General features: G+C 44.7%; 2 protein-coding genes and 1 long non-coding RNA gene across 6 annotated transcripts; all 3 read right to left on the bottom strand.

Moving 5' to 3' along the window:
* Nucleotides 1-9,757: 9,757 nt before the first annotated feature.
* On the bottom strand, nucleotides 9,758-31,534 carry LOC136290253 (uncharacterized). The gene is made up of 3 exons (XR_010721059.1): nucleotides 31,284-31,534; nucleotides 12,425-12,549; nucleotides 9,758-9,946 (listed from the first exon to the last, which is right to left on the bottom strand). It is a non-coding gene; the product is annotated as an uncharacterized lncRNA (long non-coding RNA).
* Nucleotides 31,535-32,467: 933 nt separating this feature from the next.
* Nucleotides 32,468-34,736, bottom strand: KCNA5 (potassium voltage-gated channel subfamily A member 5). The gene has a single exon (XM_066184630.1). It carries the CDS (start codon nucleotides 34,734-34,736, stop codon nucleotides 32,850-32,852), a length of 1,887 nt encoding a protein of 628 aa, XP_066040727.1. The 3' UTR covers nucleotides 32,468-32,849.
* A 5,566-nt stretch (nucleotides 34,737-40,302) lies between these two features.
* On the bottom strand, nucleotides 40,303-52,115 carry LOC136289656 (very long chain fatty acid elongase 4-like). 4 transcript variants are annotated; one of them, XM_066183655.1, is made up of 9 exons: nucleotides 51,533-52,115; nucleotides 50,975-51,036; nucleotides 50,329-50,394; nucleotides 48,661-48,848; nucleotides 47,453-47,533; nucleotides 46,594-46,737; nucleotides 45,329-45,443; nucleotides 44,257-44,384; nucleotides 40,303-42,206 (listed from the first exon to the last, which is right to left on the bottom strand). In XM_066183655.1, the coding sequence occupies exons 3-9, from the start codon at nucleotides 50,384-50,386 to the stop codon at nucleotides 42,036-42,038; spliced, it is 885 nt and encodes a 294-aa protein (XP_066039752.1). In that variant the 5' UTR covers nucleotides 50,387-50,394; nucleotides 50,975-51,036; nucleotides 51,533-52,115; the 3' UTR covers nucleotides 40,303-42,035. The 4 variants fall into 4 exon arrangements, with proteins under 4 accessions (XP_066039752.1, XP_066039754.1, XP_066039753.1 ...); XM_066183657.1 differs by lacking the exon at nucleotides 50,975-51,036 and having other exon boundaries at nucleotides 46,594-46,650; XM_066183656.1 differs by lacking the exon at nucleotides 50,975-51,036 and having other exon boundaries at nucleotides 46,594-46,653.
* Between the last annotated feature and the right edge of the window lie 19,120 nt (nucleotides 52,116-71,235).

The raw sequence follows: 71,235 nt of genomic DNA on the forward strand, positions 1-71,235 counted from the left end.
TTTTTTTGGTTACATATTCTTCTAGAAGTTATTTCATAGTTTTCAAGTTTGAGGACCCCACGCAGGACAAAACACATCTCCTTTGGGAGATCAACTCAGCAAGCCAAGAACTTTACATTTGCAATATTTGCTTTCCATCTTTCAGTGCTCTGCTGGCTGTCAAAGCAATGCACATTTCATGGAGCATGAAGGGAATCACTGGAGAGAAAGGGGAAAGAGCCACTGAGGTCACTGATCCCGCAGCTGATGTGAGGGCAGATTTTGGGGTTGTCAGGTCAAGTTTTCTTCATATGGTGAGCGGTTCAATCTCTTTGGCCTGGAATCTTCTCCCACTCACCTGATGTGAACTGAGTGGACTTATCTAAAGACCATCACTTAAACTTCCCTAAGTGTGATGAATGAGGAAAAATGTCCTTACTTTTGCATTTTGATTAAGTGCAAGTTGGTGGTCTTTCACACTCATCTTGCATTTGCATATCATCAGATAAGTGTTAACTGGAGAACAGTCTAAATTGAAATCCTGTGTGGGGGAAAAAAACCCAAAAAGTCTTGTTGGGCCACCTTAAGAACCAGACGTTAGTAGGGAATAATGATCATTCAATCTTAGTTTCACAGCTAGAGATGGAAAGGTTAATTTCCTAAACTTCTGAGCAAATAAAGAACAATTCACAGAGACAGAGAAACTTCATGGGATACAATAATCTGACAAAGTACTCAATCAGAAAACGAAACAAAACAAAAACAAACAAACAAACAACAACAACAACAAAACCCCAAAACACCCCAAACCCCGTTTTTCTTATATTTTAAGAAGGATGAGTAGTTACAACCAAGAGGAAAGAAACATATTTTGAAGAATGTTAAGACGGGTGAGGGCAGAACATCTTACCAAATTTGCCAAAGCTCAAAGACTAGGTTTTTGGGAAAGCTGGAGCCTTGGAAGATGGGAGAGCCTACGTAAGAAATGTTTACTATCAGAGCTCTGCCCTGGTGCCATGCTGTTTTAACCTTAAACGACCTAATGGAATGAGATGCAATCATACCATTTTATCTTAATTTATGTATAGCAAAGGCATTTCTGTGCCTCATTTTGTGACCAAGGTAACTCCTCTGACTTGTTACAGCTCCAAATAACATGAGGTCCAAACTGGATCAATGCTACTGAAAGAAAATTGTATTATTTCCCTGAGTTATGTTCTGTGGTATCTGAGATATCAAAATAAAATTTCAAGTACTGATAAAAAAAATTAACCTCCATTAAGCTATTCTGGCAACAGAGAAACAAACACAAGGCCTGTAGCACCAGGATGAAGCACAACAGAGCTGTTACCTCAGTAGGGATTGTATTTTTTGTCCTATTTTTTATTCTTAACTCTCTAACAAGTATCAGCTGCTCCATAATTTTCTTCCTTGTATGACTGAACTGACAAACACACTTTGAGATATGAGCTCTAATTTCAGGTATATCTGGAAAGAAATGATGTCATTCCCAGAATGAGGATCAGAAATATAAAACTACGCTCCTCACAGATCATTCTTCATATTTCCACATCACTCTTCCAGCACAGGGCTGTGTTTAGTTTTCCACAGCTTCCAATGGATTGCTGGAGGTGTTTTGGGAGTACAAGGACAGAGAAAAGTTCACAAACAGGCTGATGGGGATCCTGGATGGAAGTCACAGACAGCTGACCACACACATCAGACCAGATCATCTCCACACTAGGATAAATCCACACTATATTTACTCTCAGTTTCTGTCTTGATCACCAATGTGGTTTTCTCAGCCTTTAACTCCTTGGAAAATGGGAAGTGTCGAATGGATTTTAAGTAAATTTGAGCTAGTGGAAAAAAAAAGAGAACAATGTTTTTCTGGATAACATGATTTACTGGAAACATCTCATCCAGAGCAGTAAACCTTTGTCTCACCTTCTTATCTGTTTTCTATGACCCTTACTACAAATAACATTCAGGGGTAAACATAATTTCCTATATGTTCTATTCATGGCACTCTTGTGTCATTTCAGCTAGGACAAAAATTGCTGACTTATAAAACATTTCAGTTTGAGCTTTCAAAATTTTCAGTTATTTTCATTAAGAACTTTTACTTCTAAGTTTTGGATAAAATATAGGAGAGGAAATAGAAAAAATAGAAATTCTTCCTTCTCAATTTTCACAGGTGTTGGAACAAGTGATCCTCTATAAACTACTCTTATACGTGAAACTACATCAGGAGAATGCCAAAGCTGTTTCTGAAAAGAGTTTGTGTTTTAAGTCCCACACACTGTGGTGTGCCTTACAATCATAAATTTAAGTTGGAACAGAGCTGAGATCTTTACACTATTTCTAGACTCTTTTAAAAAGTGGTTACCCTGATAATGTGGCCCTTGAGTGAAGCTGATTTATTGACATTTCTTTCAGAAAGATGGATGGAAATTTCCTGTGCATCCTGGAACTTTTTCACTTGAGATATTACCATCAGAATCCCGTTTAGAGATGTAACCATCACTTTAGTCAGGCCTTTTACTGAAAGGAAAAGGCTGATGAAATCAATTCACCCCATGAAAGAAAGATAACACTGTGTTGGCATCAGCCTGTTAAAATTCACTGGGATCAGTGGCTGTGGAATCAATTGGCCATGGAATCCCAGTCGGTGCAAATTTTCCTTCCTTCTCCTTCTCTTGCATGCTGGTATTCTGGGACTTAACAGAGACACATTTCCAGCACAAAGCAGACGGGATAACAGTGAAGAAGCAGAAATGGGGGTGATTTTAACTTCACCCCATGCTCATAACTTGGGAGGTTCAAGGTGGTCACTAAGGGGTGTTTTCACTGGCTGGACTTTGGGAGGTTCATGACACTCAATTCTTGGAGCTTCAGGGTTTGTCATTTTTCCAAAGTCATTCCCAATTACTTTCTTCCCTGCTGTACAAACTTCTTTCCCCAAACCTTTTATTCCTTCCTCATAAGGCTGTCAGCAGCCTATTCCTTTAGGAATTTTGTGCATTTATTTGCTCAGATGACTCTTTGGGACTCATTCCTACACAGAGAAAGGGGGGATGTGTAGCCTGGAAACAACTTCCATTTAATCAAAGCACCTTCCTCAGAATAGACTCCCTGTGTCCAACGGGAGAACAGAGAATATTCATACCTCATTCTCACATGATTCACCTGTTTATCAGCAATCCCATCTTCTTGGCCTCGAGCCATGGCAAAAGAATTTATTATTATTCCATGTCTCATCCATTCTCTTGCATGTGTTTCTGTTTTTCCTTGGACTATATCTCTCCAGAAGATGACTTTCCCTCGTGCCTATCCTCAAACTATGGGTACCATTAAAAAATGAACATTTGTTCACCACACAACCACATGCAAAGACCTTTCTAGGCTTGAATTTCATTTTTTGGAGGGTGGGTCAGGAGATTCTTTGCTAGATTTTATTCTTAAAACTTTCTTATATTGTGAATAAAGTAAGTTGCGAGGAGAAATTTTTATTCTGATTCATACCAGTGAAAAGACTGAGAATGGCAAAGCTCACCATGGAGTTCTTAAGTGTTCATCTCAGGGGAAGGGAAGTTTTACCAGCAATTCACATGGACAGAGCCAGGGAAGCCAGAGTTTTAGCTGTCACATTTATTCAGCTGCACTAGTCTGAATGGCCAGTTTTAAAAACTACCATTAACTGTTGCCTGTCCTTTTCTTTTTTCCATCAGCTCTTGCTCATACTCCTCACAGAAAACCTGATGATCAAAGTTAAGTGATAAAAGATGACTTTCTGCAGTGTGTTCTGCTGTATCAAAGTGCTTTAAATAGACCTTATTTAAAAAAGAAAAAAAAAAAGAAAATAATTTTTTTTTTCTTCCAGAATCTCAAACTTTGCCTAGTAAAATCCCAATTTAAGTGAAGAAAAGTTGGGACAGCTATGAATTCTTGGACTCATTCTCTTCATAGTTATTTGTATTTTGGAGGTTTTCAGTATGGGCTTTATTTGTGGCAATTTCCAAACGAGGCTGAGAAGGGAGTGCCAGTTTGGCAAAACAGTGGAAAAAGCTACTGAGAAAAATGTCCCTCACATTTAAAATCTTTACTCTTCAATCTATGTGTGCCTAACAAATACGTGCTGGCAGCAGCCTGTTTTTTGTCACATTAATGAAGCACAAAAAGATTGGAGAAATCAAGGAAAGCCAAAGCAAACCAGAAATTTCCCTTGGTGTGGTGCTGAGCCTGGGAATTCTTCTGCATAGCCAGGCAGTGCCAGTGGGACTCAGGGATGCATGATTGAGGATGAAGAAAGGCATTGGGAAGGCTCTGAAAGGAGAATTTTGTTCTCTAGTGCATCATTCTCATAGTCTAAGAACAAAGCGTACCTGAGCAAAGGTAGGAAGAAAGGATTTGCTCTTACTCCTTTTTTGCCTGTCAGCCTGAGCTGTGCAGGATCAATGAGAGAAAGAATTGAAAGAAACTTGCCCAGAGATGTTTCCGTGGCTGCTCCATCCCTGGAAATGTCCAAGGCCAGGTTAGATGGGGCTCTGAGCAACCTGGTAGAAAGTGTCCCCCATGGCAGAGGACTGGAACTGGATGGGGTTTAAGGTCCCTTCCAACCAAAGCCATTCCATGATTCTGTGAGACTTGTGGAATACCAAGGTATAGTATTCTAGCATTCAGGTGGTTTTGTGTGAATTCTGCACTGACAGATGAGATTTTTTTCCCCCCTCAGTCTTGTCTGTGACTTTCTGCTGAGGTGCTCACACAGATATCTTGGCTCCACACGGTTGCAGTGAGTTGTCCTGTTTGAGCCAATCCAAATGACTGGTTATCCTCCACAGAGGTTTGTAACCTCCACACAGCTGAGGGATGATAGCTGTGCTCCATTTATAAAACACTCCTTAGCCAACACCCAAACTGCACTGAGGCTGCTGCCACCCCTTCAGTCCCCTAAGGCTGCTCTGCTCATTCCTCACTCTCTGACACTTCTCCTTACTGGAGCATTAGAACCCCTGTTCAGATGTCCTGCAGGATGGCCTGTGGCAGAGAAAGGAGCACTCTGCTGTGCTTCCTAAGCAGGAAGAGAAGCAACTGCTCATTAGCTACTGGAGCACACATCTGTTCCCAGCTTCCACACTGGCATCCATCCCACTGACGGGCAGGAATGGGCCAGACCCCAGAGCAAGCAGAGGAAACTTAATTTGTGCCTTCTACCCCATCTTCTTCCCAAAAGCTACTTTGAGCTTTTTGCTCTTTAAGGACAGAAACTAAGGGCCCTTGACTCAGCCAGCACCTAGCATGGTTCAGTAAGGTCACAGAATCACAGAATGGTTTGGGTTGGAAATGATCTTAAAGACCACCTCATTCCAACCCCCTGGCCTAAGCAGGGACACCTTCCACCAGACCAGGGTGCTCAAGACACTTATTCCTTCCTTCCCCTGGTTGACAGAGAGGGGGTAAGGGGACACTCTCCCTAGATGACCCCTCAGCAGCAGCACTGATCCTGGCACTGCCAAAGAGACCACATTTTGGCTGGCCAAGTGCAGAAAAGCTCCCATGCAGCCACATTCCTCCCCACACATCAAGTTAGCCTGGCTCCAAACACCAGGTTCAACTCTGGCCTGAAAGGCACTTTTGAACCCAGAAGCACACCAGCACAGAGCTCCTCTGCCCTGGCTTTGTGGGTGAGGCAGGTTCAGGGCCAGGGTGAAAGACTACCTGAGATTGAAGCAGGATGCTCACTGCAGCACTGGACCTGTTAATCTCTGCTGCTAGGAAGATCACCCTGACCCTGTCTAGCATCAATTCAATATTTTCTTCCTTTGCCTTCTGCAAATTACGTAAGTGGGGGGCCCCTTGGAGGCAGAAAAGAGGGGCTGTGGTGGCAGCTGCTGCTCCCTAGGAGGGAAAGAAAAGGGAGCAGTGAGTGGAAAGGGACTGTCACAACCAGTGTGGCTTTGCTTCAAGTAAAGGCTCTCCAGCTGGGGCTGCGTGGGAGGGAGCAGATTCTGCCAGCAAGCAGAAAGGTGGAGGATTTGTTTTGATGTGGTTGTGCTGGCTTGTTTTTTTTTTTGTTTTTTTTTTTTTTTTTTTTTTTTTTTTTTTTTTTTTGTTGGTTTGTTTTTTAAACACGAGCTAATTTTATTTCTCCCGTGGCCCCCTCCTCATGTTGAGCTCTCCAAGGTAAGAGTTCACAGCTCGAGACACACAGGGCGTGTATCAACAGCCTCCAGCATTTTAAACTGACAACAAAGAATCCAACCAAAATATCACCTCTCTATCACCAACAAAACATTTTTGGTCATTATCAGATTTCTCATCTTATGACAGCTTTTATGTCCTATCCTTGTGTCCCACAGAGCCAAGTGTGTATGGGTCCACACATGAGAGACAGCAAAATGACAGCTGAGATCCTTTGAAAATTGTCAAACTCCAACCTGATTTCAATATGATGTTTTGGGGGAAAAGAATAATAAAAATACCCAAAGCAAATTGAACTCTTCATGCTTTTTTCCCACCCTCAGTTTGTCTGCACTCTGAGCAGGGTGAGAGCAGCTCTCTCAGAGCACATCACTAATATTTACTGCCTGCATCTGCTGTACTCAGGCAAAAACTGCTCCCAGCCCTGCCCCAGCCTCACATCCCCCAGTGCAGTTAATGTGCTGAGAGGCACTGTTTTGCCCTAGTAATCTTGTTTACACATGTTTCCGCTGCATTTTATTTTCTGCATGCCTGTGCTGCAATCTCATTTGCCAACCTGAAAGGTAAAAAACAAAATAGAACGAGCTACTAAGAACAAAAAAAAAAAAAAAAAAGAGAGAAAAGGCTCGCAGGAATGCCCCTGCTCGTCTCACGTAGGCAGGAATGTGCTTTTCCACCGCTGCCACGTGAGGAATGGCACTTCTGTGCTCAGTGTTCCCCGGGTCCCGCCTGAATTCCCGAGTGGGAGGCACAAAGCGCAGGGATTTGCGGGCAGTTAATTCAGATAATTGTATTTTCCTGCTTCCTGTGTAATGGAAACGCCGGAGCTCCGGGGGCAGAGGATTCCACGTGCGCTCGCCCGCCGTATGTAGTGCACCGTGTGCCTGCAGCTGCCCTCCTCTAGTCCCATCTGTTGGAAATTGATGTTGATTTTGCTCATCTTGCCTCCTGAAAACCCAGCAATAATAATGAATGAACTCGGCGTTCAGCAGAGTGTTGGCAGCAGAAACAGGCAGGCACATGCTCTGCAAGGTTCCTTTGCTGCAAATGCTCACAGGGGTATGGGACTGGATCCTGGGACTGAGAATCCTGTTCTAGACAGGTCTTTGCACCACCTTCACCTCGGTGGATTTCAGTCCATCACTCTTCTCACCATTAGGAGGCTTCTGTTGTGTTTCCCGACTACCTTGGACCTTTTTTCCTGTAACTACAGGCACAAAGCTCAATCACAGAGCTAGGCTCTGGTAAAGGGCAGTCAACTTCTAAGCAAAATCCCCTTTTCAGGCTGAAGATATTTTCACCTAAATTTAACCTTTTATTGCAAATTAAAAGTTGATAAATAGAATCAAAATGATTTGATTAGCCTAGCCTGAAACTCAAGCTTATTAAACCATGAACTTGCTTCCTGTGCTCTAATAGTGACAAGGAGAAGCTGGAAAGAAATTAACGAACATGCTTTCGGCAAAACAGCAGCAGCTCACCTAAATGAAAGAAGATGTCCTATTAATAGAAACCCTAATTATAAGCCAGCCCCAGCTGTTTGTTTACAGGAACATATCTTGTTTCTGTTTGGAAATGTCTAGATGTGTACACTATGCCTCCGAGATGTAAGAGGAATCAGGAGCTGTCATTTTGGGGTACATGAGAAAATAGAGCTCCACTCAGTTCAGTCATGGAGGTGTAGGTAAGTCAGACAAGTCAGCTGTCCCCAACACCACTGTCACCACTCGCAACCCTCAGGCTTTTCTCCCTGGAGGTCCTACTGCCCGTTCCCTGTGGTAAATAGCCCACAGCTTGAGTTTGTTCAGCCTTCATTCTATTTAAATGGGACAAATTTTGCAATTTGTGTGATTTAAAATCCTGAACAGAGGCTTGGCATACTGCATTAAATAGACAAGGATGAGAAATGTCCTTCTCTCTTTGCTTTGTAAACAGCTGTATTTGATGGAGTCTTACTTGCAGCAAGGACATTTTCCCAACACACTGAGAGTGATAGAAAATTTCCCACTGACTTCACTAAACCTTTGAGACCCAAAGGAATATTACAGCAGCAAAAAGCCAGCATTGTACAATGGCCTCAAGTTTCTCCTGGCAGTGAATGTCTTTTCCAAATAAAAAGCCAAAAAAAGCTGAATCTCCCCAAAGCAGGAGAGACATTGAATGGTTTCATGTCCTTGCTCTGAGGGACTTTAATGTCCGTGAATGCTCAGAGCGCTCAGAATTTTGATAAGTTCACTCTAAGATCAAAGCCTGTTTCCAGAGACTCAGAAATCTCCTCATTAAAGCCTCAGTCCTGCATCCATTTGTGCATCTGTTCACGTCAGTCAGGACTATGCCTCAACAGAGAACGGAGCACCTCACTGGATCTATCCAGCAAAAGAAGGTCAAGGGATTTGGAAGGAACGGGAAGATCCATGTGACAAGGATGAAGTCCTCCAGTCAAAGGCCTTAGGCTTGCATCAGCCCACAGATCCCCCAGGTCATGGTACTCTTTTCCATAAGAGGGTTAAAAAACCCCAACCAAACAAATTCCTTTAAAAAGTTTGTGATTCATAGAAACAAGTTTCATTTAAAAGCAGGTAAACTCTGAGGTGTTCCGTGAGCAAAAACCAGAAGAGCTCCATTAATGTCAAGGAAATGAGGCTGGTCCATGCCAGGTGAGAATCTGCCTGAAAGACTCTCACAAGGCAGGGCCAGGTCCTACAGCATCCAGTTCCAAGAGCTGCACAGGCAAGTACTGTCCTCACACAAACTTCTGGTGAAATGGGTGACACTCCACTGATTCATGTAATATCAGTTCTAAATTTAGCCATGGATGAGAACTGAAATATAGGACATAAGCCTTTATGGAGCAGGAAAATCTACCTTTCGAGTCCAAACAGACTTATGAAGAATTATTCCTGAGCTGAGCTTATCACTCACTGGTAATTTTTTCAACCATCTCAAATCCCACATCAGAAGAATTTCAGACTGTGACAGACAGATATAGATACAAATACAGATACAGAAGTAGATATAAATGTAGATTAACACATTTAAAATTATCAGTCATTATTACTCAGAAACTGTTATCACTGTCACACACACGTGATATGATTCTGAAGAATGGGGACATTATTTTATTGAGTTATAGATTGGGAAAAGGCATAAAGAATACAGGTAATGCACATATTTGAAATAACAATATAAACATAAACAGAAAAATGTTCAAGTCAAAGTCACATGAAAAATTAGACTACTCTTCAGATGCATTCTAGACTTGTATGTACAGCATTTTTAAGCTAAAAGTAGAAATATAAACTTCAGAGATGCAGCACATCTCAAGAATACAAAATAAATAAACATAGATGAGTGCCAATAATAGAAAGAGAACAAATACTTAAATCTTCTTCCAGAATGATGAGAAAGTTTGATATGTAAGAACCAAAGGAGAAGATGCCCAATCTATGACAAGAACTCAATTTATTTCCAAACAAAAGCTCAAATAATAAAATCTTGTGCCTGGGAGGGAGCCCCAAAGCATTTAAACTTTTCTCATTCTTGTTGTGGAGCTGAACAATTCCTCTATGAGAGAAAACTCGGAGCAGACCAGTGTTTCAGCAATCCCAGTGAAGAAATCCAGTTCTGGGGATGATGGGGACATCGCAGTTATTTATCCAGAAGGAAGTTTTTCAACAGCTTCCAACCCAAGATGACTTGAGAACAAGGAATTAGGCTGGCTTGGTTTCAGACTCTGCAGCAGTGTCTTCCTAATAGTCAGTGTCTGCAGGAGGAAGGCAATCAGGAGAGTGCAATGCAAAAAGCTGCAGTAATTAATGAGGAAAAACCAATAGGACACAAAATTATTATGACACACTGGACTCAAAATGATGGCTTAGGACAAAGTGGAAGGTTTCCCAAGGCAGGGGGTTGGAACTAGTGGATCTGTAAGGTGCCTTCCAACCCAGGCCATTCTAAGATTCTCTGAAAGATTCATCATTATTTCACTTTCCTTTCAAGAGTGTTACAATTAATTGAGTGACACTGAGCACCATCAGCGGTTTTCCTGCTGGAAGTTTCTCCCTCATCAATTTGTTTGCATAACCAAATATCCTAGAGAAAAAAACCAGCCCTGTTTCCACTCCCACAATCCTTGCAAATTAGATTTTTATGGTAGATTTTTCCTCTCCAGAAAAATAGGTCAGTTCCCCTGCAGTAATGCACACAATCTGAGGCCCACGTTTCTGCTTGGAATGAGCACACATGGAATGCAAGTGCCCCTCGGAGCTGGGCATCTGCACATGCCACCCTCTACTTCAACTGGTCAAGTGACTATTTGCAGATTTCCCCTGCCTTCAGAGCTGAAGCAAAGCCTAAATACTTAAGCCTTTTTCTACTTCCAATCTCCCTCTCTGAAAATATGGACCATAAATATCCTCTCCCAGGAGATTAATCCTGGAACCTTATTGGGCTTAAAGTTACGTTCAAACAATGTCCTAATAAAAACAAATAGTAAATAAAGTGCCTTCCAAGGACATCAAATCATGATTACAATGACTTCCATTTTTGTAGAACTTCCAAAATAAGTCTTTCTTTCTTTACGCGTTAGAAAATAAAAAAGACTTGGTACACGGGAATAAGTCAAATAGATGGAAATATAAAAAAAAAAAATAACAGGAGATTGCTTAAGAAGAGTATTTAAAACCAGAAAAGTTATTCCCAAGTAGCTTCCCAGGCAGCTTCTGTAAGACAAAATAGAAAAGAAAAAAGCAGACAAAAAAGGATTTTTCAGCTTAGTGGGATCGAAGAAGCTGGTTTCCATGGGGTCTGAAAGGGAGCAAGGAGTACTCTGACCCTGACTGCACACCTGAACCACATGATTTTACACACACACACACACACACACACACACACACACACACACACATAGCCCTTAAATCCAACACAATTGAATGGTGCCTTCTTTCAGCGTGTGTGCAAATCCTCCACTTTGTAAAGCAGCCCTGAAAGGGCAAAGGGGAGAGAGAGCCCTACAGATACTGGTTATTCACCCTGGGAGTCCTGCAGCATGGGGACCACACAGCCACCTCTCTGCCTGTCTCAGAAGGTCGTTCCCCAGTTTTGGTAAAATTTTAAAGTCTTGAAGGTGAACTTAAGCCTAAAGGTGACTTACATAAAAAACCAACAACAACAACAAGAACAGCAACAAACAAACAAACAAACAAACAAACAAAAGCAGCAAAGTGAAATCCTTTGGCAAGGTTTTGAACTGAATCTGTGTGAAATGAAATAAACAGTTCTCCCCACTCCAAAATACCAAAGGCAGTTTCTGTCAGAAGAGCTCCCCATGTGATAATCTGCAGTGAAGCCTCAGTGCCAGAGCTGGCACCCTTTGAAGTTAAAGGAAAAGCTCCTGCTGTCTTTATGGTGCCCAGATTCCTGACTGGATTGAAAAATACCAGAGTAAGAGGCTTCCTAAGTTCCTAAGAGCTCTCTGAAGATCACTGCCCAGTGATTAGAGGAGATGTCAAAGGGACTGGGTTAGAAACCTCACACTGGCTGAGCTGGATATGCTCCCTAGAAGGGATCCTGATTTTGTTGTGAGTGATCTCAGAACAAAGCTCAGCAAATCTGATGGCAGATTTGAGATGAAAAAGAGACATTCACATCTCAAAATAAAATATTTGGCTGCTTTTTTAACATTTTATTTTACCAATTCCACTTTTCCTGCTATTTTTCCCCTACTGATTTATGTTAGCTGGAATTAAATTTGAATTTTATGTGGGTTTTTCATGGTGTTTTCGTACTCTTCTCCTTTCTTTTCTCCTTTTGAAGGAAGAAGGAGACAGAGGGAAAAAAAGAAGGTTGGAAAATGAAAGGGACTTTACTCATTAAAATTTTGAAAAAATTATTTTTTTTGCAGCTGATGTCAAATTAACTGAAATTGATGTTTTCATGTAAACATGAAAAATACCAATGTGGCATTTTGACACCCTTTGATTGCATATTTTCTGCAGCAGCAATTTCTTGATTAAGAATTTTCAGCCAACTTAAAGGCACGAGAATTAGGAGTCCCTGCAATCTGGCATCCTGAGCCATAATCTTTGTGAGTAGCACAGAGGGATCTGTTCTGTGCAGCAGAGCATCTACACTACAGCAGAGTGGTGCCTGTAATACAAGCGAGGATAACACAGGGCAAGAGATTAATATTCTGCATCACACTGGGCTCTGTTATTTTTATCCTGCTGTTTCCTTCACTCACCATCTCATGACTCACACCCTCCCCACACTGGAATTTCTGCCTGGGTCTCGTGGCTCACTGGTGTGTTAGGGAAGACGTGGAGAGCCAACTGGAGAGCGCCGCTCCTGCTGGAGCTCCAGGTCGCTCTGGAAAACACAGAGAAGCAACAGAATTTACTGGTCTGTCACATACCTGCGCTGGCTGTTGCAGCCTCCTTAGCAAACTGTCTGCAGCACTTGTGAGGGTTGCAGTTCTTCCTTGTTTTTACAGCCTTAGTGACATGTCTGAATGCAAGTCCCAGTTCTGGACAATCTCACGGAAAGCTGGCATGGCCTTTAGTAAAAGTACAGGGTTCAGTCTGTGAGGTGAGAAAGGGCTCTTGAGAGACAGGTGAATGTAATTCAAGGTGAGTAAAAAAGCTGCTCCTTACACATTTCTTGGTTATCACCTCAGGGGCATGGTCCTCGATGCCACACTAGGCAGACTATGCAGGGTCAATGCTTCCTAAGGCCAAACCACAGTTCCCTGATGTGGGATGGGAAGGCCAGGTCACAGGAGGAATTAGATTACTAATTGCACATATAGCTACTGTGATCCAAAATGCAGAACATCTAAACCCCAGCACAGTCTGCTGCTGTAGAATCCTGCACTCACACTTCCCAGTGGATTCAGTTTCCCAAGTGTCTGGACTCTGGTTTCTCTTTAAATCCAGAAGTAACACAGAGTTTGCTAGTTAGGAACCTCAATTCTACCTCCTCCCAGAAATGACGCTGATCAGAGGAAGCATAATTATTTTCTCTTATTTCTCATTGAGTGGTAAGAGCCCCTGCTCAAGAATCTCAATTCCCTCCTTTCCCTGTATCTGAACTTCCATCTCCATCTTCCTGAGGGCATTTCCTAACCAGTCAGAAGCAAAGAGCACAGAAGGTTCACTCTTTATATGAACAAGCAAATATTCTCTAGGCTAGAGGGAGTACTTCAAGCAGCAATTGGACACCATATCACCTTTCAAAAAATATATTCATACCAGAAAATAACGGATAAATCTCACTCTAGATGTTTCCTCCTCTTTTGCCCTGCCACTTTCAAAAATGAACTTCATTGAAAGGTATCTAAGAACACTTGTCCACAGAATATTTACATCTTGCAAAAAAAAAGGTGTTTATCTGGGGTAAGGGGAATAAAATCCTAACTCAGGTATGAAAATTCCACTCAGTAGCACGATTTCCCTCATGCAGGTACTGAAGCAATGGGCTCTCCAGGCCCTTAGAGTGTATCTGGCCAAAGTAATCCCCCTTTTTGCTGAGAAGGTAGGTGGGAGTCAGCTTGGTTCTGGAATCAGTTTAGCAGAAGGATCACTTGCAATCCATTGTGTTTTTCCAGCTTTCACAGGAAAACTTAGCAAATGACATCAAACAGCCATTTCTCACAAGCTTTTAGATCCTCTGGCCTCCTGCTTTTTCTTTTTGCTCCCATCTGGCTCTTCAGGTAACACTGGAAAACATAAAGCATGTTTTATTTCTGTGGATGTTTTGTTCTCCAGATTTGTCCCGGGGCAAACTTCCTACTCTGTCACATCAGCTCAAGTCCTTCACATGGAATGCTGATGATGACTCAGAACAGTCAATGAGCCTTGTGTTGGTGAAACAGCCTCATCCAGCAGAGACTTTGTTGCTCAGAACCCAAACACCAGCTCAAGCCAAGTCACATGCTCTGCCCTCTCCTCTTGTCCCTCCCCAATATAACTGGCTGCCTGGGGGGGGGGGAGTGGGGGGCGGGCGCAGATGTGCATGATGGAGCAGGAAGGCTGATGGCTTGCACATCCACAACCATCCAAATGTCAGATCTCCCCCGAATCCAAAGGGCAGAAGCTTCCCTCAGTCCACCCTCAGTCTAGAAATGTGACCTCAACACAACAGTCATGCCCTTCCTCTCAGACAATTCCTCCAGCTGGAGGATGATCAATGTGAGTGCCCCAGGAGAGGCTGAGGAGGATGTGATTACTGACCTGAAGTAAAGCCTGTGCACACTGCGGGAGGAGCTTCCACTAAAATCTCTTCCACTGGAGTCAGCACCTCAGGACAACAAATGCTGCTGCAGTTTGAAAGATGATTACCGAAAAAAAAAATAAAAAAAGCTAAAGGGAATTGGAGCAGCCAGAGAAAATCTTGTTAATGCAGCAGTGTCCTGCTGTGAGCTTTCTGTTTAAATGAGAGGGTCCTCAGTACTACTGAGTTAAACAAGTTTTTGCTGTCAAACACCTGTCAGCAGTCCTTTAGAGTAAGGTTTGTCCAGAGCTGCAATCTCCTGTTCTGGACCTGTCCTTGTCTGCAGCTGTTCTAAGCGGACTCCATGAATCAAGAGGAACCTTTTCCACATCTTACTTCTCAGTTCTGTCTTATCACCTGAGGTGCACAAAAGGTCAGGAAAAGACATAAAAATATCTCAAAGAGGGTGTCAAGAGGATGATGCCAGGCTCTCTTCAGTGGTGCTCAACGACAGGATGAGTAGCCATGGCCATGAACTAAACACAAGAAGTTCCACCTCAGCATGAGGAAGAATTACTTTCCACTGAAGGTGGCAGAGCACTGGAACAGCTGCCCAGGGAGGGCCTGGAGTTCCCCTTCTGGAGACATTCCAAACCTCCCTGGGTGTGTTCCTATGTCACCTGCTCTGGGTGACCGTGCCTGGGCAGGGGGGTTGGACTGGATGAGCTTCAGAGGTCTCTTCCAGCCCTAAGGATTCAGCGAAAGCAATCACTCAGAACAGTGAGGAAATAACTTGCGAAGAGCAGCTTTCCATTCACGTGGAGTTGGTCTCTGCACTTCCTCCCACCCTTCTCCAAACACAAGGAAAGGAAGATGCAGGGACACTTTTGTCAACTGGAACATGGGATAGAGCAAAGCGAGGGACTTTCTCCATGAACTGTTTTTTTTCTGGAGGATGTTAGGGGCTTGGAAGACATGTCTTCATGAAAATATTCCTGATTCAATCCAGAGTTCTCTGCCAAAGGTTTCCTAAATCATATGAGAGATGAGCTCTTTGCCACCTCTCACGGGCAGTAACTTGCACTTCCTACAAGCCGGAGCAGGGTGGTTCATTTTTTAATATTCCAGAAAAAAAAATAAAACTAGTGTGATTTCCTTCTAGTGATTCAGAAGAAAGAGTTGCAATCCAGAGAGTAAACTAAATACTAAAATGTACATAATCAGTATAATTTCCACAGGACAATGATCAAAATCGCCTCACATCTGTACACTGCATTCCTGGAACTCAGTCTTCATGGCAAATGGATGCCTACCATTGGATAAAAAATGTCATCTGGCACTGAAAACAACAAAGAAGGATGGTAGTTCCTCACTCAGAGCATCACTGAAAAAATACTTAAAAGTATTGATGTAAGATTAAAGCCTTTAAAATAAAACCACATCATTAAAAAGCAGGAATTTTGCCTTGAACATTGAGTGTCACCAGTTTCATGACAAGTTTATAGTTCTATATTTGGAACAAGAATTAATAGGAAAGGAATCTGAAAAACCCAAACATCACTACTTGATATCTCATCATGAGAAATGTGTGAGATATTTCTCCATCTCACAAAGAGTTTCTCTCCTAAGAGGAAAGGTTCACAGTTTGCTTTTTCAAGAAACTGTAAGTTTTGTACTTTCTAGTATTAACTGATTTATGCAAATTTTATACTTATCCTGTCCATGAATTAATGAGTTGCCAATCTTGCTGTATTTTAAGTCAGATAAGCACCAGATGGAGAGCAGACTTGCTTAATAAGGGGTTTTATCAAAGGAGTTATTAAGCAAATATACATCTGAAATCCAGTGTCAATACTGACAAGTCTAACAAACTTTCCTAAGGAATTAGCTGTTTCTGTGGTGGCTGGATTCAGTTGTAAGTTCTTGGCAGAGATCAGTATCCTCTACTTGAACCGCGCTGTCCAAAATGTCTAAACTGAGCCCTGAGCTCAGTTCTGACCCCCGTGAGTCAGTGACACCACACCAAGTGTCTTCCACTGCATCAGGACTGTGACTTACTGGTTTTGAGTCAGACCCTGGCAATTACCTGAAGTGCACCCTTTGGCTGCCATGGCAAGGCCTAGATTAACTCTTTCACCTCCAGCTTAATTAGACCAGCCTTGGTATGTTCAGCAGTACTAGAGCAGCTGTCTGTGGCATTGCCTTTTCCCTGTTCCTGCTCCTACACAGGCTCTCTGAGCACAGACTTTTTCCTCTGTGAACTGGGAATGTAGACCAGGAGCACCTTCCCATCAGAAAAACACAGGCTTTTACTGAAATGACTCCCTTCATGAAATGCAGCATCAGATCAAGTTTGCCTGTGACAAAGGCAAATTTCGACTGGCACAAGGCAGTGTTGAGTCTGACAGTGTGTGACTTCCACAGGTGTTGCTAGAGCCTGTGGGAGGTGTTGCTGTGACTCATGGAGGCTGGCAGAACTAACAGGGCAGCTTGGTGAGACAGTCCTGTTAATGATTCTGCTGGTTGTACAAGGAACCAGGCCATTCACAAACTGAAAAGGAACAAAAGATGTTTCAGGAGAGGGCATGGGAGCAGCCACAGCTTCTTTGGGCAACCTGTGCCAGGGCCTCAGCACCCTCACAGGCAACAATTTCGTTCTCATATCCAATCTAAACCTACTTTGTGACAGTGTGAAGCCATTGCTCCTTGTCCTGTCACTGCATTTGTAAAAAATCCCTCTCCACCTTTGTCCCTTCAGGTACTGGAAGGGATTTGTTCCTGTGAAGGCTGCACCTGCTTAAAGAAAGACTGAATGTCTCCGCTTGGTGAGTGACACACCTGGTGTAATCATGGGAGAACACCTGGCAAGGCTCCCTAGTGCTTGTGTTCCACTGAATATTTAAATTTTCTTTGCAAAGATAGAAATGAGATAGAATAGTCTGCAAATGCTCAATTCATTTCCAGTAGGTAGGAAAAAAAGAATGTTGAGATTCTTCGGAGAAAGAGGAAGAAGCTGGATGAACAGAGAGCAAAATGGCCAGTAAAACTTGCAGCTGCATAACGTGTAAGAAAAAAACTCTCATGTGCATCACAGAGATCTAAATTTTTGTCTGTGTTCTGAAAAAAACACGTTCTGGGTATTTATAGTGATGCTGGTTAAAAAAAAGCCAGCCCAAATTTAAATCTGAATCAGCCTGACACTTAACCAACAATGAATATTCAAAAGACCTGGCTGCCACCACTTAGAATTCAGAGACAGTGCTCTAAATTCTACCTGTGAGACCACCAGTGAAGACTTTCTCTACCTGCAAAGTGAAGGCTTGAGTTCACTACGCAGGGTGCAGTCACAGCTGTAAGAGTGACAGGGTGCAGGAGAAAAAACAGAGTAAAAGTGAAAATATCATCTTTACAGTAATCTGTGGATCAGCCCGTTTTAGAATCCAGCTTTAGGTGCTGGGAGCTTAAAACTGAATAAGAAGCCTTATAGGAGGTGTGTGAATGATCCACAACAGAAAATTTAAAAGCAGGAAAAGGAGTTTCTTTTTAACAAAAGATGTAACGAGGCTATGGAATTCAGTGACACAGGCAATCAGAGGAGCCAAAAACTTAATTGGATTCCAAAGGGCCAGGACATTGAAGGGAATATCCAGATTAACTACAGAAAATAAAAACATGGAATAGGTTGCTATTCCAGCTATTTTAGTAAGTACTAATCCCGTGATCTTATTGCATCCCGTGATGCAATAAGAGGTCTTTGCACATCAGTTCAGCAATTGCAACCACCCAGGTAAGTTTTCTTAAGGAAAGTGCAAAAGTCCCCTTTGCCTAGAATTGTTCCCACCTTCTCCAGCTCCATTTTTCCCACCTTAAGCATTATGGACTGACAGTAATGCCCAGCCTTATATAAGAGACCACATTCCAATCCTCTTGCCATAGGCAGGGACCTTCCACTAGCCCAGGTTGCTCAGAGCCCCATCCAGCCTGGCCTGGAACACTTCCAGAAATGGAGCAGCCACAGCTGCTCTGGGAAATCTGTGCCAGGGCCTCCCCACCCTCACAGGGAACAATTTCTTCCTGATATCCAATCTAACCCTCCTCTCTGTCAGTGTGAGGCCATTCTCCCCAGTCCTGTCACTCCAGGCCCTTGTCAAGAGTCTCTCTCCATCTTTCCTGCGGGCTCCCTTCAGGTCCTGGAAAGCCACAATGAGGTCACCCCAATCCTTCTTTTCTCCAGACTGAACAACCCCAATTCTCTCAGCCTTTTTGTGTGGGTATTTATCATCCCCATCCTGGATTGATCCCAGGGGTTAGTGCACTGCAGCTAAGAATGGTAAAGGCTTTTTCATCCCTTATAGGATTAAGTTACTCTTCATTCAATGCCTATGAAATTTGTTACGACATAACTGGTATTGAGGAACACAGGTCACCCTCAATGCCACCTGTACTTCACTGTGGGTGATACTGATGGCCCTCAACACCCACAGGGGATGAAAGGAATGCAGCACATCAAAAAAAAAAAAATGTCGCCCGGCAGCTTGTTGAAATGTTCCCTTTGTGGACAGCAAATTATTGGAGATGGCATCTCTGTTTGCAATGACTTCAGTGTCCTCCCTGAATTCTGGGATTACTTTTAAAAAGGGGGACTGTCTACCTAGGAAAAAGCCATGTTTGTCCTGGTTAGTCCCTCTACAGCCATTCTCCTTTAAAATAGTAAAGATTACATTTGTTTTAGTATTCCAAAGTGGACTGAGTTACACATAAGTCAGGCCTACCCTTATTCCAGATATGATTATCTACGAAGGAGTGTGCAACAGTTTGAGCCATTGTAATTAAGAACTATTTTTTTCTGATCCCATTAACATTACACTTCCCAAGTATTCCCATGTAGGTGAACCCTTAGAGATTTAGAAATAAACCTCTCCAATCTCTGGTCATTCTCTAGGAAAGAAAAATTGCTGTAAATTCTTGCCTGCAAAATCTGAAGAGCCACAGTAATGTCCCTTTTACATGCACTGCATTTTCCCCAAACAAATGTAGCAGGGGCAAAATAGGTCAAAATCCTGCAACAGGAATTACAAGATGATTTTCACAACATACATATGTTGTGTCAAACCCCAGAGACACTTCTGTGCCCAAACACCTTTTGATTTATCACCTAGGGTATAACAAAAGGTAAGGCTCAGTTATTGCAGATTTTGCCTTTTCCTTTTTTATATTTTCTCTTTTTTTTCCTTTTTTTTTTTTTTTTTTTCTTTCTGGAAAATATGCTTTTGTAAGATATTTCTTGCTTTTAGCCTATGTGCTTATAGCATTATTTTGAAAAGCCACTGGGCAGATGGTCCCCAAATGTGAGTTAATAACTTGTAGGTAGCTTTTGGGGAAGCTTTTTGAAATCCCTTCATGCAAAATGATTTCACAAACTGCCTGCATGCCATTCTTTGGCTATTTGAACAGACTATTTCAAAATGTTCAAGAGAAAAAAATGGCAGATTATGTCCCGTTTGTTTTGCAGCAGGCTGCTACACTTATTTTACCATGGTGAAAGAACATAAAGAGAAAATAAAACACATACATAGCTTTCACTGAAGATTTTTCTAGACCTGGAAGCAATGACAGGCTTCAGGGTGAGGATGTTTGGGCCTCTGCCTCTCTTCTGCAACAGTTCTTACCTTTCAAAATCAGCTTGCTCTTTGAGAGAGTAGCACAGGCTGAGTGTTCAACAATCATGAGTCAGACTTCACAGCATCACAAGATTAATGTAAAAATTGGATTTCAAACAGGAGGTTGTTCCTGTTCACCACTGGTTTGGTGGAGATTCCATGTGCCTTGCATGATATAAAGTTAAAAGTGTTGTAAGTGTCTGGTCTGGTGAGCATTTCATCACTGGTTTTGAACAGATTTCACCAGAAATCCATCACTGACAAAATTCTGCAGCCTTACTTAACAATGGCAGCACATCAAGTGCCTTCTGATCCTCACCCAGATTTGCCTGTCTGTGAACCAATCAAGTATGACTGCCCTCTCTCCAAGGTGATTCATAGCTTTAGAAAATAGAACAAAAAAAATAGAGTATTTTCAGTTGGAAAGGCTCAACTGTCTGAGCACTCCTCTCCCAGTGTATATTGTTGCATATTTGTTGTTACATTTCACCCCATGGCTCACAGTCCCATGCTCCAACCTCTCAAGGCCTCCTGGCCCTGTAGAGAGTCAACGGCACCTCCCAGTTTGGTGCCACCAGCAAATTTCTCACGGTGTGTTTGACTCCTGCATCCAGGTCACTGAAATATAATTGAACAGGACTGGCCCTAGACTTGGCCCTAGACTTGAAGAAACAAGGCCCAAGTTATAAAAAACCATGAGCTCGAGCCCCAAGCTGACACTTCTGATACTTACAGCATTTGGTATTTTTTCCTGAAGCACAGCAAACCCTCCCATCATAAAGGACCAGGAAATGACACTTCCTTCAGGGGCCAAAGTTTTGAGAACAAAGGACAGCTCTGAGAAGCACTTTCCTTTCAGAAATCACATTGCTAATATATATGTACCTATATTTTGTTTTTTAAACACCCAGCTGCTTCACTGCTCACAGAGAGCCAACACGTGAGGTCTACGAGCCACGTTTTATATGGAATCTCTGGTAGGGTCTCATCCAGAGAATCCATGATGAGCATAGCCTAAGAATGTACACAAAGATCCATTCTTCTTGCAAACCCTTCCCAGGTAAAGCCTTCCCTCTCTTCCTCCTGCCCCTCCAAACTCACCACTGCTGTGCAGCAGAAAAGGACACGAGCTTTAAGCTCAAGGTTTTCTTTCCCCAACCTTGAAGGAAGGAAGGAAGGAAGGAAGGAAGGAAGGAAGGAAGGAAGGAAGGAAGGAAGGAAGGAAGGAAGGAAGGAAGGAAGGAAGGAACTCTGCCTCAAGATACAAGGCACTGTTTGCCTTATTTCTAAGCACAATTCTGCTTCTTGCTGTTACCCTGTAAATCCCATCTAATTAGCATTTGCAGCACTTCAGAGAAGTCTATGAACATACCAAGGTCTCTCCTGTGTTCATAGAGCAACCGTTTAGGGCAAGTCATGCCACAGCTTTTGCCTAAGAGAAGCAGTTTTAATTCCAGTCTTTCTTTCCCCCAAGCAGCCAGCTACCTTTCCAAAAGCCGTAAAAAGAAGTAATCTTCTTCAAGGTCAGTGTCCTTTTGCCAAAGTTGGTTGGAAATGGCTATCGAGTTCAAAAGCTACTGATGAACAAAGGAGTGACTGAAAAACCACCAAACCCTTCTCCAGCCTGAACCCAGTCCAGTGCTCTCTGCAGAGCTGATATGAACCTATTTCTGCCCCACACAGCCAACCATGTGCGAAAATAGCTGTACCTAAACTTCGTACTGAGGCCAGCACTAAGCCACGGTGTCCCTGTGTGGGGAATCATCCCCAGCACAAGCCAACCCTGGGAGCTCTGAGGGGGCCAGAACATGTGCTCCATGGCACGTACTGGCATCACCAGCAGCCCCACTGAGGGTGCATTCAACTCCTGCATCCAGCTGGTTGATAAATATGTTGAAGATGATGGTTCAATAAGGTGCACCAGGCACAGCCCCATCCACTCAGCCTGGAGTATGGAAACCAGCAGGGAGATGGTGATGAGGCAGAGCCTGCTGAGCCTGCAGAAGAGAGAGAGGGAGGGGAGAAGGATGGTGTGCACAAAAGCACCCTGCCACTGTCTGATGGCTGATGTGCCCACCAAAGCCGGAGGAGAGCCGTGCTGGCTCTCTGGAGCACCGAGCCAGGGGCAGCTCAGCACATCCTGATGCTCCTGGGCAGTAGGGCAGGCTCAGCACAGAGCTCTGCTGGAGCTCCAGGACCCCACCAGTCCCTGAGCCCAGTGCAGAGCACCAGCTCCAGGCTCCTGGTGAGATCCAGAGCCAGCAGCTCAGCTGGGCTGGCTTTAGCCCTGGCTGCAGACAAAGTTGCTCTGCTCCCAGCGAGCTGATGCTGCAGCCTCAGAGCCCTGTGCCAGCCCTGCTCGCTCAGTGTGAGCCTACGACCTGCTAACAAGGCATTTGCTCTGATGAGGCAGCAAACGGGAGCCCCCTACAAAGCCCATAAAAACTGCTGACATTCACAGCACCGTGAATCAGCTGCACTCATCCTCCAAATTCCACCGGCTCGAATTAGAAAGCTGCAGGTTTGGTTCGCTGCAAACCAGCTCAGCTCTAAGCTGCCTTGTCCCAGTCATGTCAGCACCAAACTGGAAGGAACAGCCACAGGCCAGGCAGATTTGTCTGCACCACTTCACAGTTAAACCTTGGAAAATCTATTTTTTTGCCAGGAACTTCTGCTGTCGCTGTACCTCCCTTTGGGAAAGATGCTAATTGGCTGTTTGTCATCTGATCAGAAAGGGGAATTGAGTATTGCCTGGCTGAGTCACTGCCTGCTGAAATTCACTCCTGCCCTCTCTTTAAATTGAGAAGACATGTCTGGCACACACCTGAGCAAGACACTTTGTAAGTGAGGCTTCTTTTCAGTACAGGTACCTGGCTCACGGTTCCCATCCAACAGAGACTAAAACTTTACAAAATCAGCCATTGGCAGCACTCCCAGGATATTTTTCCATTTGCACATATTTCTAAAAATGTCAATGGCAGTCTAACCATTCTCATCTGGGGAGCCTGACATGAGATGTACATTAGCCCGGGAAAAAAATACCCAAATTGCAAGCCCCTTCTAAAAAGGAAAACAAATTCCAAGTATGTTACACTGGCTCCTGCCTCTGGGCTCTCTGCAAATGAGAGGAGGAAATTTTACAGTGTGATTTTACACCCATGGCAATTCAATCAGAAAATCAGACGAGGGAATGGGGGTGGGTTTTACCGGGATGAGAAGGGGATGATATGCGACATTTCTGTTCAGTCCTGACTTCCTGTTTGTTAGGGTTTGCTACCCAACAGCAGACAAAAAAAAAGTCCCAGGCAGGACCTTAAGAGCCACGTGCAGTCCTGGAATGAAACCCAGACAGCTGAACAACACTGCATCTGGCTGTGGGAGAGCTTCCCTAGGGAGAAAGCATTTTGGCTTGAGCATTTTGTTCCAGTCATCAGCCTCTGATTATTTTCTCTTCCAAATTCGGACCCTTCACACCCCTCCCCAGCATCACCTGCCTTGCCTGAGAGACAAGTGCATGCAGGACATGCCAAGCTGCCTTCTGGCCATGCTGAGTCCAGGCAAGAAAATTATTGTTTCCACACTCTGCCCATAACACATGCTGTCAGCATTCACTCACTTTTAAGAGAGATCTCCGTTTAATTTGGGCTGTCAGGAGTCAAGGAAAACAAAGGATGTGACTGCAGACCTCAAGTCCATCTGAGCAGGACTCCTGGAATGGAGTCCAGTTGATTTCATTAGGACTGATCCACAGCTAAAGAGTGAACAGAGTGCAGGGCATGCTTCTGAGATATTTAAAATATGTATTTCCATGAATGCTGCAAAAATGACAACTGCTCTCCCTCTGGAAAATAATTAGAAAGCCCTCCTCCCCTTACTGGCTCTGATGATGATTGCATCTGCTCACCTCCAGGATGTATTTGGCACCTGAATGACACTTTTGCTTTCTTGCAAATCCTCATGTTTTCCACATGTCCATTTTCACTATGTGTCCTGTCTCTAAATATTAACTCACAACAAACAGAGTTTTCACTGATAACCCTGACACAAAAAGTTCCACCACGTTTTCCCAGGAGGTGCATGTCAGCATTCCAACCTCCACATTCTGGTGGCCTTTTCTTTATGACACCCACACTAAACCATGTGCCCACTCATCTGCTGAAGGAAAAATCCCAGCAACCTGTCCTTAGTTGCCCCTTCAGAGGGATTTACTTCTCATCCCCTTCTTGGGGTGGTTGACAGCATTAACATCTTAAATTATTGTAGTTAGAGCTGTCAAGACCCATGGATTACAGAAAAGATTTTAAGTGGAAGTTTAGTTCTAGACATGCACCCTTTCTTCTCCCTCTGACTGAATTTAACTCATGTTCCATTACCTGGGGACCTCTGGCATGTAGGCTCAGCTTGAAGCCACAGAAGAATTCTAGTGCTGGTCCACTTTCTGCGTGTGCTGAGCGCTCCATGGTTTCTTCAGCACTAGAATGCAGTGTGTCCTCTCTCTCTCTCTCTCTCTCTCTTTTTTTTTTTTTTTTTTTTTTACAGTCATTTCCTGGTGCATCCTGCTGGATAGCAAGACCAGGGGATATGCTCGGCCACCAGGGCCTCAACTGGAATTCTAAGCAGAGTTAGAAGATGCAGAGACTGAAAAAAAAGTACAGCCTCCACTAGGGCCAGGCAAACAGGAAAATCAGCCAAAAGCCAAAGCAACAGTATCCCCCTCCCACTGTCAGATCCACTTCTGCTCCTCTGTGTGCAGCTGGAAGAGTGTGTGATTTTTAGTTTGAGTTGCATATAGATGAGTGCAGGTGGAAGCAGAATTAGATGAGAACAGATTTTGGCAGGAATAACCGTTCTCAGTGAATAGAGACTGATTATTGTTTAAGAATGTGCCGACAGGGGGAAATGTGTAAAGCTCTTAAGATACCCTAAAAATTGCCTGAGGGTAAGAGGCATCAAAGCAGGGCTGTATCTCCACTTGCCACCTCAAGAGTTTGAGGGAATGTTCCCAAGCAATTAATCACAATCAACCACACTTAAAGGGTCCTCCTAGTCACGCTGGTAAGTCTGTACCCAAGCACTCTCTCCCAAAATACTTCCTAGGCACGATGTGGGAATGAGCAGAGGCCAGAAAGGGAGCCCAGTGGGCTGAGTGCCGAACACCTTGTTTCAGAGCAAGCCTCTGGCAGCAGGAGCACAGCCTGTGTCCTGCCAGCTGGCCTCAGTGCAGGGAATGGTCCTGGGCACATTTCGTTTTCTAATATAGATGCAGTCAGGACGTCTATGAGAATTTGTATCTCCCCCTCAGTGAATATCCAGCTTCCTTTTTAAGAACAGAGCTACCCCATTTTCCACTAGCAAGAAGCAGTGCAAATGCTGTTTTGAAATGTCCAGCGTTTCCAAGCCTTCCAGAGAGATTTCTCTTTGGTGCTCCAGAATTCTGCACTTCTCAGCCTCTGCTCCTTTGTAAGTGTGTATCACTGACATGAAAATACTCTGGGAGACAAGTGGGAAAGGGGAATCTGACCAAAATTTTGTTGGTTACTGGAATTTACTCTGCCTGCCTTACATCCACACTTCAGCACATTCTCCTAAATGCAAGTACCTGTATCCTTTCAAGGCACTGAGCAGACTTTTAAAACATGATCCTGAGAGATTCTGTGCAGGTATTTTGCCCATTGGCTGAAATCCAGAGACAACCGTAGGAGCCACCATCCTGTTCTGTCAAATGCTCTGATATCTCAGCTGTGGATTCCTGCTCTTCCCTTCGCTTCCTCTTTGGCTCAAGAACACTGTCTCCTTCAAAGCACAGAGGCTAAGCTTAAGCCAGAGGGCATTTCTTCCCAGAACAAGCTTTGTCACCCTCCAGACTCCCTGTTTCTTTGCACCATTCTCTTGCTTAATAAACCACCATGTATTTTCATAATAACTTTCCTTTAAACAGCCCCCTTGTGTAGCACTACCTTGAAAATTACTGTGTTTGCTGAACTGAGCAAATTTGCTCTGCAAATTCATGTTAAATGAATCACATTCAATCACACCCCATTAGATTTTCAAATCATTTTAAACAGAACAGAAAAAAAAATTATAAGGCTATGTTGCTTAAATAATTCAAATAATTTTTCACCTTTCCAATCACAGGCATTTCTACCTATAATTAGGCAGCAAGGAGGAAGAGGTTTGAAATGTGTTGAACTTGCTTGAGAGAATTAAGTATGGTATAATATAACTAACCTCTACTAACTGAAGGAAGCAAAGCAAGCCCTGGTATGGAATTTGTGATATTTTCTGGGGGAAATACTACATGCTAGGACACCAACACTGGCGTGAAACCATGCAAAGGAAGAAATTCTACCTGCTCCTTTTACACACCAGACCCTTAGACCAGTATCTATTTAAATCACATATTTTCCTCCAGCATCTTCATGGAAACATCAACCCTGACATGAGTGTTTATTACCAGGTGTATAGTCATGAGAAGAGCTTCAAGGTTTCATTGCACTCCTGGCCCACAGGAGTGAGGAAACCACCATTCCTGGCCAGGGTTGGACATGGGATTTGAGAGAAAAGACTTTATATTTCAACATTTATGTCTAAATGGTTTTTTTTTTTGTCAGAAAACTAGAGGTCAGAGTAACCACTGTCTTGAGAGGGAAATTATTACCTGTTCCCATCCAAGGTGGCTTCTCCAGCAACATTCTTTCGAATGTCAATTTCAACACAACCACAGCTGTTTTCCACAAAATTGCAAATGACAATCTCCATGGCACACCGCAGTTGAAGCATAGAAATAAGATATATATTTATTTTTTCTCTTATTCCTGTCAATCAAGGGTTAAAACCTACACTGATTTATTTGGAAACATCCCCCTGATGACTGTGAATTATTTATACAGAAGACAGTTTGCAGATGGCTTTTGGTAAATTCTAAATTCTATCTGGAAAATTATTAATTCTGCAATAACCATAAAGACTGTGTGCTAGGAAGCCCAAGCTCTAAGAAAAAAAAAAAATGTAGCCATCTAGGAGGGATATTCATTTTACTATTAGATGAGGTTATTTCTGGGGCACAAAAAGCTACTCTGGGCAACCTGTGCCAGGGCCTCACCACCCTCACAGGGAAAAAATTCTGCCTAATATCCAATCTAAACCCACTTTCTGTCAGTTTGAAGTCTTCTTGTTCTTTAAACAAGTTAGTGTTTCTCTTCAAAACTTCTAATTCTAATTAATTCCTCAGTCATATCATTATCACCTTTAATTTTTTTTCCTATTCCAGTTAACATAAAAGCTTTTATTTCGTATCATTTCAATGGTTACTATAACCACATTTCTCACAATATTTCATCATACAAATATTAATTATGTTCTGGTCAATGGTCCCACAGAGTTACTGGAGAATTTCCATGTTTATTCCTCCTGTGAGCTGACACACTGATATCAGGTGGCAGGACCCAGGTCCACTGTAGAGTATCAGCACCCTGAGGTCCCAAATTTAGGCCAGAGAATCCGAACTTTAACAAGCTGACCAGGAGAACTGGGAACCAGTTAATGCATACAGAAAGAAAGTTAAAAACAAACAAACAAACAAAAACAACAAACAAACAAACCCCCCCCCCCCCACAACAAACTACAAACCAACCAACCAAAACGTAAACATTACCGAACTTACAAAAAGACTAAATGGCACAATTAAAAAAAAAAATATTTAGTGGTGCTGTATATAGCAAAAGTCATGGCAGAATGATGTTGGAACAATGATTTTAATCTGTCATAGGCTATATTATTCTAAAGACCTTTTCTATTTCTTTTTTTTTTGGACATTTGTAGCTATGGAGTGAAGCTGGTGGTCACAAAGTGACATGGCTAACGCTGAACCAAAGGCAGGCAGATGCTGCTAGAGCTTCATCTCCCAGTTTCCTTGCTGCCCCTCTGTCCTGCACGGGATCAGCCTTGTTATTCCTGAGGCTTCCCCCACACCCTGCCTGCCACACAACATTCCCATCCCACTGCTGGCCAAGTGGCAAGGCCAAAGTCTTGATGAGGTGCTTAAAGCCCCCCTTCTGTAACTCCATAAATATGGCAGCAACCACCCTGAGGTCCCTGCCAAATTCCACTCCCGTTCATGGCATCTTGCTACATGTCTGGATCGGATGTCAGCAAGGAAGCTCGTCCCTCACCACGGCTCAGTGGCACTGTCACATACCACTGAACACTCTCCTCATTTGACCTCAGCACCAGCTTCACTGACACTGACCAGGAAGGAGAATTTTCTCACAGGAAAGGTTGTCAGGCATTGGAGTGAGCTGCCTAGGGAGATGGTGGAATCATCATCCTTGAAGGGGTTCAAGAAGCAACTGGATGTGACACTCAGTGCTCTGGTTCAGTTGACAAAGTGGTCACAGATTGGACTCACTGACCTTGGAGGTCTTTTCCAACCTCAGTGATCCTACGATAGGTTTCAGAGGAGCCAGACTTTTTGTACACACATGCATCTCCCACTGAGAGTGCCCTGACATGTGCTTTGTTCCCTAATGGGAGGTGACGGGCAGTGCCTGGAGAATGGCTCAGTGCCCTGCAACTCAAGAACCCTGCCAGCACCACCTCCCCCAGAGCAGCAGTGTCTGCAGCTGGAGAAGCCAGGGAACAGCCAGCAGGAGTGCCACGTTCTCCTTACAGAGCCCAAATGAAGAGAGCACACAAAAGAGGGATTTGTTTGTCCCCTCTGTGTTCAGTGACCCCACACCAGATGGGTCATGGTGCACAGCTGCTGGCATCCAGTCCTTGCCTGCAGAGCCACCCAGAGCCATGCAAGAGACCACAGGGGGAATCTTTTTCTTCCCTGAGATCCACATTTTAGACCTCCCAGTCCAGCCAAGCCCACTCCTATTTGTTCCTCTCTGAGCCCCTGTCCCTTTGACAGGCTTAAGTCTTCCCTTCCACAGCCTTTTCTTTGCCCTGCCTGTACACAGAGCATGGTGCAATTGTTCACAGAGCTCCGGGAGATGAATGGCGTTATATAACTGCTTGTTACTGTTTTCTCGTTTTTTAGGATGATGGAAAAGTAAAAGGGAAATGTGGACTCCCCTTGGGGCCAGGCTAGAGCAAACTAAACTTACATCTCCGGTGAACCAAATGAACATTCACTTCAGCACCCCCAAGAATGCATTTTAGTGCACAGTGTCCCATGTGAGAGGACAAGGCGTTAATAGCTACAGTATGTGTGGGGTGAGGCAGCTTCTCTGTTGCAGCTCCTAGCCAAAAGAGTTTACAAAAAAGTGTTGGTTTGTTGATTGGCTGGGCTTATTTGGGTTTTTTTATGTCTGCAATGATTTACTATTCTTTAAGCTCTGCTATCCTGATGCTTTTGATAACGCAAATAGGTCTGATTCAGCCTGCTGTTCATTCCAGGTCAGCTAACATAAAATGAATAAGGGTTAGGATGTATTTCCTTCTTGTGATGGTCCTGGAAGAGAAAACTCTCTTCCTGTCTCACATTTCCAGGAGCCTTCTTGGAAGGGTTCAGTTCTCTTTCACTCTCTTCTGGATTGGTACATTATGTGACTGTGCCATGTACCCACATATTTGCCCCAAAATCCAAGGGGAACCAGTGGCTCCAAGGTTTCAGCCCAATTTATAACTCGTATTTAAATAACCATCTGAGAATCAAAGAATACCCCAAGCTGGAAGGGACCCACAAGGAGCATCCAAATCTAACTCATGATTTCAAACCTCAAAATCATAAAGATCAGTGCATCTAAAACACCTGATGAAAATTGTGTTGGTTTAAGCATGTGTCCATACTAAATGCTCTGTTGAACTGGGTTCTAACCATGTTCCTGGTCACATTACTCAATGTTTGGCAGCACAAAATCTCATTAGAAAGCAAATCCTTGACTGTCCTATAAGCAAATAGAAATTATGTATTTATTTGTAAAGGTGTCAAAAGTGAATTTGCCTGAACTGTACTTAACAACTGTTTAGAAACCCAAGCCAAGCAAACATTTTTAACCATACTTTGAGAATGATTTGTTTTCTTTTTAATGGAAAGTTCTGTTGATTTGTTACAGAAAAACACAGATATTGAAACAGAAGGTTGAATCTAATTTCCTGTCAGATGAGTGAGCTCAGGCAGCTCCAGGAAGAGAAGGCAGCACTTGAACTTGTACTTTCAGGAGGAGAGAACCAGTTCAGTGAAAGCAACAAAAGGACACATGGTGGGAAGGAGAAAAGTAAAAAAGCAGGGAGGAAGACCAGACCTTCCCTTGGTGTCACCAAGATCATCTTGACCCATGCCCCATAGCCCTGATCTGCTTTCACCTACATCAGCTTGCTGCAATTACTACAGAGATGTAATCCCGATCCCTAAAATCCTTACACAGGATTCCAAACAAGTGGCAGTGTGGACACAGTGCCCCTGCTCTGAGGAGCCAACAGCCCAATCAACACAAAACATAGCTGAAGACCAAACTCTGGTGGTCAGGAAGGTGAGGGTAGTAGTTTGAGAAAGACCACCCCAAAACTTTATCCTGAAAGACTAACTGCACTTATCCAGGTGCTTATTCAGGCGAGTCAGATGGATGTGATCACAGAGAGCAAATCAAAGCACTTGTCTGAGCAAAAAGCCTTACTCTAAATCCGTCAATGGTGTAGATCTCAGCACGTGCAGTGGAGTTACACCACTTATTTGTTTCATCTGAGATTCAGCCTCACCAAAGAGCCGATTCTGCACTTCCCCCTGGTGCAACAACTCCCATCAAAGCAAACTGGAGATCTCCCTGAGTCTGGAGTGCAGCTGCACTGGGCGCTTTTCCTGTCAGACTTGTTTCAGACAGCTCCTCAGCACACTACAGCCTTATTCCCCATCTCCATAAACAAGCAAACCAACCAAGAAACCAACATCTAAAATTGTAAAATTAATGTGAAAGATGCTGTTCTCTATTATGAGATTCAAATTTCTTCCCCTCAGCCCCGGGTTTCGGGCTGAGCACTCTGTTCATGAAAAGTATGACTTGCTTGGAACTTATTTTACTCACTAGGAAGGAAGAAATCATGCATTTGGGCAGTATTATTAAAGAGCATGGTCAGGAACAGGAAAGCAGCATTTGTGTCTGGGAGAATGTCAGAGCACTGCTCTGCAAAGCTGATCTCAATTTATCTCAGGACACAGATGAGGTACTTGAATAAATTATAATCCCAACTGAGCACTTATTTATATTAGAAAATTTGTTAGAAACAAACCTTGAGCAATGTTGCCAATCAAGCCTTCTCTCCTCTGCTACTCTTGCCGTGCCACAGGATGTGGGAAAGGCATGGAACATCCTTCAGCAAATAAACAGAAGCTGGAGGGGGAAACAGAGATGTCCTTTGCAGGAGAAATGGTAAGAAAGCTCCTTGAGCTAAAGGAGCAACTTTGTGTCAGTCTTCTGTAAGCTGCAATCTTGATACTGTGTCACTCGTCTCTCAACAACACCTCAACTGTAAAATCCACAGCGCTGAGAAGGTTTTGTTTGGAAATAAAAGAAACCAGGGGTGTGTTTTGATGAGAAGATGGTGCTTTCCATCTGTGTCCAGCCATGCGATGGTTATTTAAGCAGCACAGCATGCCACGTTCGACTCCTGAAGTGCCATCCACTCCCGGTCTGAGATAACTAAAACCAGAGAACTCTGTACACAAATGGTGTGTGCATACATAAAGGTGACTGATACACACGCTCAAGGAATCTGGAGCACACGATAAAAACAGTTTTGCAGATATTGCACTCAGTAGACTACTTTCTCATTGTGCCTATCCATTCCTTCATGTTTTTGATGTGTTGTGCACTTGAAAATCTGCTCAGATCACTTTCGATCTGTTGTGCACTGGATTGAAACCAGTAACAGCAGACAGCGTATTTTTTTCCTTTTCGACTCAAAAATATAACAAAGGTATAAAACTGTAAAACCACAAAAAAAAAAAAAAAAAAAAAAAAAAAAAAAAAAAAAAAAAAGAGAAAAAGAAAAAAAAAGCTGCACGTACTTTTTTGAGTGGGGTCAGTAAGCACATGACTGAATTACTCAGAAATTCTGAAACAGAAAGGTAACTAATAAAATCATTTATAAAGAAGTATATCTACAATATTTAATAATTTAAGGCTCACAAGAAACTAAGATATCAATGACAAACAGAAGTTTTCTGCTCTAGGGTTCAAAGCACCAAATTCACTTCACATACAAGATAACCAGATCTGTACTGATCACTAGTGGAAAACTCAGAAAGTGCTGATCTGCTAATGTTCCTAGTGCTTTAATGATATCATATTTCACAGGAATAAGAAATCTCCTTTCAACCATAAATACAGTCATACAGATACAAAATATATCTGAATAATTTTAATTTGAAACTACAGTACAAAACCCCTCCACCTCCCCCCTCCCATCCCCAATGCATTCATTCTTCACACACACATCCCCCCAGTTCTTTATACTAAACTTGGAGCAACTGAATTGGTTACAAATTACCCATTTAAAACCAATGACCATTTGCTAAAATAAGTTTCTACAAATTAGATTTTTCACTGTCATAATTTGCCAGTTCCTGCATCATGGAGCGTAGCTTATTCTTAGTCTATTTTAAAAATAGGTGACCCTTTGTGTCATGGAAAAGAACATAAAAACATGTATTCCTGGAGGACTGCTCAGGACAGTGATCAATTTATAAAATACAGCCTGACTTAAAAAACTAATTGGTACTAAAAGAATAATTAATAGTAGCAAGTTTCTGACACCAGAAAATCCTTCTGCCCGTCTGAACTCTGTCTCCTCTCCTCACAGGTCTGTTTCCCTATTGGTGTCCAGACAGAGAGCATAGAGAGACTTTCTGAGATCTACATTACTTTTTGCCTTGATATTTGCTTTCTCTAAGGAGCTGGTGCCACTGTTGAACTCCTCACTGTTTTCCAAGTGCACAACAGATTTGTTCAGAGAGTTTTTACTGGGTCTTCTTTTCAGTTCTCCCCCTGCAGTGCTGCCCTGAGCACTGCTGTGTTCATCTTTGAGGATAGACTGCTCTTCGTGGTCAGTCTCCCGGTGGTAGAAGTAGTTGAAGTTGGACACAATGACAGGGACAGGCAGGGCAATGGTGAGCACACCCGCAATGGCACACAAGGAGCCCACAATCTTGCCCCCCACAGTGACAGGTCTCATGTCCCCATAGCCCACAGTAGTCATGGTTACCACTGCCCACCAGAAAGCATCAGGGATGCTGGAGAAATGAGACTCGGGGTCATCAGCCTCAGCAAAGTAGACAGCGCTGGAGAAAAGGATCACCCCGATGAAGAGGAAAAAGATGAGGAGGCCCAGCTCCCTCATGCTGGCTTTCAAAGTCTGTCCCAAGATCTGCAGCCCCTTGGAGTGCCTGGAGAGCTTGAAGATCCTGAAGACTCTGACCAGGCGGATGACTCTGAGGATGGCCAGGGACATGGCTTGCTGCTGGCCCCCACCCCCATTGCTACCGCCAGCCCCGGGCTGCTGCTGCTCATGGGCCAGCTCGGTGCCCAAGGTGATAAAGTAGGGGATGATGGCCACGATGTCGATGATGTTCATGATGTTGCGGGAGAACTCGGGCTTGCTGGGGCAGGCGAAGAAGCGCACAAGGAGCTCGAAGGTGAACCAGATCACACAGGTGGTCTCGATGATGAAGAAGGGGTCAGCCAGGCTGCTGGGCGGTTGCATGGGTGGGGAGTCCCCGGGCGTGCCATTCAAACCTCCACCTTGTGGGGGCAGGGGTACGGGGAGCTCCCTCTCGTCCCTGAACTCGGGCAGGGTCTCCAGGCAGAAGGTGATGATGGAGATGAGGATGACCAGCACGGAGACGATGGCGATGGCCCGGGCTGAGCTGGAGCTCTCGGGGTACTCAAAGATGAGCCAGACCTGGCGCTGGAACTCATTGCGGGGCAGGGGCTTCTCCTCCTCTTTGATGAAGCCCTCGTCCTCCCGGAAGCGCTCCATGGCCTCCTCACCCAGCTGGTAGAAGCGGATCTCGTCGGCGAAGACGTCGATGGAGACATTGACGGGCCGGCGGAGCTTGCCCCCGGACTGGTAGAAGTAGAGGATGCCGTCGAAGCTGGGTCGGTTGCGGTCGAAGAAGTACTCGTTGCGGAGCGGGTCGAAGTAGCGAATGCGCTTGTCGGGGTCCCCCAGCAGCGTGTCGGGGAACTGGTTGAGGGTGCCCAGCTGTGTCTCGAAGCGCAGCCCCGAGATGTTGATCAGCACCCGCTGGTGGTGCATGGCGCCCGGGTTGGCCGCCGCCGCCTCCTCCTCCTCGTCGCCCGCCGCCGCCATGGCCATGCCCCGCCGGTGTCCCCCCTCTTCGGGCGGCCCCATGTCCGCGGCGGGGCGCGGGGCGCGGGGCGGCGGCCGCGGCGGCGGCGCGGGGGCTGCGCGGGGCTCCGTCGGCCGCTCGTCGGGGCCGCCCGCGCCGCCGCCGCCGCCGCCTCCTGCGCGGGGACCCGGCGGGGTCCGCTCCCGCTCCTCGTCCCCCGCGGGCGGCGGCGGCGGCGGGCCGCTCTCCTTGCCGTCGCTCAGCTGCGGCGAGCCGGCGAGGTGCAGCAAGTTGCCCCGCCAGCGCGCCCGGCTGCCGGCGGCCGCGGCATCGTCGCCGCCCGCGATGGCCGTGGTGCCGCCGTTCTCCAGAGTCACTAGCGCGATCTCCATGGGCAGCAGCGGCGGCGGCGGCGGCGGCGGCGGGAGGCAGGCGCGTCTGAGGCGGCGGGCATGCTGCGCTCGCCGCGCCGCTGCCGCCGCCGGCCACCTCCGGGCGGCCGCGCTGCCCTGCCCTGCCCTGCCCTTCCTTGCTCTGCCCTGCCCTGCCCTGCCCTGCCCGACCCGCCTCCCCTCACTGCGCCGCCGAGCGCGGCCGAGCGCGGCCCGGGGGAGCTGCCCGGGGACCCGGATATGAACGAGCGATCATTATATTATGGTCGCTTGACGTCAAAGAGGATCCCTCCTGCTCCGCGCCCCCGCGCAGGCAGCGGCAGCATCCCCCTGGGAGCCGGGATGCCGCATCCCCCCGCGCCCCGCCCCGCCGAGGGGCTGCGCGCCGGGGCGCGGACGGACTCGGGCAGCGGGGCCCGGCCGGAGGGATGCCCACAGGTGCCCGGGCGGGGGATGCGCGGTCGGGGCACCGCTCCGGAGGTGCGGCAGGCCGGGTGTCAGCAGTGCCTGCGGCCGGGCAGGGGGCTGGGGCTGCCCTCCGGGCCGCGGGGCACAGCGCTCTCCGCCCCGCAGTTCGCGCCCCCGCCGCGCCGGGGGATTACGGAGGGGCCCCCACGCGTGGATTTGCTGGCAGCGAGCGCTTCTGGCTGTAAAACCCCCGCTCACCTCTAATGAAAATCAGAACTGAAAGCCCCGGGGATTGCTGGCGCCTTTTGGCGTGTGTCCCCCGCTCCCCATTCCCCAGCGGAATAAGAACAAAGGAAGGGATTGGGTATTTTTTTTTTTTTTTCCGCTTTGCGTTTGCTCTCCCCGCTCCTGGTCCCTCGAGTTTATCGCTGAATTAGTGCGGCTCCAAAAGGTGCTTCCCAAGCCAGCAAACGACATTTCTGCCGTGCTACTTTCACGTTAACATTTGCAAATTCTTTCCCATTGATACATTCTCAAACCCACATCCAAGGCTGAAACATTTCAGTAGATGCACATTTTATTAGAGAGAAGCAAGCAGCTTTACACAATGACTTCAATGACAGTTCAGTATACAGTCAATGCTAAGATCTTACTTTCTATATTCAAGCCATGAACTCATCCATTCTATTCAAGGTCTGCAGGGAAATACACTAAATATGTATATCATTACTGTAGGATTAGAACCTGTAGGTATAGATACACACTCCAGTCTTGTGGAGTTTCTGGTTTTCTAACAAAATTGAGTGTGATCATTTTGCCTTCCAGCTGGCATCACAGTGACATTTTTTCCTAAGCCCTTATGTTACTACTCAGAGCTCCATCAAACACTTCACCTTGATTCACTGGGATTAGTGGCTTTCCCTTAATTTAAAACATTACTTCTGTGTATGAAATATGCCCAAAGATATTAACAACAGTGCCAAAATAGAAAACCATAATTGTATTAAATGGTTTCTGTAAGTGGTGGCTTGCTTTTTATCTCCGAGAACTGAGCACAGAACTGCCAACCTGTTTTGCCACTGTGCCAGTGAAGAACCACTTTACTCACACAAGTAATTTCTAGAAGCAAAATTATGTAGAAGGTAAGTTCTTCTTTGAAAATAATGGCCCTTTGATTTACAGTTATTTAATGGACTAACATATTAAACCTGCAAAATGTAGGATAACAGCCTTTGGGACTAGAAAAACCCATGATAAACATACACACCACAGACACACCTGTGCACCCCAACAAAGAGTTGCTGATCTGCTACCAATGCATATCAGGGATTTCAACCAAAAAAGGGCTTGCACACTCGAAAACTATTCTGGTTTTCCAACTCTGTCAGCTCCTGTAATGCAAGGCATTCTCCCTCCAAACATTGTCTCAGGAATAACCATTTATTTCAGGAGAAAACATCCTCAGACACCTGTGATGGTGGGCACCACTCAGAGCAGAATAAAGTGTACAGAGGAGCAGTTACTTGCTGCCTCTCAGACAGTTGTATCCATTCTGACATTCCTTCATCAATAGCAGGGAATGCCTGGCAGGGACCATGCTGAATTTAACTTTTAGTTTAAGTCTCTAGCCTTCCTAAGTATCAAGTTGCAGTGTTCACATCCTGAATTTGAAGCCAGGTGGGCTTATGCTAAAGTGCAATGAAAAAGAAAGACTTGCCCAAATTTACTTGGATGAAAGCCTTGCAGAAAACCCTATGGAGAAAATGTACTAGATTAATTGATGGATCAGACAAATACAGCTGCTTGCACAGCATTTGAGTAACTTGTAGCTACTTTCTTTGCAGCTTTAAAAGGTCTGAGAATCTATTACAGAGTCTGTATGTGTGGGTACAAAAGAAGAGCAGAGAAAAGGGAAAGAGAAAGTGGGAGGATCATGTTAAAGGGGAAGAAACACCTACTCCAAGCAGGGAATTTTTAAAGGACAATTTTTATTTAATAGCCTTCATTTTTTCAGCCCAGTGTAAATACCCTGAACACTCTCTTGAAAAGCAGCAGAAAGCCAAGGTACTGGAGAGAAAGGATAACATGCAGACTAGGGAAGAACAGTGCTAAGATGTGCTACTAACGTTTTAACCAGGCACTCCCTGAAAAGAATTTATTTGTCCATGTACTTTTGATTTAGCCAGAAGTGATTTCTATCCTGAGCACAGAAAATCAGTCCTTTACACTCCAGCACATCCACAACAAAACCTAGCATTCATTGCAGATCCCACTAGGCCATTCCATAGCAGGTGTAGCTGCTGGGAGCTGTCCTTCAGTGTCCCACAGTGAGATGAAAGACCCATCCCGTGGAGAGGTCCCGCATGCTGAGAAATGACCCATGGGGTTGGTCTGCAGGGGCTGCATTCACCTACCCACACCCAAACACACTCATGCACACACTACACTCCCTGGTACCCTGACCAAGGACACCTTGGGGATATCTAGTCTCCTCAGAAATACTACCTCTTGGGCCATCCCTGTCACTGATAGGGAGTTGCAGCACCACAAAAATAAAAATGCGATGCTGAGAGGTGAAAAGAGGCACACCAAGCTCTTGAGGCTGTTCACAGCCCTCCTTCTCCTCAGTGCTGATAGCCCTCCATTTGTCTCCCTCAGCACATTTTGTGGGTACAGGGACCCCAGGGTGACACGGGTGACTCCTTTTTTCCTTTTCCATGTGTTGACTAAATAATGGCGAGGTTGTGGCAGATGGTGAGGAAATCATCTGAAGCTGAGAGGAAACGGAAAGGGTTAAAGGCAAATCCGTGCCTCCGCCACTTGGTTAATTCCTCGGCAGCCTGATCCCGTGTTGAGATGATTCAGGCCAGAGAGAGGCACTGCCACAGCCCCTAGGAGAGACCCTAGAGAAAAAGACTCGTATTTCCTGTCCAGGAGGATTAAGTACAAGGCCATTGACAAATCACAGTAAACATCTGGATGCGAGCACTCCATCTATCAAGCCCTAATCCACGAGGCTATTCATTAATGAATTCAGCACATTCACACTGTTCTATATATAGGACTGCCTGATCTTTTTAAATGTTTGGCTTCTAGGTGGTTTACATTTGTATCAACAGATTTTTATTTTTTGGGCGAAGCAATCTACTGCACTCTGCTTTTGCTTGTTTAATTGTTTAGAGTAATTCTTTTGCCTTAAAAAAAAAAAGCCATATTTTCTGATAGTATATAAAAAATCCAATAGCTAAAACCCAACCATGTCCCTGCATTTTATATTGCTTTGCAATTTTAAGCCCAAGTTCCTCTGGAAACTTTCCATCACAGAGGGATGGAAAAAACATTAAATAGTAATTGATTTTCTTTTCTGTATTTTGTTTTGATTAAAATGAGAATCCCTCTCATTTATCTTCAGACAGAAAGTAAGCACTGAGTAAATGGTCTGGTTAATTCAAAAGTAATTTGATCAGAACATCCATAATTTACATTGACTGGAACAGCAGGAAAGATGCTGAGCACTAGCAGATATCAAGCTTATTCATTTCAGCAGCCTACTTACACTATGCTTTACATCTTGTTCATGTAAACCACTCCACTCGACAAATGTCTAATGACCCATTTTTTATAAGGGGGGGACTCACACACCACTGTGCCCTCAAGAGTCATCTGTTAAGATTGAATAACATTCCAGCCTACTCCCAGCAAACATGGCTGTGGAGTCCAGCATGTTGTTTTCCACAGAACTGAGCCAGCCTCCTTGCAGAGGAATCTGCAGCCTTTGTCACTGATAGTGGTAGAAGCAGCATTTGGCCCAGAAGGTTCTCACAATACCAGCTGTGACAGGGTATTTTCAATTCATCCTCAAAACTTTGGACTCTACCAGACAGCATGAGCCATCTGAGCTTGCAATTTGTAATTTCCCTCCCCGTTTGACTTCCAGTGCTTTGCTGTGGTGTAATCTTTAATTCCAGGGACTTGATCTTAGAGGGGAAATCCCATTCAGTGCCTTTATTCACTGTTAAATTCCAGGAGCATATTACAGTGCTCTCAGGTTTTTTGTCACAATAGAGTGGCCCAGGTGGACAGTTCCACTTGGGATAACCCAATTTTATAACAGGAGAATGAAGACAAGCAAATGCAATCTGAAGGAGCAACCTGCAGAGCCACCCAGCGATACCACTGCAGTTTTTTCTTCACTGCCAGTGCAAATACCCTCACAAGTGAATTCTGCTTGCATCAATACTTCTGTAACAGCTGTGCTCCATGCCAGTGTCTGTTCCTGTATGGAAAGTGTGGTGTTTCCGGGCAAACTCGGTCCCTCCTTTCAGTCAACTGAAAAGACTTCATTTTTATCCTATGCCATCAAAGTCACACCCACAAAAAGCTCTTACTCTTTCAAGATCAGGCCACTCACTCAGGCTGTGAGGAAGAGGAACAGGAATAAATCAACGGTTTCATGTCTAGAACAAATGATGACAGCAATGTCTGATTCAGGTGATCAGTCACTTCAAGCTGTCAGGTGACAGATTTGCACTTTCATGTTTCGTTACCACCTATGTGGCCAGTGACACTCCAGAATCCATTTCTCTGTCAGACACAGACACAAATTAAGCTGCAAAGGCTGCCTTAAAAAAAGCTAAATGGCGTGTTTACAAATCCGTGTATTTTAAGAGTGGAAAAGTATTGAGTAATCTCATTCAGATTCCGTGCTCGTTTCTAATTTTTAAGCTATCATGAATCAAAGAAAAGCAAAATACATGATGCTTATTCTGGTATAAAATTATGAGTGAACTTAGTTACTACATTCTGAAAACATTAAAGTGAGGGGAAACTGAGGTTGAAACCTACTCAAGTATAGGAAAAAGAGCATTAGATTGCTTTGTGAGCCAGCTGCAGGAAATGCTCTACCACGAAACTAGAGAGCCAAATGTACTGATGGCTTAAGCAGAAGAGGGCCGTAAATGAATCATTAGGTGGACAGGAGTAATGAAACGGCTTTATTTGCACTGAGTCTTCAGCTCTGGAGATTCCCCAGGGGAAACCCTCCACATGAATCTGTTAGATACACAGCAGATCCTGTTTTCCTGTCTTTCCAAACAAACGGAGGAATGAAGGACCCACCCAGGGATTTGCTAGTTAAAATTCTGACAGAACTCCAGTATGCGAAAGTATCACTATTTATTTATTAATTAGCACGGAAAAATATTTGACAGGAAGAAAACCAACTAGCAGAGATGCAGTGATCCTCATACTCACCAGTGACAATCAGAAGAGAGACTGCTCAAATCAAGGGAAGGACATTTATGATGTGTCCTTGTGACAGTGTGAAAAAGTCCTTTGTGGCTGTGTGTGAAGGGGAGAAGGGTGAGGAAAGGCAGAATATTGTTTTATCTTCCACATGTGTGTGGAGGGGCTGAAGGAAAGGTTTGGTGTATGAACACAGAGCACTGAGGAACAAGCTGAATTAATTTTTTGTAGCCACTTGACTCCCGGTTGGTGTAGGGCACACAGGTCTTCTGGCGTACATCCATTTGCTAGGTTCAGGCTAGCTCTAGTCCTCTGGACATTCCCAGTGGAGTTGGACTCCTTTATATTTAAAGTGGATTTGGCTTGGCAATGGCAATGCACCGTGTCACTACTTCCAACCCTCTCCTTCAACACCTTTGTATTTCACAAAATACCACTACTCCATAATATCTGTTTTAATCAACTGAGCAGGATTCAATCAATAATTACCATTTTGTAGTTTAATTAGGATTTTCAAAGCACTACCACATCAAAACTTTAACAGTATTTAACAGTCTGCAGATTAATATAAGTGCCAAAAACTAGTTGTAATTCATTTAGGAGCAAAAAAGAGAAGCCAGTTAGTGATGTCTTAAAATCAATGGAGTGATGCAGCTTTGCACTATCCAATGAATTGATTTTATACATTTTGTAATAATTCTCATACAATTAGGTAGTGGAGGTGGTTGCTTATGGTGTTGTTAAACTCTTTATGTTTGACAAGAAGCAAAATTCTAAAGTAACAGTATTAAAAATAATAACGAATTGGAGGAAAAAAGTTATGAATAGGAAACATCAGTCTATTCTTTCTAGTTCAATTATGGCATGTATAAGGAGAAGTACCAAGTATCTTCATGCATTAAAATCCTCTATTGGTATGAGAGTAACCAAAGGGAAATAAGAATTCCAGAAAATGGGACATGGTGACTCTTACTGCACTAGTTTCTTACTAGGGTGAAGGTGCTAATAATGCCTTCTTTAGCTACAGGACAGTGAAGACACCTGTCCAGCCAGAAAACCTAATGTCCAATTTTCTTGCTGCTTATACTGATATGAAGTTAAACCATCAGGACCACCCCAGTCCAAGTAGGAGCTTCCTTGTCAAGACAGGGTGGGATGCAGTGCACAGGTGAGTGCATCCTGCAGTCCCTGGGGACTCCTGGCTGCTGCTGCTACCTGGACATTGATTTCTAGGCTGGAGGCACATGATCCTGTCTGACCTACAACACCAAGCTGAGATAGTTTTGTGAATGCAAACAAACCCTCTACAGCCTAAGCAATGAGGCAGGGAGTTGTAGCTGCCTGATAGACCTTGAACACTGAGTTAAAGATGGAAGGAAAAAAGACCTTATCTGTCAAATGTCCCAAAGCCTGCTATGCTGGTGACTACTTGGCTTAGCTTGGCCTCAGCTTAATTAAGTGTGCTCCTCAATTCCTTAATCCCTGAGTTTACATCATTCATTTCTTCTCCCTAACCTGGGATACTTGAAGGCAGGACATGAGCCTCACACACACTCCTCAGATCCATTTTCTTCCTGAAACCATGCAATAAGCAGCAGAAAACATGCACATTCATCAGACTGTGCTCTCTGTCCTCCTTGATTTCCTTTAAGTCAGCTTTTCCCGCTTTCCCCTAATGTAGGTCCGATAGTAGAAGCGTAGGAAGAGAGCCAGGAGGCTGAGGATGTAGAGGAAGACTGCAGTGTTGAAGCCATCAGGGAATGGGCACTCTGTGAAGAGGTTGTAGGAAGAATGAGCAGCAATGGCCACAAACTGGCACTGGAAGAGGTGGAAAAAAGAGTGTCTTGGTTTGCAATATGTAACCAAAAATGTGTATTCTATTTCCATCTGTTGAAACCTATTGGGGAGGTGTTTTTCTTTATCTCTTGTATAACCCATTCCTCTTAACTCCAGGGTGGGGAGGGGGTGGGTGTCTTCTGTTAATGGGCCAGTGGTTAAAACCATGTGGAGCAATGTTCCTTATCGCTTTCACAACCTATCCTCCCTCCGGGGGATATCTGCTGTTAATGGGCCATTAAGGCTCACCACATGACTGGTACAATTACATCATCCCATTGTGAGATGCTCCACCCAGTGGGAGAAGCCAACCATTCCTACCTAAATAAAAACTGGGAGTCAAAAACACCAAGGCAACCTGTCTTCCACTGGGCTCCAGAGGAAGACCAGACCCATCTCACCATCACTGGATCCTTCTACAGGATCATCTCTACTCCAACAGAACCACACGTGTTACTCCAGGAGGATTTATTTGGACTGCTTCCAACACCCTGACCAACAGGGTGTCTGGTTGTATCTCTGACTCTGTCAAGGTTTTCTAGGATTTTTGTTTGTTTACTTGCTTGGTTTTTTTGTACTACTGCATTTGTATTTTTTAATATTCCTAATAAAAAACCTGGTTTTCCTATTCCCATATCTTTGCCTGAAAGCCCTTAATTGCAAAATGATAATAATTTGGAGGGAGAGGGTTTGCATTCTCCATTCCAAGGGGAGCTCTGGCTTTCCCTGGCAGATACCTGTCTTTCCAAACCAAGACAAAGAGGCAGCCAGATTAGGGAACCTACACGAGATACACCTCAGCTGCCCATTGAGACTATCACAGCTGTCACAACATCTCAGCAATGTTCTCAACCCAAAGGATCACCTGCTTGCCTCTCCTGACATCCCTGGAAACCTGCCTTCCAAGCCCAGCAGTGTTTTCCCACCAGGAAAGATGCCCATCAAACCTGGAGGTTTAACCAATCCAGCCTCTCCTGCCCTTGGCCCATTTCTCTGCCACAGTGCAGTAACTGAGAGGATGGAATATGGAAACTGAAGGTGGGAGATTCTGCTTCCTCAGTGGTAAGCAGGTTATTATACCCATAATTATTTTGATTTGTATTTTAGCTTGCAGAGAGGAACTACAGATACTATCTTTATTAATTTAAACATTAAACATTAATCCTTTTTTTTGTATTTTACTAAGTCACCTGTCTCCATACCCTGAAGCAATGAGTTCTACCTACCAAAAAGCTATTAAATATTTTTTTTCCTGTGCTATAATTTGCATTACAAATACCTTTTCACTTCATGCAATGCTTTCTCGTTCTGCTTTGCCATGCAGGCCAAGTGAGAATTCTGGAGCAGCCTTCACTGCACCACTATTTTACACATATTGTCTTCCCTTGTAACCACATACTTTTGGTTTGCAAAGCCTCTCTTTGAGTGGAAAAATGTCTCCTACAACCATTGTCCTTGTCTGGACTGTTGCATTTATGCTGTATCTTTAAAAAAACACAGGACTTTCTGGATTTGTAACTTCATCAGAGATGAGGGAAAGAAAATCCAAAGGGATTTTCTAGAGAAAGAGTAAAATTCACATATTTCTCTTTAACTCGCCCGTTTGCCTGCAGTTAGAAACACCTTTCCTTTCTGAAGGAACTGAATCAAGGCTCCCCAGTCTGCTGCCCTACTGAAAATCCAAAGTTTCCCTGAATTACTGTTCCCCACCTCTCCACATCAAGCTCTGTTTTCAGTGCTCCATATGCAACATAAAAAGGAGGAATCCAACTGCTGATTTTTCTCTTCCCATTACAGGGCTGTGGATAATTAGTTTAATGGGGGTCACTGAAGGCCTCCAATAGTCTTGTGAAAGCAGCATTTGGAGCAGGTCACCCATGGCTTCACCTCTCGGAGTGGCACATGAGGGCACCTGGGGACATGCTGCTCTCTGTGGGCAGCACACAGAGATTGGGTCAGTAAGGTGACAGACAGCAGGGGCCATCACACCTGGCGCATGGGAGGGCAGGGAAGAACACTTGGAGCTAGTTACCATCTGCAGGATGGTCAGGTAACGCTTCCACCACAGGTACCGGTGCATCCGCGGTCCCAGGCTGGCCAGGGCGTAGTAGCCATACATGAAGATGTGGACAAAGGAGTTCAACATCCCAATAAAGAAGGCTGAGGAGTGAAGAAGGGAGGGTGAACAAGGCACATGACCCATTCCAGGCTAATACTGTGAAGCCAATAATACTAACAAGCTAATACTCACAGCCACTATGATGATGCTTCCAAAATACATCACATCCACCCCGTCTGTGAACATTCCACCCGGCTCTGCCATGGAAGCACATCACCTTCTCCCTTCCTTCAGCAGCCAAAATCATTGGATGGGTTGGGCCAGAAGGGACCTTAAAGGCCACTGGCTCCAACCCCCAGGGCACATCTCCCACTAGAGTTGCCCAAAGCCCCATCTAATCTCGCCTTGAACTGACAGGGTTTGGGCATCCACAAAATACCCATCCCATATCAAGTGTTCAGAGACAGAGAAGAGCTTCAAAGGAAGAGGAGAGACTTTGATCATCTGACCTAAGCATTTCACACCATTCTGGTGTCAAGGCCCTGTAGCCAAAGTGACTTCCCAAAAAAGAATGCCTCAGCATCATGTATAGGGCCTTCCTAGAGTGGCTTAGTACCCAGATGCTTCTCTTCCAGTTGAGCAAAAAGGGGGAGTGTTCTGGATACAGCCCATAAATGGGCACAGCCAGAGCTGGAAACAGCCAGAACCTGGATTGCTGCCCCAGGGCCTCTGAATTGGGAGTGAGGGAGCACTGCTCTGCAAGGAGATATACAGAGAACTCCTGTAGGATTTTTTTTTTTCTGTTTGGACCCACTCTGATGGCACACTCTCATTTTGGATGAGGCAGTGAACATGACAGCCTAAATAGCCCCAAGAGCTGAGCAGATGGGGTCATCTGAAATGCCCATGGTTTTCTCACCTTTGGAAGTAGGTGAGCTTCCTACCTGCCAGTCAGCCCATCTGCACTGATAATGCTACCTCCACAGCCCAAAAAAGCCATGAGAAACACAAGGTTCTCTTGCAGCAGCATTTCTTACAGGCATACCTTGTCCTCCAGGCACGTATTTGACCCCTGACCACCAGTTGAAGAGCATAGAGCCATGATGGTACACGTGCAGAAAAGTCACCTGCTCTTGTTTCTTGCGCAGAATTAAGAAAACCTGAAAGAAGCCAGGCAAAGGAAAACCTTGAGTTGATGTGCTTAGACCAACATTTCACTGTAAAAAGTTATAAAAATAGCTGATGATGAGTCTGAATCTCCCAAACCCATTTCCTCTGCTGTTGACAAAAACTGGTGAAATGCAATAGAACTTATAGGGGAAACTAGAAGATAGAATTCCTTCCACAAAGGCCCAAATATTTTTATGTCTGGATTCAGGGCCCAAAGTCCAAAGAGGACACATCTGAGACTCTGGCTGAGCTTCCATACAGTTCACAGCTGCTTGGGTCTGCTCCTTTTCAGGACATAGGTTGTATATTTACTGCTACCAGACAATAACCCCCAGAAAAACCACTGTGTTAAATGGCCAAACCCTCCTGGAATTTGCATTAGTAAAGAGAATTGTTTTGCCAGATGAAAATGTGTCAGGTCACTGCATTTCACCATGCATATGCATACACACACACACACACACACACACACACACGAAAAAGTGAATCTGCTTTTCAGGCACTCAGGACTGGCAAAAAGCTGCTTTTGTTGCTGATGCAAACAGAGAAGGGATTGGCCAAACCGCTGGCAATAGGCCTAGGAAGGATCCACATGTTTATTTACATTTCAGTGGATTGTCAACTTCAGCCCCAAAGAGATGTGAAGTTTCAGGCTAGGACACAGCTTTCTTCTGCTGGCCAAGCAGAGGCCTTGTCCAGTCACTTAGTTCATTTACAGTGCAGAGGGAGACATGAAGACAAGCTACAAACAGGGGGACTTTTAATTTCCTCAGGACACAAACCTGTAGTGCACAGCTCCAGGATAATCCATGGCAGCAGAGATGCCAGGACTTGTCCACTTGCAGCTCCTTTTCTGCACCACTGTTAATCAGCCAGCCAGGCAATAGCAGAACGCATGTGGCACCAGCAGCTAAAATTTTGGGGGCCCACCTGGCAGCAGCCAGCGTTAAAGCCTCTCCCCTAGCATGGTGCCCAGCCTCAGGAAGGCTGCTGGGGAGGGAGTGTGTGCAGCCAAGGGATGGAGACAGGCAGCGAATCAATACAGGATCAACCCAGGACACCAGTTCTGGAACGCTGCCCCTTTCTGACAAGGAAGTATCTGTTTCCAGCCCTGGTCCCGCTGAGGAGCTGAGTCCTTACCGTATCCAGCAGCTCGATGACTTTGGAGAAGAAGAACCACCAACACACTCTTGCCATCTGCTGGGCAGCACAAGGCACGGCGTTTAGAGCTTTACCCAAAATTAACACATTTTCAACCACGCTGTATCCCTGCCCGCCCAGGGTCTGCAGAAACGGGGGAAAATTAGGGGATTCCGGTTGTGCTTTTTTTTTTTTTTTTAAATTTTGTTGTTGTTGTTGTTGTTGTTTTTTGTGGGTTTTTTTTTGTTTGTTTGTTTTTTTGGCCCAGATGGCAAGACTCTGAAAAACTGAAAAGATAATGTGATGCTTGCATCTGTTCAAAGCAAGGCACTGTAACTCCAAATTCAAAGAGAAAAAAAACTCATGCAGCATTTTTGGAAGGCTGATGCTGGTGGGACCCAACACCCTGTGATGACCAAGGCATAGTTTTAGCCAAATCCCTCTGCTAAAAGAAGGGTTGAGTAAGGTTTCTGTCATGCAAGGAAGAGGATATAAAAATTGGTTTTCTTGTGATCACCCAGAATCCTTATAATCCATGTGAAGAATGGATTTTTATTTCAGAATGAACTTTTATTTCAGAGGTGATTTGCAATATTGATACTTCAGCTGGGAAGATTATTCTCTCTGCAGTGATCAAAGAGCAAACTTAGATGGCTGGGTTGACTTAAATGATTAATTTTAGAGAACTAAAGCAAAGTGCACTAACTGTTGAAGCAGACGATTTAATGGAACAGATTTACAGGCAACAACAAACTGGAGTCAACACCTTCTTAGCCATGCAAATTGCTATTTATGAACAAGAGAATCCGCATAGCCATGGGAGGGCAGGGCCTAAGGCAAGCTTTCTCCAGAACTGTACCCTCATTCCCAGCTCACTCCGGCTGTAATCCACTGGCTGGCACAGGTAGCTGTAGTTGGCCAAAACTGAAGTGACCAGAAACTGAAACAAACAAAAAACAAATAGAAATCAATTTTCTGTTCAATGCCATCTGTTCCAAAAAAGATGGACATATTAATGCTAAGGTAGTAGGGTCTCAGTCTAACAGTCACTGACAGAAAATTCATGAACAAATAGTAAAAACCTGAAACAAAGTACTTCACATTCTGGTTGGAATCTTAAAAAGCAAATTTGGCCTGGGAAGATTTGTAACTCTTTGTGTAATCACTGGAGGGCTCAAAACTACTTCAGCAGGAATAGTGAATTCTAGGTTTCTGAGTCTCTCTGCGAGACTCTGTTCTCCTTTGCAAAGACCCCAGGCTGTTCTGTTTTGGTTGGTTGCATTTGTCTGCTCACTGGAAAGCCAAAAACTGGACCAAGGAACCAGTATAACTGAACAATCAAGCACAGAAAAGCAATTTTCACACCTGTCCTGAGATGGAGCAGCATTTGTTAAAAAACAACCAAAAGCAATTTGTGTTAATGTAACCCTTGTGATACAAATTAAATGGCATATTTGTTGGCATCAAAATGTTTTTGAAACCTATTTGGCCATGTTTTCTCAAAGAGTTTTCAGTGGCTTACATAAACTAGGGGGGACAGGCTTGTGGAAAGGCTTATGCATTAAGAACAAGCAGAAAAAAATGGTTTTTACACTCTCAGCAGCAGGAAGACAGAGAGTGCTTGGCACTCCAGGAGATAGCTACCAACTTTGGAAAATCAGAGAATGTAAAGGGGTTGGAAGGGACCTTAAAGATCAGCTGGTCCCAACCCCCTGCCTTGGGCAGGGACACCTTCCACTAGACCAGTGATTCTCACCTCAGAGATGGATCCATCACCAGCCAACCTCGAGGCGAAATGAGGCCGTTCCACAGCCTCCACACACTCTCTGCCTAATGGGGAGATCTCAACTTGCAATTCATTCATTCTCAGACTGAGAAATGGGAGGAAATCAAGTACAGCAGGACAATACTCTTCCTCTTGTGGCCAAAACACGGACCTGTCCAAGACAGCTCCCACTCCCTTCAACAGAGCCCGTCAGCAAAAGCTGTTCAAACCCTGGAATCTGGAGGCTCTGGAATTCAAACCCTTCCCAGGTGCTTACCTAAGAGCCAATCCTGCCTCCTCACCTCATAGAACATGTAGCTGGATAATGCCACCATGGCCAGGTTGTAGGCGAGCAGCGGAGCCCGCAGCTCCAGCCGCTGCCGCTGCCGCATGCAGGACGGCCCCAGGGCCACCATCAAGAGGTAGGAGGTGAAGACCAGGGTGACAGGAACTGGGGAGTAGACCAGTGGCCACGGATCTGTCCTTGGATCTGGAAAGCAAAACACACAGCCACAGCTGGCACGTCCACACAGCGCAGGGCGGATATATTTAATTGTATTTAATCACTTCCCTTCCGTGCACTCGCTGGCAGAAAGAAAATTGGTGTCTCTGTGTCTTTGAAAAGCTGCACCTCAGTCCTTCAGCTCTGACTCTGCCAAAAGGCTTTAGCACAAAGGTTTTAGCCCAGGTTTTGGGTATGGACTGCAGTACTGGAAGGCAGATCTTTCCTGGGATGAGCTGGAGCCCTCCCTGGGCAAAAGGAGCAATCCCAGACACTGTGCAGGGAGGCACAGGAGCAGCCAAAGCAATAGTGGCTCCTCAGGAGTGTAAATCTTTACAGCTAAATAACAAAAGTGTTTCAATCACTGGTGTTACTTCCTTACAATCCTTAGGACATCTGAAGTTCTCCACTCCTTCATTTGTATACCTATTCATAGAGTGGACTCTCTTAAAAAGCATGAATTTAATGGGAAAAGTCAAAACACTTACCCCTGCTGAAACAGCTGTTCAGTCCTACAGTAAAGGGAAATTCAACAGCTTTTCTGTCATGCCACCTCTCCCTAATCCTGCTATCACCCAGGATATGTTATATCAGCAAAAACAACCCAGGTGCCATTCATGCTTTCCTTTCCTGTTCCCAGTGTGATCACTGCTCTGCCAAACTTCCTCATCTTTTAATAAATGCCATACCAGTCTGGACAACTCTGTTAATCCCCATCCCTTCTAAACCTCCCAGTTTTTTATGATGGCTGTTATGGGCTGTGTCAGGACCTCTTTGATATTCCATTTCTGGATTTAACAGTTTGTCGAAAGTCCTGAATCCAAATTTACACTCTCTTGTGAAATTCAAGTCCTGAAACATTTACAGTCTGAGCATTATGCCCCATGTCCTCCTCCTGCCAAAGCCATCATGCAAGCCTGCTGTTCTACCTTCATGGCATTCTGTGACTTTTCTTTACCTCCAGAGATACAACAGAGCCCTCTGGGACCAAACTGAGCCTCTGTCTACTGAAGATCTGATGTCTCCTCACAGCAAAGTGTCAAATATCAAGCACCGAGGAGTAGTTACTGCCAATAGTCTATTTGATAATAGGTTTTACTGGCATCACAGAGTTTAAACCCCAAAGTATTAACTCTTTGGTCAACTAAGCTTTCCCATGACACATGAATATGCATTTAAAAAAAATCACTTCCTTTAGAACTACAGACTTAACAGGCAATCCCGAGCATTTATCGCTCCTGGTCTTGTCAGAGCCCACTGGGAAATCCCCCATCCTTTCATTCCTTACCGTGATCCAACTGGAGGGTCAATGAGATATGTTTCAAGACTTAAGGGAAGTTTGTGATCATGGAGACGGAAAAGTGGAAATCTGCCTAGTGAAGAAAAGGACTGCATTCCTTCTAAGTTTGGTTTTCATGATCATGCTACTCATGCAGAAACTGCCATTTTAGACAGCATCTGTACCTACCTCCACTTTCAAGAACCCAGTTGTAGAATTCCTGAGTTTTCTGCCAAGTTGAAGCCATCTCAAGTTCTGGAAAGAAATTAACTTGACTGAGTCTAGAATGAGGAGGCTCTTTAGACAAAGGCTCAGGACTACAGCTAATGAAAGGACAATAGTTAGCTTTCTAAAAATTTAACTTTTAGACCAGGATTAAAGTCTCCTTTAAAAAAGGAAGAAAGAGAACCCCCCTTGCAAGGATTAGCAACTTAACTTCCAGATTTGATTTACATAAAAATTTAGATAACTTATTATTTAATTTCCAGATTATGATATTTCATGGAGGTTTCACCTCTAAAAAATGCCCTGAGCAGCTGCATGTGATCTGCCAGAGCCAGGAGGGAACTGCCAGTTCCGTTGGGAAATCAGTCACGTGGTATTTTTTCCTAAAGCAGTGAGGGCACACACCAGATGTCATAACTGCATCCCTCTGCAGGTATTATTGGATATTCCCAGCGCTGGAAGGCAGCTAGGGATTCATTCAGCACTGCTGCAACTCCAGAGGTGTTAACAGAGCTCGTTATTTGGTTTTCTGAGGCCTCAGTTTATACATGAATTTTGTTTTATCTTGTACAGATTCTGCAATACAGTATATAAAGTAGAATTATCATACATATTATGATGATCCTCCTCTTCTTTTCTTTCAGCAGTTTTCGAAGGCATTTGAAAGTTCTCCTAGAAAACACTTTTCTGCAGTTAGTTTCAATAGCCTGAGCTACCTGATCCAGTTCTCTCCATTAGCAAATACACAGGACCAGCTTCCTCCCAGTTCCATCTCCTGCTGGCATTGAGAAAATCACATTTTCTCTTTTGACTCCTCCTCACAGACTGACGCCCAACATCGTGTCGGTGGCAGACACCCCCAAATTTCTCTCCTGCAGTTAATCCTTGCAGTCAACCCCCTTTTTAGGGGTGTTCCTCTGACACAAAGCCCGAGACCCCTGGGAGGTGTCACACCCATTCTGACACAGAGCCACACGCCGTTGTAATCCGGGTGGCCTCTGCCAGCACCCAGATTAGTCGGTGATTATCAGCTGGCTCAGAGTCAATACCGCAGGGATTCCACACGGTTACATGCCCCCAAACAATCCACAAGCATTCTAGCTCACTCTACTTCCCCTCCTTCCCCCCCAGACCGCCGGGAAAAGCCAGGAAGGAGGAGCAGACTCACCGCAGCTGGCTCCGAGCATCCCTTTCTCCAGGAGTGTCCCCAGCCGGGCGCGGCGCAGGTAGAGCCGCAGGACAAGGAGCTGCAGGCTGCGCTCAGCTTTCCTCTCCGCAAGGGAGGTGAGTACATCACCTGCTAGGTCTTCCACAGCCGTGGTGGGTCTTCATGCCTTCTTCTTCAGTCTCTCTCTCAGCGGCGCCCACCCAAACCCCGCCGCCAGCCGCAGGCACCGTAGGGCTGTCGCGCAACTTTGCCCGAGTTAGAGGTTACATCACATAGTCCTGCCCCGCCCTCTCCTGCCTCTCCCCACACGGTTTATCAGATCAGGGGACTGGAAAGAAGCGGAAAATGAATGCCGAAGAGGTCTGGGATTCCACAGGAGTGAACCACTGACCTTTAGTGCCACGTTCGGGAGCCCGGCCAAGTGGGAAGCGGGCCAGCATTTCTTCTGCAGGTTTCTTCAGGACATGCCACGACAGCCTTGCAGATAGTGAAAGACGAGGGATCGCGGCTGGAAACCAGCCTGTTTGGAGCACTCCTTCAGACCAGCACGAGGGGCTGTCAGCAAGCCTTTTGTGTGCTCAAAATAGGCCCAGAGCACCAAATGAGGGGGCAGAGAACAGTGGGGACAGTCGCTAGCTCGCTAGCTCGCTCACTCACTCACTCACAGAACACAGGGAAAACTTAGCTAGAGTCAACCCCTCATATCCGGCCTGTGTCCCTGGGGGAGTCACATTTACCGTTTTTAATGAGACAGGAAAATATTTGGAGGGGTGTGACAGTGATACCAAGTGATCTCCAGCTACAGCATCAAGGGAAAATGCAGAGATCTGCAGTGATTCAGTCCCATGTGGGGGTACCAATGCAGAACCAGGACCCTGGACCCCCAGCCTCCAAGAAACAGCTCCCAGCCAAATGATGAGGTTCAACTTGGTCACCTGGGGTCACCTGGGGTGTGGATACGTCCTCTTCCCCATGGGCACAGATGATTAGCAAACTTATTAGCAAATAAAACACAGGGTAGCACCATTTCTTGTATCATTGCATTGTGTCTGTCACCAGATCCATGACAAACTTTTCTGAAGGGCAAAGCACCAAAGATCAGCTTTTCAAAGCAGCTTTAGGAATTAGGCATATCATGTGCTGGGAGTTTCTCATTGGAACACATCACGTGCTAATGCTGCTGGACAGCCACTGTGTTTCTGTGATTTATGGAAACCATGAGAGAATTTAAATGTATATTTTTGGGACAGGTGATTTAGGATGAAGGTTTTGAATTTAGGGTTTCAGGGGCTTAGAAGGGAAATTTAGTTTAGAAGAGGGTTTGACCGAGCTTTGGTGTCATATGGGGTTTTTTGCTGACCCAGGGTCAGGGAGACAATTATAGTGAACTTTACAATTACAGTGAGCTTTACAATCATAGTGATCTTTAGACACTTTTTTAAAATTTTTTTTTTAAGAGCTTCCTCTAAAGACCTTTCCTTGAAGTCTTCTAATTGCTCGTGAACCAGCAGGTTTAATTTCTATATTTTTAGTGCCCCAGTCCTAAAAAAGGTTCAATCAAATCATTCATCAATTCTCTCTGTGTGAATCCCTGGAAATGATAAATCAGACCAGTCCTTTCTATCTGTCACTTGTAGATGGGACTATATTTTATTATCTCTATCTGGTAAATTAAGTAATGTTTGTTGAGCTATTTATATTGATGTATAAGGCTCAGAATTACAGACACAAAACTTTTCCATCAAATGTTTTTCACCCTGGTGAAAAAAAAATCACCTGCAGTGAATTTCCACAAATTTCATTTGGGGCAAACTATTTCCTTGTTCACATAAACTGGATTTTAATTTATTTTTTTAATATTATGAAACATATTTTATTTTTCAAAACATTCCCTGTTCCTGAAGTATTCTCAGTGGTGCTGTTGCAGATGTTCACTGGCATGTCTGGCAGATGGAGAGATGTCATCGGTGATGTGGTACTTTTACACTCCAGGAATGGGTGTACTTTGATGAATGTCAGTACAACTGTGAGGGGAGCTCTGTAGGGACCCCACACAAAAGCCTCAGGGCTTTCACTTTCAGCAAGAACTCGGTAGAAAAATAACCCCCAACATTGCTCCTTCACTGAAATAGTATTAGGGCAGCTCCGAATGCCAAAATGAATTGGTTTTTCATTCAGTGACTCGGCAAGAAAAAAGGGATATGAATAACAGGCACAGTAATAAGGAACTCAGTTATGTAGAGTGTGTGACAGCTCAGACAACTCCATCAGAGATTAAAAAATATTTTAACTAATGAAAAACCTGGCTATCTCCAACACAGTTTAGAGGTGATTGCCACAATATCAGTATCAATAGCAAATACCAGCAGTAAAACAATTCTGAGGGGTTCTAGACTGTGCAGCTTTTGCTCTCTGGTCCTATGATTGCTGTTGCTTCCAACCAGAGCTGTACTAAAAGCACAAATTACCAAAGGAGACCTGTTTTAATGCTTGAGAGAGAGAAGAAGCAGGGGGCCACTCTCATCTGGATACAGAGGCTATGTCATGGTGCTGCCCTGAGCACCACAGCAGAGACTTGACAGATCACAGAATCACAGAATGGTTTGGGTTGGGAGGAGCCTTAAAGATCATCCAGTTCCAACCCCCCTGCCATGGGCAGGGACACCTTTCACCATTCCAGGTTGCTCAGGGCCTCACCATTCTCACAAGAAACAATTTCTTCCCAGGATCCAATCTAACCCTCCTCTCTGTCAGTGTGAAGCCATTTCCCCTGGTCCTGTCACTCCAGGCCCTTGTCAAGAGTCTCTCTCCATCTTTCCTGTGGGCTCCCTTCAGGTCCTGGAAGGCCACAATGAGGTCACCCCAAAGCCTGCTCTTCCCCAGGGAGAAGAACAAGTTGATCTTTAAGGTCCCTTCCAACCCATTCTGTGATTCTCTGATCCCTTCTGGAGCAGAACACACCTTCAAGTAATATCACCAACCTGCTCAAATCAACAAAACACCAAATAATAGCAGCAGGAAAAAGCTGGGTCAAAGAATATCAAACCACTTAAGGCACCACAGCCTTAAGGCTACCAGCACACAAAGATTTGATGTGGCCAGATACCTTCTCAAATTTGCACACACCTGGCCCTTGGAACTCCTGAATGGCACCAAATTCACTTCCTATGCAATTCAAGTGGACCAAACTGCTCAAGTGTTTGATGCATGCAGATATTCAGATGCTGTGCTTTATATGCAGATAATAAAAATTACTGGTAACTTATGTATGGAACTGGCTTCAGTGAGAGGTAAATACCAGAGCTGAGGATGCCACAGAACTGGAACGAAGATGACAAACCCACAAATCTCTTACTCAGCTCATATCTACATCTTCACTCTTGTTACACAAGCTGCTAATAGGATAACCCATTTATGAGTCAGGAGAAGTTCAAATACTGTCAACACTTCCAGCAGATGATGCACTACCTTGCTCCTTGGCAAGAGTGTGCTCCAGAGCAAGCTCTGAAATGGTATGTTTGTGAATGTATTACCAAGGGAGGTTCATGTCATCTCCCCTTAGAAATTCACGCTTTTTAACAACCACCTCAGCTCTCAATTGCTTGCAACAGAAATAAATGACAGCTGGTTTTATGAGTACTCTCTCAACAATGGGGAGCACAATAATAGATGTTTTTACAGCAATAGAATTTCCCACAGAATAATAATTGAATGGCTGAGTTAGTTTTGCTAATATGCAATTACCAGCTTATATATGTTTCTGGGGAAATATAGTGGTTTCAGGTGACAATCATCCATCACTAAAACACTGTGAAGACCTCACCCAGCTTTTCAGCACATTTGGGTCTAGTCCACAAAGCTCTTGTGCATGGAAAAATCCAAACACACATCTATTTAGAGCAAAAAGAAGCCCTTAAGGGGCACAGTGAAGCAGTTGAAGATGCTTCTGGCACAGGGATTCTGTTTCTTGATTGCCTCGCTTATGCACCATGCAAGCAATTGCACAGACCTTGAAAGGTTTAGAAGAAATTACAGGAAGGGATTTTTGGCAGAGGTACTGAGCAGCCTGTCTCTGTGCATAGGACTGGGAGATTGCATCAACTCTCGTGTAAATTATAGTCTTAAACCTCGGTATTTTAATTTTACCAGCATAGATTTTTCAGTTTAATTAATCCGTGGGGGTCTCAGAAAAGTCATTCAGCCTCTACATGCCTCAGTTCCCAGGGCTGTAAAGGAGAAGGAAACCTTCACTCCCACAGGAGTGTGGTGAAGGTGACCTGCAGTGAGTGGAGAGCCAAATCTGCCATGTTCCACCCATCACGGTGCCAACTAGGGTACTTCTGCTCTGGGGCTGCTGTCTTTGTGACTTTGGGCCAGTAATTTCAGATGTGAATCATCAAACAAAAGCCCTAAATTTAGGTGTCTACACCTAATGGACTTCTTCAAGGCTAAAGGGAGTTCTAAGGGCTGATCCAGTTGTCCACACAGAGGAATGTGCTGACATTCAGGTTGCCCCAAGGTATCTCACCTGAGCTCCCACTGTTCTGGTAGGCAAAGGATTCCTGCAAGTTCTGTGAGATCCATGCGGATATCAGAGCCATCTTAAGGCATCTCCAGTGGCACTGGACACCTACCTATGTAGGTAGGCATCTGAATTGAGTTCTCTTTGCTTCTAGACCCACCTTTTATCAGCCTTGCCCACTTACTTGACCAGTTCTTTGAAATAAGAACCTTCTCTCATGATGTGATTTTGTGACCAGTCTTGGGGGTGGGAGCCTGAGACAGCCCTGTCTCCAAAAATGCATTCCCAAGTAACTCCTAGGCCTAGAGAACTCAGAAACCTTTGACTTTCATGTCAAATCTGCTATCTTTTTAGCATGTCTTGAATCAGTGTTATTTCAAAGTTGTGACTGGCAAGGAGAAGGGACTTAATGCTGATCCCAAACATCATCCAAAAACCTCCCAGAAATGAGCTTAAAATTATGAATTGATCAATTGGGTAATAACGACCTCTTACAAAAAAACCCCAAACAAACAAACAAACCAGAAACCAAACCTTAGGCATCATGGTAGCAACAAGGTTTTTATGCCAAGATCTTGGAGTGAGTGAGAAAAGGAGTGAGAAGCCAAAAGAAAGAGAAGGTGCTTTCATTTAGGCATCCAAGGGATGCCAGGAATATTGTCCTAGTCCTAGACCTCTACAAAGAATACAGAATGAACTTGATTGTCCAAGGGCTCCAATAGAGAGGATCTCCAAACTCAGACCTCATGGCATTTCCAATATGCTGGAGCCACGGGTAGAGCACAGATTTAATTCCTGCTATAATTAGTGCAGTGCCCATGTAATGAGAGTACAGTGCTGATGACTGCTGTCTCTAGTTTTCCTATCTAAAATCAAGGGAATACAGAATCTCCAGATACCTGTCTCTTGGTGATACTTAAATGTTCAGTGCTTCTGAGAACTTTCCTCTTCCATTTCACTCCCACACAAACCCACCAACAGCACTGAGCTGAGAAATTAATTCTGACCAGCTGCTCCTGTTGAAGGGAGAGTACATAACAGAACTTGCCACTGAACATCCACTGCCATTGGAGAAGGGATTGTTTTTCCTTTTTTTTTTTTTTTGTCCCTCTAGTTTCTGATATTTCTCCACTCTGTACACTCAGCTGATCAAACATGCCAGTTATACCAGATGCTACTTAAAAAGCTGAAGAGAGACATTAAATGGTGCACAAATGTTGTGCAGGCCACTTGCAAATGTCTGGGGTTCACGCTATAGGAAAGAGGATGCTCTTGTAATTGAAATGCTGCTGTTGAAAGAAAATAATGTGCATTTTTTAAATCAGATGCTCTGAATTACCACACGAACATCTGTCAGCTTCATGGGGATTCTGGAAGTCTAAGACAACTCTTTTTTTTTTTTTTTTTTTTTTTTTTTTTTTGGTTTGTTTGTTTGTTTGTTTTTTTGCCTGGCCAATTCCCATATCATTCTCCCTCTGCAAAGATGTGCCCACCAAATTAAACTTCCCTGGATTCCTCTGTGATGGTACCGTGCTTTCATCCCCTTTCTGTTCCTGCCCTACACCTGGAGAAAACCCCCCACAGAAATTAATATAGCTCCTTTCATCATCAAACCTTTCACCCTAATTATGCCTGAAAATCACTGACATGTGGTGGTCAACCAGACCCTGATGTGTTCCCAACCCTTTCCACTTCACCTTTTATTCCCATTTTGCCTGCTCCTGCCATTCTCCTGCCCATGCCTGCAAAGCACTGGATCGTGTCTCACATGCAGATTGCAGGCTCTGCAGACTCTGATTCCCTGTGCAGTAACTACCAAAGTATTTATGGCAGCAATAAAAACTGAGGATGCAAAATCCTCTTTCCTCCTCTAATGATCTGGTACATCTGCTCCCAGTGATCTGGAAGCCAAATAGAGCAGATATTTATAGGAGCCAGAAAATGAGCAGTTCAACTTTCCAACTTCCAATGGTGGATTTTGGAGCCAATAGGCAGCACAGAGTGTTCTGATCTCTGTCCTCTAAAGCAATTACTGTGTGGAGAACAGCAGACACCTTCCTGAAATTGCCTTATATTTACAATAGCAAAAAAGACTCAGTTTTGTCCTGGTCCATCCTGAATCTCTATCTATGTGTGAAATAGAAGATTTAGCCTTCAGTTAGAGCAGCTCATGACAAAAGACAGTGACATGAAATCCTTACTGAGGCAACAAACTCCTCCATGCAGAAAAAAAAAGGCAACATCCCTACTGGGCAGGACTTGGCTGGATTTTAGGTATTGCTCTCAAAGTGATGAACACTCTGTTCATGTCCTCAAGGCCAGGTTTTGCTCAGGGGATCTCAGCAACCTGGTCTAGTGGAAGGTGTCCCTGCCCAAGGCAAGGGATGGGAACTGGATGATCTTTAAGGTCCCTTCCAACCCAAATCATTTTGGGATTCTTTGAAAACAGCGTGGGTGATTCACTGGAGAAAAACTGCCATTCCCCTTCCAGTTATTGCAGAAAAAGAATGTGGTTAGGACTCCTCCAGTTCAGGTTCCTTGGGGCTGTGTTGAATCCGTCAATAATAATAGAAGGGCCATACACAGTCAAACAGCTGCAGAGCTACATCATAAAAGTGACGTGACTCCTTTGCAATTCCCCGAGGCATTATGAGGTTTAATTACTGTTTTACTCTTAGGGATCTTTACAGAAAGGCAATCTGTTCATGGTACAAACTGTTAGTATCATTGCTGCTGCTGCTGGCAAGTACAGTCCTGGTAAAGGTGGCAACAAATGAGCCAGTGTATCATGCAGGAATTCCCTCTCCTCCTGTTTTCCATTTCCCTGCAACTGCATTACATACTAGGGAAAGTTAACCTGGCCTAGAGGCAGAGGTCTTGTCCTAATTCCAGGCTACAGGCCAAATCCTGAGGGATGATGTGGGCTAGCTCACTGTACTTCAATAGACTTCATCCTCCCTTTTTATCTTGACCACTGTGAGAAGTTTGGAACTGATCCATTTGGGATTGGGCATGCTCCTCTGGTTTGTGGGTTTGTCCTTGTTGCCCTACAGTGCTTTGAGACACAATCTTTTACACACCAGTGTGGGAAAAACACAGCGACAGAGTATTCTTTGAGCTTGAAGGCAATAAACCACCCCTCTGAGAGGAAAACACTGATGTCTGCCACAGGAGACACAGTGGAGTACAGAGCAGGCACTGACCTTGGAAAGAAAGCCTGGCTCTGAGTATGCAGGTCACATACCCCTGTCTCATCTGTTAAAGAAAATGGAGGGTGTACAATCTGTCTTCATCTGTCTTACAGCAGATGAAGGAAACCTTTTAATGACTTTCTGTCGGGAGGAGATTTAGACAATTAAAATATGATATAATGACTCTGTAGCTAGCAAGGCCCAAACTAATGATATAAAGAAAGCAGACAGAAGAAAAAGGGGCCTCCTTTTGCAAAAAAAAGTCTACATGGCTCATGGGCTTCCTTAAGACTACTGAGATTGTGCACTGAAATTAGGATAATTTGCAGAGCCGCAGGCTGATAGTTCCATCTCTGTGCTAAGTAGGTAAGGAAGAAGATTTAAAGAGAGATTTGGAGGTTTCCTGCGGCCCCTTGCAAAAGCATCTCCAAAAGCATGCATTTAGGACTCTGCTGAGTGCCAGCACAGGCAGTCACTGGGCTGGTCTGTGCAGTGCCAGAATTGCCCTTCACACCATTCACCAACAGATCCCTCCCATCTGCTTACAAAAGTGTTTGCTTCAGGATCTCACAGCCTCACCTACCCAGCCCCTTCCCCAGGAGCAATGTCTCAGCCAAAAAACAGCTGCCACCAGTACAAGGTGTTGAGAGAAGGGCGTCATGTCACGCCTGAGAACTTGCAGTGGTACCCTGGGGAGCTGGTGACACTCCCTCAGCACTGTGGGAGGGGTCCAGCAAGGTTTCCACCCCATGAATGGCAGTGATCTCTCAAAAAGAGGACAGACCAGCTGTGGCCCTAAATTAATAGAATAACCCACCCCTCACCCCATCCCTGGCACTACCAGGAAATCACTTCTGTTGGGGCTCTTATACCTCAGTTAAATGGATTATCAGAGATATCCTGCAGATCCCAGGCAAATATTCATTTTCTCTGAGTTACCTGGAAATCAGCCATAGATGCCAGGGCTCAGCTGTGGACTAGGGACTTATGACAGTTATTTTATTATCTGATTTTGGTTTTTTTGCTGTGTAGCCATGAGTCTTTAGCCATGTCTCAGGCATCACAGTCTCTTCTATACTTGGGAACATTTAACAGCTGCAATAAATCTGTTTAAAAAGTTGATTTAGCAATAGAATCATAGACTCTCTTGGATTGTAAGATCATTTGGTCCAACTCCTGGCATTGCACAGACACCCCAATAATCCCACCCTGCCCCTGAGAGTGTTGACCAAATGGTCCTGGAGCTTTGGCAGCCTTGGGGCCGTGACCATTCCCTGGGGAGCCTGTTCAGTGCCCCAGCACCCTCTAGGGGAAGAACCTTTTCCTGGTATCCACCCTAACCCTCCCCACAGCTCCAGCCATTCCCTGGGTCCTGTTCTTGTTCACACAGAGCAGAGCTCAGGGCCTGCCCCTCCTCTTCCTCTCCTGAGGGAGCTGCAGAACTGCTGTGAGGTCTCACTCAGGATGCCCTGCAACTGTACTATTGTGCTGAATTTTTTTTTTTTTTTTTTTTTTTTTCCTGTGGATCATGAGAGGGAATGTTTGAGAAATTTTGGCACGATTTGTACCAAAATACATCCCCTGGACAGGACTGGAAAGTGTAAATCATTATGGCCTGGGTTGGAAGCAGGCTTAAAGATCACCCAGTTCCATCAGCCTTGCCATGGGCAGGGACACTTTCTGCTAGAACAGGTCCCTTCCATAGATCCAAGAGAGGGCCTAAAGATGCTTAAGCCAAAGATGATGTATCCTAAAGGAATCATTCACTTCCAAATATGATGTTCCAATTTGAATGCCACCCTCAACAGAATTTTACCCTCTTCTGCCATCACTTTTTCCATGGTCTTTGTCCACAGAGATTTTGATGATCTTAAGCTTTCCTCCACAGCTCTTTAGTCCCCAGATATACAGCATTTCATTTGAGCTTTTCTGAAGCCTTTCAAATTTGCCTGCTTCTCCACCAAAATGCAGCGACCAGTGACCAAACCCTGTTTTCCAATTAAAAAACCTAAGGGGGAAAAAAACCTTCAACCACTTCTGACACTTCTCCCTTTTTTTTTTTTTTTTACTTATAGTACTCCTCTCCACAGTGTTAACTTCCTTAAAAATGTAGTAAAATGCTGAGATTTTTGAGAAGCATAAGTTTGCATCATATTTATCTCAGAAATGAAGAGTTTGAGAGTATTATTAGTAATCTTAGTGAAAAACTGCAATTAAAAAACGAAAACAAACAAACCCGGAAAATCAAAGCCAAATCACCAAACAACCCTGTGGGAATTGCCTAGTCATTGCCTTATACTTGGTGCAAAAGAAATAAATTTGTGCTGAGTAAATCAAATGTTAAATGCTGCGAGATCAGCCCTGGCAGGAGGAAATGCTCCTTTTGTAAGGGCTGAAAGGAGGATGCTCCTGGACAACTCTCACCCGAATCTGTCAAGGAGGTGACAGCAAACACCAGGCTTTGAGATGGACTGGCAGAGTCCTGTGCCCACACAGACTGGGCAGAAAAAGAGGTGCTAAAGCTGGAGCTCAGGCAGGTGTAGTGTGGCGTGGTTGTAACCTGCCAGACTCACCGTATTCTACCTCTTTTGGCTGCTGCGATTAATTAATTAATTGAGCAAGACTAGGGCTATGCACCATGTGCTTTTCTCTTTTTTTTAAACTCATTTTTAAAAAAAAGGTTTACTTTCTCTTTTTTTTTTTTTTTTTTTTTTTCAGATTAACAGAGAATTGTCACTGACATCTCTGACCTCTGCTGAATTTCCATTTCCCTCAGGTGAGCAAACTACAAGGCCAAATCTATAAACAGAAAGCATTATGTAATTTATTAAGACTGGAATTCAGTACCATCAGGAACTGTTACAGTTAGGATGGATCCTAAGCTATATATTTTTTTTAAAATTTCTACCACTAGAGGCCTGTAATGTGCTGCACATTTGGAAAAATCCACATTATGTCAGTGGCACAAGAGTATCATGAGTACAAATCTGCACCATGATTGTAAAGAAGCTTCTTTGTTTTTAATTTCAGCTTCTGAAGACGTCTTTCTGCCAATGGAAGAACAAGTTCAAATAAGCAAATTTTCAGCAGTTTAATAAGAGAAAACACTTAATAAGCAAATAATTTAATATTTATGAATATGAGCAACTTTCCTCAGCTCTCTTTAAGACCCTTGGACTGACCTCATGTGTAACATTGCTTAGATTGGGATTTACTGAATAGACACCCAGCTAGCTGGTTTCAAGTTAGGAATAAATAGAAATTTAGGAATAAATATTCACATCTAGCATGTTTGTGGGTTTGTTTTTTTTTGTGGGTTTGTCATTTTTTGTTTGTTTGTTTGTTTTTTTGGTTTTTTTTTTTGTTTTTTTTTTTTGATAGGATAGCACATCTGTCATCTTCACTGGTGTTGATGGTCTGGAAAAAGTACCTCACCCATGCATGAAGGCTTCATCCTTTCAGAAAAAATACTTTTTTATTCTAAAGTAGCCATAAGAGATGGATATTTCCAAAACAATAGTCCTGTTTGTATCATGTTGGGGGGCTTGTTTTGGTTTGGTTATCTTTCTTATTGATTTGGCCACCTGATCACTCCGCTTTGCCCTGATTTGTAAATTTCCTGCATGTATAGAGACAACTTTTCTGTGGATTTCAGAGTAACCCCTGAGATCTGTCTGTAAGTGAATTTCTGTGGGTAAAAGCAAGCTGAGCACTCAGACTGATGATTTTCTACTCCTGACACACCCCCCAGTCCAGGTCTAGTAGTTACTCTCATACAAGCTGGCCATAGGTCCATGGGCAGAGCCACTGACATTTCCCAATATTCATTTCAGAGCTGCTGCTTCATTCTGAAGAGCACATTTCTTTACATGTCACCACACAGCTCTCACTGGAGGTGTTTGCAGAGGAAGGCAAGAGATGGCAGCAGAAATTGCTTCCTGGGATGAGATTCATCTCACCTAAGTTTACCCACCTGAAAGTTAGATGTGTTCAGCAAACCCACAGACTCTGGAGACAAACCAGTGTTATTGGGAGGTGAATCACTGTGCCTGTCAGCTCTACCATGAATCACCAGTTAGCAGTGCCTTGGTTTTCTACTGACAAAATAAAGAGCCCAGAAGAGCCCAGACAATTAACCGAGACTTTATGTCTGAGTGTCATCGTTCAAATAAGGGAAAATATCCCTTTAGCTGCCCCCAGTGCTGGGTATTGATGGCAGTACTGGAAATATAGCATCTGTGAAGTTCCTGGCTGTGCCTCTGTGAGGTAATTTCTCTGTGTGGGACATGAAGCAAGCGAAGTCGAGTGCAAAGAACTGGAGATGCTTTGATTTGCTGGTGCTGCCTCCCCCAGTGCTGTGAGTGCTGAGAGACTACATACAACATGAGGGAGTCAGCCAGAGCCCCGTGGCCAGTTCTCTGACAGCCACTGATGGCACAGGGCTGTGACATCCCCACAGGAGGTGCTGTGCTTTCCTGCCCTGCCCTGCCCTTCCCGCGCTGGGGCACTGCCACCCTCCTCCTCTGCGCCCAGAACTGGGAATCACTGCAGAGCCCGAGCGCAGCAAGGCAGCGAAAAAGCAAGGGGAGGAGGCGTTTTGGAGGTGGAAGCGCTTCCCTTGCCACCCAAGCCAAAGCCTGAAGGTGACTCATCCTCCTCTGCACTCTCTCTCGCACAGCTCCTTCATGCGCTGTTCTTCCCTTCCTTCCCCTGCCTCTCCCTCCCCGTAGAGGTGATCCAAAAAGTCCTTCTTTCCCCAGAAGCTGCTCCTTTTATTTTTTTTTTTCTGCTTGGTCACTGGTGTATCCAGCCCTATTTTTATGCCTTGCTTCAGGCACTGCACGAGTCTTTAGGCGTTTATTGCAGAACAGGGCAGCAAATCTGACACCCTTGGTGAAATAAGCATTCCAAGTCTGGGGCTCAGCAGGTATAAACTCATGTGGCTACAGAGAAAATATGACCCTCAGTCCTCCCTTCGTCTCTTGGGACAGAAAATGAAAAAATGCCCCTGGGTGAAGACTTTGAAAGCAGACTGGTTTAAACTGGGCACAGCTTTGCTGATTTTTAAGACTGTGCTGCTTCTAATTCACACCAGCATGGGAATGTTCGATAACAGCCTTATTGTGCGCTTCAGCGCCCAGCAAAACCCATCTTCCCACACACAGAAAGGAGGTGTCTGCTAAAATTAAACGTCATCCTCGCTGGCATTGTAACACGCTGAATTTTCCTGCTGAAATGTGGCATGTGGAAGAGCTGATAAACAAATCGGCCGGGCTGAGGCTTCAAGCAGGGGAAGGCAGTAAAGAAGAATTATGCTGCCTCTCCCCAGCTGTAGAACTGGGGCTGTAACTCTGCAACAGAGACCATCTGAGCCTCTGTGTCTCTGGCACACTCATCGTAACAAAGCAGAAATGCCAGAGGACTCAGTGACCCTGGGAAGATGTTCAGCTTCTCCCTGCAGGAAACTCTCACCATGGGAAGCCAGCATTCCCTTTTTGGGGTTGATAAAGGATACACGCACCCCTGGAGTCATCAGGGAAGGGTTCCCTCTGCTCCTCCTCATGGCTACATCAGTAAGCTGATGCAAACGTTTCAGAAAACTACATGGGAAATACAGAAGCATCCATCTCATCCTAGATCAAGATCAAATCCTTAAGCCTGGCTGAGGCTGCCCTTTAGGCAAACAGCTTGGCTTTGCACACAGGAGACAAGGAGACAGGCTGCCTCAGCTGTCCTCAGCAGGTGTGGTTGGTCTGATGTCAGGGGACACCAGCTGAGGCCTTTCTCCTGGGCCATACATTTTACCAGGGCCATGCTATTGCACATGAAGCAGTCACTCAACTGCTGTAATTAACAAAAAGCAAAAATGAGCCTTCTGGCAACAGAGGTAGAACACCTCAGTGTGACTCAATTACAAATTGTTCTTCTTCCTCAAAAAACATGAGGAACTATCAGAAAAAAAGGGGGGTGATAACCATCCAGCAATCAGGGCTGGGGATGAGATCCACTCCCCAAATTTCATATTCAGCACCAACTCCCCAATGAGCAGCTTGCTCTAGCCCTTCTGGAAAGTCCTTACCTTCTCATGCAAGATGGATATTCACACCAATATCCTTTAGACAAGTTCAAACCACCAAAGAAATATATACAGTATCACCTTCTCTGATCCTGTTACACCTTCGTTGGGAGGGAAGGTGTTCCTCCTGTCTCACTGGAGACTGCAAGGTTAAGCATTTGTGCTCTGGAGACTTCTCCTCGTTCCTCAGTCTTTCTACAACACACCAAGAATTTAATGTTGAGCTTATGAGTGGCTTCTAAATTAGGATTTTAACACAGATGATGAAAACACCTGGACTCACAGAACCCCAGAATGGGTCAGGCTGGAAGGGACCACCAGTGGATCATCTGGTCCCACCTCCCTTCTCCAGCAGGGCCATCCCAAAGCACAGGGCACAGCATTATGTCCAGATGGTTCTGGAATATCCCCAGTGAGGAGACTCCACACCCTCTCTGGACAATCTGTTCAGGGCTCGGTCACTGCCCAGGGAAGAAGTTCTGCCTCATGTCCTGCTGGAACCTCCTGGGATCAGTCCCTGCCCATTCCTCCGGTGCCATTGCTGGGCCCCCCGGAGCAGAGCCTGGGCCCTGCTCGGAGCCCTCCCTGCTCACAGGGACACCCAGGGATGAGGTATGGGTTGGAAAGGGCCTTAAAGATCACCTAGTTCCAACCCGCTGCCACGGGCAGGGACACCTTCATCTACCCCAGGTTGTTCCCAGCTCCATCCAGCCTGGCCTTGGAACACTTCCAGGATGGGGCAGCCACAGCTGCTCTGGGCAACCTGTCCCAGGACTTCCCCACCCTCACAGAAAACAATGTCTTCCCAATATCCAATCTAACCCTCCTCTCTGTCAGTGTGAAGCCATTCCCCCTTGTCCTGTCACTCCAGGCCCTTGTCAAGAGTCTCTCTCCATCTTCCCTGTGGGCTCCCTTCAGGCACTGCAAAGCCACAAATGAGGTCCCCCCAAAGCCTTCTCCTCTCCAGGCTGAACAATCCCAATTCCCTCAGCCTTTCTTCCCAGCAGAGCTGCTCCATCCCTCTGATGCCCTTGGTGTCCCTGCTCTGGCCTGGCTCCAGCAGCTCCCTGTCCTTCCTGTGCTGGGATCCCAGAGCTGCAGGCAGGTCTGCAGGTGGAGCTGAGCAGAGAGGGGCAGAGGAGCAGAATCCCCTCCCTGTGACCTGCTGGAGTCCATGCAATAAAACATATGGACCCTGGAAAAAATGCCAAGCTTCATTTCCTGCCTTCATTTCAATTTCTTAGCTTATGGATGTAACTAAGAGACAATTCTCCTTAAGCTGATGGAAGTTCTGCCACTACCAGCATTCTGTTCAGCACACACCCTCAGACATGGTACAGCTATTGAACACATAAAACAGAGATGCCCTGCATGCAAACACAGCTTCTGTCTTTTCTGGAAATGGAAGCCTGCACAGGGAAGTGACGGCACTCCCACCACAGTGGCACCCTTCCTGTTCCCATCCGGGAGCAGGGTGGGAAGCAGAGATTGAGCATCCTGCTCCCATAATCCTGCTCCCAGCCCACTCAGCAAAGTCACTGAGGCAAAAGGCTTGGATGCAGGACAAGGGGAAGGTGGGGAGAAAGGAATGTTCCTTCTGGCTTTCAAAACTAAACACCAGATTTAGAATCATGAGCAGCTTATACGTTTGGTTTGAGCCAGGTTCAAGGCAGACAGGTGCTAGGTCAGCAGCCTCTGCAGTGCTGTCAATGCCTTTCACTCCTGACCTGCACTTCCTTAACACTTTGGCATGTGGGGACTGCTCTGGCATCCACCTCACTTGAAATCTGCTGCCCACACCCTCAGGAAACAGCTGTGTCCTTTGGGACCCTCATTCCCCCTTTTTCCCCGGTTCACAGAGAAGAAAATGACTGCAAGAACAGAATGGAATAGAATAGAATTGAATAAAACATTTCAGTTGGAAGGGACCCACAATAATCATCCAGTCCAACAACCAGAGCACTTCAGGGCTGACCAAAGGTTAAGGACATTGTCCAAACACCTCTCAAACAATGACAGACCTGGGACATTGACCACCCCTTCAGGAAACCTGGTCCAGTGTCTCACCACTCCCTTGGTAAAGAAATGCTTCCCAACGTCCAGTCAAAAAATCACACAGGACAGGGGAATATCCTGCATTCTCTGCTACTGCAGAAACAGAGAACTGGGAAAAGGAAGGATAAATGTCCCCAGAAACCTTTCACTGAGAAACAGACTTGGATATTTGAGCTATAGCTGCTGTTGTGCCATCGTTCATGCTGATATTTGTTGTTGTGATCAACTATCAAATTCAGGTAAGGAAACTCTCAAGTAAAGGCTGAATGAAGACCAGTAATTTCTCATCTTTCCTTTTTTTTTTTTTTTTTTTTAATTTTTTTTTTTCGTTTTTTGGTTTTTTTTGGTTTTTTTATATGCATATTTGAGGGGACGATGGCATAAAAATGACTGCTTTCTTTCCTTTCAACCCTTTTACCAATCTGGGATTTCTGCCACTTGGCTAAGCAGACTTAGAATTTTTTTCAGTAACAAATAGGATTTAGCTGAAGCTGCTCGAGTGAGCTAGGCATGAGGATCTAGAAACGAAAGACTGGTTGTTACTGTGAAAGCTGTTATTACTTCAGTATCTGACCCTGATTGTGCTGGCCCTCAATTTCTTTTGAGAAATGACAGTACATGACATCCAGGCCTCATGGATTTCTATCAGTATCTGGGAAGAGACCTGCTGCACTTACAAACTAAAGTCTATTCAGTCTGTTCCTCTCCCAGAAAAATAACCCCTACCCCCCAAAATACTGCACAACAAGATCTTCTGGGACTTCCATGCATTTGTAGAGGATGTGTGTATGCTGAGAGGGAATCCTGCCTGTTGTTGCCATCTCAAACGCACAGGAAACATTTCTTTTGAGGATATGAACCCTTCTGTTGCAATTCTCCACACATAGGAGGTGGCAGGATTTCCTCTAAGAAGAAATGAAAGTCCTTGCATGCCCCCACACTGATCTATCCTTCAGGATTCCCATAAGGACTTGGAGCAGCTTATTTGTCATTTGTTATTCAAACTCAAGGGGATTTTTAATGTGAAAAAAGTCCTTTAAATGAGACATTCGAGTGCATCCCATGAGGGCTGCTCTAAGATGCAGACTATCAGTCAGTACAGCTATTTGATTTCAGAACTTTGACCCAGAGATTGACATTTTTTATAGTGTTTTTTGGAATTCTATGAAAAGCCAGGGGGGGTGGAAAATTGCTCTTTTAAAATCTTCTGCATGATGCCACAGCACTCAGAGTGAGAGACTCACCAATATTTATGACTCCAGGGTCAGCACTGCTAATTGAGTTAATTGAGGCTGTGCTGATTTGCACCGTCAGAGAACATGACCTCAAAATGTTGCATTTAAATTCATTTTCCCCATGCTTCCAGAGTTCTAGTGAGAGACAAACTGCCTCCCCCTCAGGAGTCATAGGGTCGGGGGGTATATAAAATAAGAGAAGAGCTGTTTGACTCTCCTATTAGGGGCAGGGAATGAGGAGAGAATATAGATGGAGAGAGTGTGTTTGTCAAAGATGAGCAGGAAGGGGATGGAGATCTGCTGATGCTGACAGTATTTCCATGATCTCCATACCTCCCCTGCAGCATCCCACTAATCCCACCCCTACCAAGGCACCCTTTTCTCCAAATGGAGCACTTTGGGACCCTGCTGTGGTTTCTGTGCCAGAGCAGAAGTCACACACCAGTTCTGCTGTAGCAAGCAGGGATCCTCTTTGCTGTGCATCTCTGCAGGACCCAACCCAGCAACTCTGACAGTTTGTCCCTAGAGACTGACCACCTCCTGCCCTGCTTCAGACACAGAACCTTCTGGCCATCCCACTTCCGCAGGGGCTTCTTGCTGGCAGCCCATCCCTCCAACTGCTCTGCATCAAACCCAGTTAATGCCCTGCACAGAGCCCTGTAACTCAGGTGAACTCTGGTTCACCCTGTCACTGCTATCTGCTTACACCTCAGCTGCCTCCTCCAAATGATGGCTCCTGACCTGGTAATTTAAGCTTGGTCTCTCTTCACATGATCATATCATTCCTAGAAACTGCAGTTGGCTTTGTAATGGAGCAGGTCCTCTGTGCAGGTCCAAGGGCGCTTTCTAGGATGCTGTGGTGATCCTCACAAGTTCCCCTGTACTCCAGGTGTCCTCTGAGGCATCACCAAATGTCACCTGGCTTGGATGCAGAGTGCTGTGCACACCATGGATTTTCTGAGTTTCCATACCAATAAACCACTTGCTCATTCCTCTTGCTGGCTGTTGTTCATGAGAAGTATGAAAACTGCAAGCCAAAATTACAAGCAATTATAAGCTGCTGTCCTTATGTGATTTCCATGAAAAGAGCATAGGAGAACTTCTAGTGGAAGGTGTCCCTGCTCATGGCCAGGGGGCTGGGACAAAATGATCTTTAAGGTCCTTCCCAGCCCAAACCATTCCATGAGCTTTATGATCTTTGGGGCAAAACCTTACGGGCACAGGAAAGAGCTGTCTCCTTCTCTGCAGAAATGGAGGTGCAGGATGCCTTCCCCTTTGCAAGAGGAGATGGAAGTTTGTGGAGCTGAAGGTATATAATGGACAAGGGATTTTCCACCCCTCAGTCCCTGGAATGAGCTCTGCTGAGAGAGGCCAACTTGAACTGCTGCCTGAATGCTACAGAAACAAACTGGCCAAGCTGGCAGCTGCTGAACCACCGGTAGTCACACTCCCAGAATGGCCATCAGCTGCCACTTTGACAGGAATCCAGCATTGTTTGGTGGCCTTTACCTTAGGGGACAGATATTCCTCACATTAGAGAGAGCAATTTAAGCTTTCAGAACTGTGTCTATATGTTTATTACTTTTTTTTTTTTTGGCATTCAAGAATTATTCCTGTCACAGCTCAGACTCTGACTCAACTTAATTAGCATTGGAAAGGTCATCTCACAGAAACTTATGTATATGAAGGACAGGAAATCTTACACACTTTCCTTCCCTTCCTTGCTCCAGAAGGAAAAGTTTAAAAATTTCTATGTTTGTGCCTGCATCTGGTCCTGTGCAGGGCCAGGAGTTGGACTTGATGTTCCTTGTGGGTCCCTTCTAACTCAGGGTATTCTGAGATTCTGTGAGATGACATTATATTAGCTATGACTGCTCAATTTTACCTTTATTCGTAGCCAGCAGAGAAACTTTCCAAAACAGTGCTTCTGCTCTTTTTCTATGGCTATGAAATATGTTTGGAAAAGAGTGGAAACACTGAATTAGCTGGGAATTCTGGCTCTCAGGCACTGTGCTCCTGGACATATCACATTTAGTAATGTGCATTTAACAGTATGTCGTTAAGATGGTGTTGAGTTGGTTTCACCCTCATAAATCACACATCTCACTGCATGACCCAACTGGATTGCTCCAATTTTGTTTCAATAATATTTTATGGACTAGGTCAAGTTAACAGGCTAATTCTCATGCAGTTCATGCCTACAAGTACAGCTTTGCCTGTTATTTCTATGTCTCATCCAGCAGCTCTCGGATTCTTTTCGAGATGGCAAAAGTGAAGTAACTATAATCCATTGTTATCTGTGTTTCTGCTAACAACAAAAATCATCATGGGTTTGCTGTCCATAATGCACCTGACCATCCTTCCTGCAGCAAAGGTGCTGTAGAAGTGTTCCACCTCATTATTCAAGGTTTTAGTCCGGCATTAAAAACTAACTTCTAGCTGGGAAAACTCACTCTTAATATCCAATCTAAACCTCCTCTCTGTCAGTGTGAAGCCATTCCCCCTTGTCCTGTCACTCCAGGCCCTTGTCAAGAGTCTCTCTCCATCTTCCCTGTGGGCTCCCTTCAGGTCCTGGAAGGCAGCAAGTTGTGTGGATGTTGAGGGCTGCAAAAGGACAGTGGAAG

Source organism: Chamaea fasciata, unplaced genomic scaffold (assembly GCF_029207755.1).
Source record: "Chamaea fasciata isolate MVZ Bird 193981 ecotype frontalis unplaced genomic scaffold, bChaFas1.0.hap1 SCAF_5, whole genome shotgun sequence".
Taxonomy (NCBI): Eukaryota; Metazoa; Chordata; class Aves; order Passeriformes; family Sylviidae; genus Chamaea; species Chamaea fasciata.

Bases quoted from the DNA above. Each gene is read 5' to 3' on its own strand.
- KCNA5 (XM_066184630.1), bottom strand. From the start codon at position 34,736: ATGGAGATCGCGCTAGTGACTCTGGAGAACGGCGGCACCACGGCCATC.
- LOC136289656 (XM_066183655.1), bottom strand. From the start codon at position 50,386: ATGGCTTCAACTTGGCAGAAAACTCAGGAATTCTACAACTGGGTTCTT. The intron at 47,534-48,660 runs GTGAGGAGGCAG...TGTTTGTTTCAG, and splicing joins CCAGCTACATGTTCTATGAG to TTTCTGGTCACTTCAGTTTT. The intron at 42,207-44,256 runs GTAACTAGCTCC...CACCTCTTCCAG, and splicing joins ACCTGACCATCCTGCAGATG to TGCCAGTTTGTGGCCATTGC.